Consider the following 72,089-nt stretch of genomic DNA (forward strand, 5'->3'; position numbering starts at 1 on the left):
CCAAGTGTGGACTTTGGTTGATCCACCCGAATGGATAAAACCCATTGGGTGCAGGTGGATCTTCAAAAAGAAGACTGACGTGGATGGAAAGGTTAGCACCTACAAAGCTAGGTTAGTAGCGAAAGGATATCGTTAGAAGCAAGGAATTGATTATGACGAAACTTTCTCTCCTGTGGCTATGTCCAAATCAATCAGAATCATGCTTGCTATTGCCGCTCACTACGATTATGAGATTTGGCAAATGGATGTGAAAATAGCTTTCCTAAACGGAAACCTGCTTGAGGAGGTATATATGATGCAACCTGAAGGTTTCATATCAAAGGATGCAAACAAAGTTTGCAAACTTCAGAGATCCATTTATAGACTCAAGCAAGCATCGAGAAGCTGGAATAAGCGTTTTGACGAAACCATAAAACAATTTGGTTTCGAACAAAATTGCGAAGAAGCTTGCATTTACAAGAAAGCAAGTGGGAGCTCTATAGCATTTCTCATACTATATGTGGACGATATATTATTAATGGGAAATGACATTGCTCTACTACAGTCGGTAAAAGTATGGTTATCTGGTAACTTCTCAATGAAAGACCTTGGTGAAGCAGCTTATATACTTGGTATAATGATCTACAGAGATAGATCGAGAAGACTGCTTGGTCTTTCACAGGCTACATACATTGAAAAGGTGCTAAATCGGTTTAGCATGCTTGAATCGAAACGAGGTAACTTACCCATGCTACATGGAGTAAAGTTAAACAATCATTAATGTCCTAAAACCGATGATGACAAAAGACGCATGGCTGTGGTCCCGTACGCCAGCGCAATCGGTTCGATTATATATGCTATGCTATGCACTAGACCTGACGTAGCGTTCGCGTTAAGTATAACGAGTCGTTACCAAGGAAATTCGGGAGACGAGCATTGGATTGCCGTCAAGAACATTCTTAAGTACTTGAGAAGAACTAAAGATATGTTCCTAGTGTACGGAGAAGGTGATCTGAAAATAGAAGGATTTTCAGACGCAAGTCATCTCACAGATGAGAATGATTTTAAATCCCAATCAGGATACCTGTTTATCTTGAATGGGGGCGCGGTCAGTTGGAAGAGTTCCAAGCAGGGAAGCGTAGCTTTCTCTAGGACCGAGTCAGAGTATATCGCAGCTGCGGAAGCAGCAAAGGAAGCGGTTTGGATTAGAAAGTTCATTACAAAACTTGGTGTGGTGCCTGACATTGTAAATCCCATTACACTGTATTGTGATAACAATGGAGCCATTGAGCAAGCAAAGGACCACGGTCTCATAATGCATCCAAGGATTACCTAAAGCGATACCACATCATAAGAGAGATTGTGGCTAGAGGAGATATGAGAATAGAAAGAGTACCTATAGAGGACAACGTTGCAGATCCGTTGACAAAGCCCTTAACCCAGAGAGTACATGATCGTCATCTAACTTCTACTGGGATAAGTTTTAGAAATAATTGGCTTTAGTCCAAGTGGGAGTATGTTGGGGTTTAGTGTCCTATAGAAAATTGTTCTAGGATAAAAACTTAATGTAAATGAAGTGTTCTTTATATCATTTGTTTTAATGAGATATATGTTTTATAACTATATAAAGGCAATCCCTTTTAAGCACTAAATAAAGTCTAATAAAAGGAAATCCGTAAGTTTGTTTAAAGTGATCATAAAGTGTTCATACAAGCATGAAGTGAGACTAAACTTTATGATAAACTAATAAACTTAAAACCACCCCAAGTCAAGTGATATGCCCAGGATTGACATATCACTGTTGAGACTTGCATGTAACAATGTCTTTTGTCCGACAGAAAGTTGATCTCACAAGCTTCATATATGTAGATATCTGGACAGTTACGTGGATCCAATGAAAGGGAGTTCATTAGGATTGGGGATCCGATTTGAGATAACAGGATGGGTAGATTCATCCTTGTCACTTGTTCATCTCATTGGTATTAATAGGTATAACTAATCCTCAAACTCAAAGGAATGTTAATTGGTCATTCTGAATTACTGAATGTGAGACTTTGATCCTGTTGTAACACGATCCTTAACAGAGATGACTCTGGGGTGTGAACAGCAAAGGTTGGGTGTCATAGGAGGTAATTTCAGGATAGTTATACATTGGATTGAGCATTTATCACTCCCGATAAATGGGAGATACATCCAAGGATCGCTTGTGGAAGACTCGACTCTAAATCCTTGCAAGGTGATAGCTTAAGACTTGAAATACAGATTTCACTTAACCTATCTATTTGAGTTGACTCGGCCTGTACAAGTAAAACGAACGTCTCGCTATATGTGAGTTGACATCATCCATAGTCATAAAATTCAGTTCAAGGATGTAGTTGATAAAAGATCGAATTATACTGTAACTAATACGGAAAGGTTAACGATAGAATCAACCTGTCTTCTTATGGCTCTGGGGGAATGATTACGGACTTGCTAATCACATACTCTGTACATCATTCCGTTATGCAAAGATTAAATATAATTCTTTGAAAATTAATTTAATAGTTGCATACGGCCAGAAGTAATAGGAACCTAATGGGTCACACATAAGACTTGGAACCTAAAAGAGAGATAGATGTTAATTAATTGATGGAAGCCCAATAAGGCCCATGGACCATAAGGGGGGGTCGAAATTCATGTATAATACATGAATGATTAATTTGATTTTAATCAATCCTAATTAGATTAGGATTATGAATTAAATTAATTAAAAGATAAATAAGTTAGGAGTTTTAATTAGATTATAATACTCCTATTATTATCCAATAAGGTTATTATTATTATCCTTAATATATTAGATATATAATGAGATAATAATTAGGAATTCTATTCCGAATTGAATTCCTATTGAGTAACCTAATTCTATCTAACTAGGGATTAGATACAAGAGATTATAAATACCCCCCTATATAGGAATTTCGGCCAACACACTAAAGGCTAACCCTAAGTGATTTTCGAAATCCATCCCTAAGAGCAAGAGAGAGAATTTCGACCCCCAGTTTGAGGACGAGATTTTCCACGGCTTCCTTCCAATCAATTGATTTCATCTATTTCTTTTATCCTTGATCTTGTGTTGATTAATTAGAGGCAATCTATTTTGGTTGCTACTCAACGGTTGATTCTAACTTAATCTTCCTGTGTTTTATTTTGTGCTTGGAAACTCGGAGAAGAGTTGTGGGCACTTCATTAACAACGGTAGATTGATCATCAAAAGGTAATTCTTCTTATCCCTCTTTATATGAGATAACGATTAACGGATCCTAGGGTTAATGGAAATAGGTTAAAAATTTTATATTTCCGCTGCTATACCTTAGCCTAATTTCCAACACAGACTCTTCTACAACTTGAGTTCGTTTGTTATACACCCTATATGCTTTACTGTTAGTTGAGTACCCGAGAAAGATTGCTTCGTCAGCTTTAGCATCAAATTTAGCAAGGTTATCTTTTGTGTTAAGTATAAAACATTTACACCCAAAGGCACGAAAGTAGCCAATATTGGGCTTCCGTCCTTTCCAAAGTTCATATGGGGTTTTCTTAAGAATAGGTCTAACTAAAGCCCTATTGAGTATATAGCATGATGTGTGGACAGCTTCACCCCAGAAATACTTTGGAAGTCTATTTTCGCTCAACATTGTCCTAGCAATTTCAACAATTGTTCTGTTCTTCCTTTCAACAACCCCATTTTGTTGAGGTGTCCTAAGGGCAGAAAAGTTATGGTCAATGCCACTGACTTCACAAAATTCATCAAACTGTTGGTTTTTTAATTCTCCACCATTGTCACTTCTAATATGAGCTACTCTTAGGTCTTTGTTGTGAACATCTCAAATGTTTCATCCTTGCTACTCAGCAAGATGATCCAAGTATACCGAGAGAAATCGTCTACAATGACTAAGGAAAATTTCTTACCTCCCAAGCTGAGTGGTTGGACATGTCCGAAGAGATCCAAATGTAGTAATTCCAATGGTCGCTTGGTTGAGACAATGTTTTTACTTTGAAAAGACTTTTTCGTTTGTTTACCTTGCTGACAAGCATTACATAATTGATCCTTTTCAAATTTCAATTTGGGCAATCCCTCAACTAGTTGTTTTCTAGCTAATTTGGCAAGGAGGTCCATGCTTACATGACCAAGTCTCCTATGCCATAGCCAGGAGTTGTCCTCTTTAGATACTAAGCATATATTTTTGGAAAATTGTTTTTCTAAACTCAACATATATACATTGTCAACACGAGGGGCAGTTAAAATCAAATTGTTTGTTTTTCCCTCGAGTATCCGACACTGAGTGGAATCAAATACAACCTTTCTGCCGCTGTCACACAGCTGAGCTACGCTCAATAGATTGTATTTGAGACCCTTAACTAAGGAGACTGACTCAATAGTGGGATTACCTCCGATAGTACCTGAACCTACTATCCTTCCCTTTTTATTATCTCCAAAGCTTACGTTTCCACCTCGTTTAAGTTCAAGTGTGATGAACTGAGTTTCATCACCGGTCATGTACCTCGAGCATGCGCTATTAATATACCACAGTTTTGATTTCTCCACGCATCTCAGGCTCACCTGCATTTTAAACTATTCATCTTTAGGTACCCAATTTCTTTTGGGTCCTCATTTGTTAGCATAGGCAGGTAAAATATCAATTTTAGCTTTGTGACGACACACATTTATAGTGTTGCCATTTTTACCACAGAAGTCACAATGAGTTACCCTTTTAGGGTAATGTTGAGTATGGTCAGCACCATTGTACTGAGCATGCCAGCATACCTTAGTGGTATGGCCTTTCTTTCCACATAAGTCACATTGGATCTTCCGCTTATTATACCAACACACATCTATTGTGTGTCCTCTTTTCCCACAACAGTCACACTGAGTGAACTGTCTACGTTGACCAGTACCTGAGTACTCAGCATGAGATTTATTTGAACCTTTCATTTGGTTCTATAGATTTGTGACATCCTTTCTCAGTTTCTTTGAATCTGATTGGACTTCCGAGACAAACTTATGCATGATTTCCATATTGCTATGCAAAGTTGAGTTGTCTTGGAGAAGATATCGAAGGTCCCTGAGTTTGACCTCTTCAATCTCGTCACACCGCCTGCTGAGTGCCTTTATTTTCTTGTTACATTTTTTAGTCAGTGTATATAAATCACTCAGGGCGTTAACCATTTCATTTCTAAGCAAGTGTAAGGAAGTTACCTCATTTGAGTATCCCTCCTGTTCAGATTCTTCAGATAGGTCAGCTTGCTCAGATCGAGTGTGGTCAGCAGCGTCATCCGCCATGAAGCATATATTTGCTGTTTCATTTGCATCAGCTTCAGATGAGGTTGACTCATCACTGTCACTCCATGTGGCCACCATTTCCTTTTTGCCTCCCTTCTTTTATTTCTTTAGATTAGGGCAGCTTGACTTAATGTGCCCAGTTTGATGGCACTCGAAGCATGTGACAGGCTTGGAGCTGTCCTTCTTATATCTGCTATCACTGGACTCAGCTTTGTGCCTGTCGCTTATTTTGTATGGCCTCTTGCTGTTCCTGTCGTTCTTTCTGAACAGCTTCTTCATTTTTCTTGTAAACATGGCCATCTCCTCATCATCTGATGAGTCAGCTTCGGTTGTGTCAGCTTTTATAACAAGATATTTCTGCTTCTTGTCCTCTGACTTTTCTTTTGCTTCGAAGTTTTTCATAGAGATCTCATGAGTCAGCAGAGATCCGATTAGCTCGTCATACTTATACGTGGTCAAGTCTTGGGCTTCCTCCACAACCGTTTTCTTAGCTTGCCAGCTGTTGGGTAGACTTCTCAAGATTTTTTTCACCTGTTCCTCTTCGGTGAAATTCTTCCCGAGCCTCTTGAGCTCATTTATGATATTTGTGAATCTTGAGTTCATCTCCGAGATGTCTTCGTTTTCGTTCATCTCGAACAGCTCGTATAGTCTCATGTGCTGGTTTACCTTAGATTCCTTGACCTTGCTTGTGCATTCATAGGTCACCTCCAACTTCTTCCATATCTCATGTGCTGACTCGCAACCTGAAATCTTATTGTACTCCGCAGCATCTAGAGCACAGTGAAGCATATTGATAGCCGAAGCGTTATTTTGTAATTTCTTAAGGTCGTCTTCTGACCATTCAGTTTCACTCTTAACAACTTTCTCATTGTTAACAGTCTTATAAGGCACATATGGGCCTTGAACTATTGCAAGCCATGCACTCATGTTTGTGGCTTGAATAAAGTTCTTCATCCTATTCTTCCAGAATGTATAATTAGATCCAAAGAATGTGCCTAGCTCACACTAAACATAATGGATTTCCAAATCCTTTTATAGACATCTACTTCAAGTAGTTAGGAACACTTTTGTATAGATAAACTGCCCCAAATTCTGACTCTAAGGTCCTCAAAATGCTACATCAACATGGCTGCCTCATATGACATTCAATTTCGAGGCAGTCATTTTCCATCTAGGTTTTCGCCATCTATATATTGAATTAAAGTCCCATATTTTACAGAGAGTTTCTTAACATATATAGGAACATAGTTTATTCTTTATGTATCTCCAAATTCGAACAATATCAAGATGAAAAACATGCTCCAAGATGACTGAAAGCAGTACCCTATATTTCTGTTTAGGGCACACTTGATACATATCTTTCATTTGGACAGCCTAAAACCAATTTCAACAATACCAAAACTCAAAAAATACAATCATAACTCATCCACAACAAATCCTATCATCATACCTAGGTATTTTAGAATCTCAAACTCATAGAAAACAAACTAAAACAGCATATTAACCTTCAATTTGTGTCTATCACCTAGTATGCTTCCTAACTTGACTTGTTTGGCTTGAAAATGGAAGAAATTGGAAGAGTTTTCTTTGGAGAGGTTTAGGGTATGTAAGAGGAAGGTTTTCTGAAGCTATGGTCGAAATTGTGGCTGAAAATAATAAGGAATGAGTTGTGTACATCCTTTTGAAAATGAAGAGTCATAATTTGTCTTACTATTGGGTGACACCTCATGCTTAGTGAGGTGCTTGCTCACAAACTTCATTTTCAGCCCTCCATAAGTCTAATTTAATCAATTAAGATCATGTTTGTTCATTCATTTAAGTCCTAACTCAATTAACCAATCGTTACATCTTAACGACACACTAATCGCACGGTAATCGCATTATGCATATGAAACTTCCAATGACAATGAGATGAATCTAAAATGTATATATTCAATCATGAAAATATATATGAATGTGGAAAGACTCATATGTTAGGGTTTTAGGGATGTTACACTGGACGACCAGTAAGCAGGCAAGTCAGGAAGAAAATTTCTTCCTTAAAATTTGTCTGTCGCGACCGAGATTTCAGAAATCTCGATCACAACACGCGGGTCACAAACCTTTTCTTTTTCCACATGCATTACACATCAATCACATTTATATTCACCTCACCTTTTCACCAATCAATACACTTTTTCTCTTCCCCAAAACAAGATTTTGTTCTTCCCCATATATTTTTTCCCTATTCAACTTCTTCCCCAAACACAAACCTAACTCAAACATTTCATTATTCAAGTTTTCTCTCATCTCTCTATTTTCTCACACCAAAAATCAAACACCATGCCTAGATAAAAGAGAGTTGCACACAAAACTCCAGCAACTTCAGCTGATAGATTACGGGTCCAGTATGGAGCACCCTTTGATATCTAGTCGGATGCGGAAGGAAGATGATATATGCACTTTTCGGATTCCAAAATCGAATTCACCAACATGCCTTTCTTGGATTTTCAAACGGTGAGTGATTTTTCCTTTTCCGAAAGGATTAATGAATTTTTAAGCGTTCTTGGTTGGGAGCATTTTGCTAGTATGAATTTCCCTCATAGTGAAACAAATATTATCAAGTTTTTGGTAACTTTGGCCTATGACAAGAGAAATGGTAGAATTTCCTTTAGAAATTTGGTTAGGAGTTTTGATGTTGGCTTGAGGAGATGGGTAGATGGTTTGGATTCCCTATGCAAAAATTTTATGCTAAGCCTAAGAATTTTCAAACCAACCCGGTTTGGAGATCTTTGACGGATTTGGATATTTTTCGTCCAAAAAATACTTCAAGCAAATTAATTAAGGATAATTGTGTTTTCTATTTTCACAAGTTTTTATCCTATTCTCTTTTTAGAAGAGTCGAAGGGTCAAAGGTTCAAAGTCGGGATGTGTTGGTCCCGTGTAATTAGTTCCAAGGGGGGGGGTTAGGAACTAATGTAACTTTTTCGTTTTAATTATGCTGACTTAAAATAATTCTTTGATTTTCACAACTCAGTTTTGGTCAGCACGGCCGAGTGAGACGTAAGACAGTTTTGGTCAGATATTGACTAGAGCTATTTTACTTGCGAGTTGGAAAATAACACTTTTGTAGTCAGCTTCCAACTCAGCACTCTGATTTACTCAGTGTCAGCTTAAACAATTTATATACTGAGTAAATATAACAAGCAACACATACAGATATATATTGAGAGAGAGTTAGAAATTACTCAGCATGACTTATCCTGGTTCGGCCTCTCCGCCTACGTCCAGTCCCCAGAATCCCTTCGGGCTTTTTCAATCCAATACTGAGCTCTTTAAAGGTATAGCACAAACCGTTTACAAGGCATTTGAATATGCAAGAGTATCGTCCTCTATTCGTCTACTCAACTCCTACTAAGTGCAATAACCGAACACCTAGATTTCTCTACCGCTGAGTACTTAAAACCGAGTACTCAGCACCACTCTCACAATTTTACAATTGATACAAACTTGTTCTTTTTCAGACAAAGAACACTTTAGATGATTACAAAATCAAACTAGCTTTTACACAGAGATAGAAATTCGGTGTAAGATCTTTTTCTTGTTTTGATGTGCTTTTTATGTGTATGCTTTTTCTCTTGTATTTTCGGCCAAGGATCCAAGAAGTGTACTTGTCCTTTTATAGATGAAATCTGAAGCAGAAATGATTTGAATTTGGAATTGTCCGTTGGATTCAAACGGATTTTTCTTGCGATATGTTCTGGTCAGCTTCAGATTTGCAGGCCAATCCTGTCGTCTGAATTCCGCAGGCACCAGGCTTGTCTTCTTCTCGCAAGTTTGTCTTCTAGTGCAGGTTTCGTCATTTAGCCAGCGGACATTTGACCCATGCATCTCGAAACTGTATCCATGCATAATTCCAAAGCTTCTGAATTGGTGCAGATCACTATCGGATCTTGTCTTTTAGCAAACGGATCATTAGTGCTGTCCTTAAAATCATTCAGCATGACTTTGATAGTCGTTGTCTTTGATTGTTGCCAATTTCGATACTGAGTTGCCTTTCACTCAGCTTCGTTCTGCAAGATATAGTTCCGAAGAAGACTTCTCTTCTTTTATGCTGAGTTGCTTTTCACTCAGCTTCTGAGACCAGCTTCATTTGTAAGCTTCGGTTCTGAAGAAGACTTTCCTTCTTTCGTACTGAGTTATTCTTTACTCAGCCCGCGTTATGTTGTAATGCTGACTATGTTCTGTCTTATAACTATTCTTATACTTAACATTGAACAAACGCATTAGTACAATTAAATTAAAGCACTTAAATTTAATTGTCTTAATCATGGATTAACTTAAATAATTTTGTCAAATCAAAATCATGTTGGAAAGGTGTTTCAACAGGATGTGTTTGTGTTGGATTGTATTTTTAAGGGTTTGGTGATTGATAGTATTGGGATGATTTTTGATAATTTGCACCGAGCTTCTGTTTCCACCAATAGGCAAGTTCCTATGGGTAATTTAATTACCAGAATTGTTTTGGGAGCAATGGGTGATTTGGCAGATTTCCAACCACTCCCTAATAATTATGGTTTTCCTCTCTTGGATCATGTCGCACTTCAAATGGCCAATTTAGTGCTTAAGCAAGGATCACCTAAATTTAGGTCGTATGAGGCTAGAACTAGAAGTTTATTTGCTAGTTTTCCTTATTTTACTGCGTGTTCACTACACTAAAATCAACTTTATTATGTCTAGTGATTATGGTAACTGTTCCAATCTTAACTCAATCCCTGTGGAAATGACATTTGGATTTACCCAACTACAATAGACCTAGTATACTTGCTAGTGTCCAGAATCAAGAGACCATTGTCCAATCCATATAGTCCATAGTCTACACATGCACAATGCACGCACATCTCTCTCAGCTGTGAATCTCTTCAACTCGTCATTGACCCACCATCCCACTCACAATAGATATTCGAATTCTTTTATTATTTTTATTTACTAATGGTTAGAAACCGAAAAAGGTGAACCGACCGAAATAATTGGTTAAATGATTAACGTTTAACTGAATTTAGTGGACTAGTGTACAGTTAGTGTTTTCAGAAAACCGATTAAATGGTTAACTGGCCGAATTAACCTTAATGGACTGGTTAACTGACCACGTGCATCCCTAGCAGTACATATACTCTTACTTAGATGCATCATTGGGCTACATCGAATTTAGATGGATTTGGTAGAAGTAGAGAAAACAGATTTCATAAACACATTAAGTGATGTAGTGTTACAAGGTCATGTTATTTGGTCTTAAAACTGTGAGGCCAACATATCAAAGGCCGATGAATACCATCTTTAAAGACCAAATAAGTAAGAACGTGGAAGTTTATATAGATGACCATCAACAATACTTGTGAAGAAAATCTTAGTTGTATAGAATAAATGCAAAAGATAATTTAGAGTAAAGAGGCAGTGAATGCTTTTTTTACCCTATTTACAAACAAAATGGATGATTCGTACTCCCGGATAATTACGGGGCACATGTTAGTACATGAGATGAAATAACCTTCTCCATGCTAGGGTATTCTCGAGAATTGTATAAGTCTCTGTCAGTCTTAAAATCATTAGGTATAACTTGTAAGGAGTGTTTGGCTGTAGCTTCTTTATAAGCCCATATATCTTTGTCGAGTTCTTCCATCTTGCATTGGATATTTCAATCATATTCTTATTCAAGTTTTATAGGCAGTGTGATTCACTCTTATATCGAAAGATTTCATCCTTTTTAGGTTTCTTTCCTAACTACATGGTAGAAAAATTAGTCCACTTAGAATATGACTTTTTATTTTCTATATAAAGATAACAGGACCTTCAAGATACAATTTATATTATATAAATTTTATTTTTTCTATTTGTTATTTAGAAATACTTCTCATTAGCAAATATCAGCATAAGCATCGGAGTGTCTCCGATTGATCAGTTGGTGCGCCTTTTGTTTTACAAATCAAATAAAATTAATTTGTTCATTTTTGTATATGATTTTATATTATCAATGTATTTTTTAGTAATATTTTCTCAAATTTGCTATTTATTTAGAGTAAGATATTGGTCTAGTATTAAAGTAAATAATTCTAATTTAAGGGTATAAAATAAAAAATAAATAGAGATTTAAGAGAGAAAAATTAAGAACAAAATAGTTATTTTAATAATTGCATTGATGTTAAGTTTAATTAAAGGAGTGATTTGGAAGAAATACATGCAAGGTTAGTTACATATTACTCATGAATCATGATTGAGTACCATTATCCAATATTTTAAAAAGAATTTATTAAAATGTCAGATATTTAAAAAATAAAACTGCTTATAACCATGAAACTCCATGATGATTTTGCAGCATCTTATCGATGGAGTTCTATCTTAAAACTTTTTGAATCACTTGCCTCCACTCCCAACATCACGATTAAATTTAATACCATCTGTCATTGCGCAAACATAATTAATCCTCCTATCATTGTCTCATTACCAGTACTTTCATCTGATGAACTCAGTTTTTAATTATTTGATTCTTCTAATCTTCAAAATTGCATCCCCTGCTTCTCATTCCACTACATTCAAATTTTTGCTTTGTTTGAATCTGTCTTTCAGAAACAAATTGATGTGTATGCTATTCTTAAATAATTGATGTTTGATCTAACAAGAAGCAACCATGTCTTTGAATGCTTTCAAAAACTTCTTCCCCTTCCTTTTCTTATGCTTTTCATAATCAGAGAATGAAAAACCAAATATGAGAAATGAGACCGTTGAAATCTTACAAAAATAACTGATATTGAAAAAGATTAAAGAATTTACATATGTGGAAAATGACACAGGTTTCTTATTTTATATAAAGTAAACAAAAACAACCTGAAAAATCACAGATTTTGTACATATGCATATCCAAGAATGACATTTTGAACTATATAAAAACAATAAAAAAGAAAAATCAAGAACTTCGAAAAAGAACGCTGCGCATCATATCCTTGAACTCAGAGAAATCAACGCGTCCATCATGATTCCGATCAACTGAACAAATCATTTGCTGGACTCTGTCTATCTCCGTCGCTTCAGGCATTCCCAATTTGCTCAACACCACCTGTAATTCATGTGCCGATATGAATCCATCCCCGTCTTCGTCAAAAACCTTGAACGCCTCCGTCAGATCCGACTCTTCTTGCTCAATCCCGTCTTCGGTCGCTTGTTCGTAACCGAAGAAGGCGGCGTCAAGCGATTGATGCAATGCTACGAAATCTTCAAAATCTAGGCCGTCTTCCCCGGCCCTAATGTGACCTCTGATTGTGGATTCTAGCTCCTTGAAGTCTGCATCCAGCCCCAGAAGGCTAAGCGCTTGGCTCAGATCTTCCACAGTTATCGTTCCGTCCCCATTTTTATCGAACAGATAGAAAATGCGGCGGAGACGCAAGGAATTCAGGCTTGGGCTTCGGAGGCGGAAAGAGGAGGATGAAGATGAAATTCTGTTAAGTACTGCTGTCTTGATTGCAGAGGGGGCTACTGCTGCTGCTGCTGCTTCAACTTCCATGGTCGTCTTATATATTCTCGTTGTTGCAGCAGCTAGCCGGAGAGATAAGTACTTGAGGCGGTTCGGAGAGGCACAGGTATGAATGAATATGGATGATGGAAACAATTGCTCTAACTTTTTATACAATTTCTCTCATTCTTTTTTTGGATAATATATGAGATCAAGAGTGCTTCGTGGGTTTCACAAACTTTGACCTCTAATTTATTCATATGATTCCTTCAAAATTAGTGGGTTTGACTTTTATTTAACCTTACACGCCTTTGAATTATTATTTCTTTCTATTTATTAATGATAAATTTTATATTTCAATATTCTAATCTCTATGTATATTGTATAATGAAGGAAGCAAATTGGTGTGATTATGGATATTCTTACCAACTTTTGCTTTGCTTCTGGTCAAAAGCTTAACATCAAAAGTCTATGATGTTGTGCTATAATAATATGGACCAAAGAGTCTGTAAGAAAATGAGTGAGATTTCCGATATCCCTCTAACCAAGGCTTTTGGTAACTATCTGGGGATTTCTCTCCATAGTGATAGAGTTTCGAAAGCTTCTTTTAAAGATATCTTTGATAAAACTAATAAGAAGTGTGCTAATTGGAAAGCTAAATCCCTTTCTCTGGTGAGACGGCTTACCTTGATCCAATCGGTGAACTGTGCTGCTCCCAATCACTTAATGCAAGCTTGTAAGCTGCCGGAACCTGTTCTTAATGGCCTTGATAAAATCAATCGTCGGTTCCTGTGGGGGAACTCGGAAGAGGGGAATAAAGTTCATCTGATTCCTTGGAAGGAAGTCTGCCAACCTAAAGATATGGGAGGTTTAGGGATTAGACAAGCTAGAGACAATAATAAAGTTCAGTTAATGAAACTTCTTTGGAGAATGTGGCAATCCCTGTCGGCTCTATGGGTTCGGTTATTGTGTGGTAAATACAGAAAAGATAAGGTTTTTGGGGGCCCAAAAGAGAGAGCTCTCAATTGTTCCTTGGAACGACACCTGGCTGGGGATGAAGCGTTTATTAGAGGTGTGTACTTCGCCACCGCCTCTGGAGATTCGTAATTGGAGTATTGCTGATGTGGTGGACTCGGCGGGTGATTGGATTTGGTCGAATTTTGAGGCCTACCTAAATCTGGAAACGCTCCTGAAGATTAGGGGAGTTAAAGTGAGCAGTAAGGAGGAAGATGGGGATATTCACTGTTGGTCCCTTACGAATAACGGGGTCTATTCTTGTAAATCAGCGTTTGAGGCGTTCTATATCAACTTGGATTCTCCTCCTTCAGTCGCTTGGAAGAACATTTGGGCCTTGAAGGTTCCCTATCGCATTAGGAGTTTCCAGTGGCTTGGTGCTAAAGACAGGTTGCTTACGAACATGGAAAGGAAAAGATGCCATTTAGTGGAGGCTGATACTTGTAGTAGATGCAGAGTCCAGACTGAAACTACCTGCCATGCTCTTAGAGATTGTGTGAAGAGCATAAATGTGTGGAGGGAAATTCTTCCGGGTCATTTGCTACCTAATTTCTTGGCCTATCCTGGTCATGATTGGTTTATAGATGGAGTTAAGGGTTTGTTATTGCCTGAGCTGGAGCGTGGTGCTATTCTCTTTGTCGATGTCTGTCACCAGCTTTGGCAGTGGAGGAATATTGATATCTTTGGAGAAGGAGCAATTATCTTTCCTAATTTACTTGTTTTTTCTCAAACAAAATTAATACTATTATGAAGAACTTTAAGGAGGAGAGTTTATCTAACACTAGCCAGAGGAATATGGTTCATTTTATTGGGTTGGAGCAGACTTGGTGAAGGGACTGTGAAGTTAAATACTGATAGCTCCTGTCTGTCGGATGGCAGGATTGCGATTGGTGGGGTCTTGAGAGACGCTGGTGGTGCTTGGGTGTCTGGCTTTGCTCAGAACCTAGGAGTGGGTTCTTCCTTCACTGCTGAGCTCTGGGAAATCTTCTCTGGGCTTAGGCTCGCCAAAAGTCTGGGTTTAAAAAGTCTACTTGTCGAATCTGACAACCTAGAAGCAGTTAAAATTATCTCTGAAAATAAAGCTTTATGTTTGAGTAGCCAATTATGTTCTTCCTTCGACTCCATCAACTTTGGACATGTCTTCAAGGAGTAGAACAGGGTTGCTGACCGCCTTGCTGCTGAGGGCCATGTGAGGATGTTAGGAGTCTCTACATTCTCGTCGCCTCCGGACTTCCTTTTTTCTATGCTTTCTGATGATCGAGTTAGGGTTAGCTTTCCCAGGCTAATCCCGGGTTAGTTTTTTGGTTGTTTTCTTTGTTTTTTTCTTTCCTTTGCCTACAAAAAAAAAATAACTCTCATAAACTACCATTCAACTTCTAAATCTATATATAACGATAGAGATGGGGTGTCACTTCCTCATTTTTTTTACTGATAAAAAATATAATATAATATAATATAATATATAATATATTAATTTTAATTATATTATTATATTTATCTATAAAACGATTATTTAAAGTAAATATAAAAATAAAATAATAATATTTAATTTATATAGCACCTTTATATCATTAATTGTAATTATTAGATTATATTTTTTGTTAATATTTATATGTTAAGATGAATCCGTGCATCGCACGGACCAAAAACTAGTTTAATATAAAAGCTTAATTGTACATCGCTCGCATAAAATGTTCAATTAACCTCTTAAACTTACGTAAAATATAATTAATTAATCTTTCGGTTGCAAAATAAGTAAGTTGCATGTGGAAAATGTGTTGCACATACCTTAGAATGTTATTACATAATTCACATAATAAATTTAAAAAAAAAAAGCTCTTACTTTCTCAAAGGTAAAACTTATCCTTTTTAATATTAGAATCGCATATCCAACCTTGGTCGTTTTACTTTTTTTAAGATGCGTGCAATACATATTCCATATTTAACTTACTTTTTTGTAACTGAATGATTAATTGAGAGTTTACTTATGACTAGGGAGGTCATGTGTTCAAATCACATGGGTTGGAGTGGAGATTTTTATTTTATTTAATGTAAGTGTAATTGTGCAACCTTTGAAAAAAAACTTGGTGATTAATTTATTACATTTTACGCAATTTCAGGAGGCTAATTGGAAACTTTATGCAAGTTGAGGGGGCTATCGGTACACTTTGAAAGTTCAGGGGGTCAATCAAGCTTTTTTGACAAGTTCAATGGGCAAACGATGTATTAAGCCTAATATAAAAGTCACTTAACTATACAATTTCTAACACTATAGCTATTAAAATCAGGAAAAAAAAACATAAGAACAAAAAAGCGCGAAAAATGAAAAACGCAAAAAAAAAAGAGAAAGGGAAAGAACAGGAAAAATGGTAAAATTGCAAAAAAAAAGATAAAATTGTGAATTATGCGAAATAGAGAAAAATATAGAGAAGAAAAATTGTGTGATACAATATGGAATTAAGACCTGGACACGTGGACAATAGGGAGCTTTAGACATAAAGCATAACCACATATACACATGGACTAATAATGAGGCTGGATTTCAAAGATACGTTTCTAATTCCTATGTCACAACGTAAAGTGCGGAAAAAGGAAAGACACACGGTGTAAAAGCCAATCAGATGTCGACACATGGAAAGCTACTCAACGATATGTACATTTCAGTTTGTCGATAAATAAGTCAATTCTGAGATACCATAAGGTATTTAATCAATACGCATCTAAACTTTGCTTTCAAGTCTTCTTACTCTCTTCAGTAACATTCTGACTTAAGCATCGCAGAAGGGATGCCGGACTCCGACCCCTCTCTAATAGTTTGCTCATTCTGTTCATGTGACTCTAGCCAGCTTGATCGTTGTATTCTGTAGATCGAAAGACATCATTTGGTACAGTGAACATGGACCCTACTTTGTGCAAATGTTTCACCTAAATAGTTTTGTAGTTCAACCAGTTCTTCTGCCAATCACTAATATTCCAAGTACTTCGGCTACATATAATCGGGGCCTTATAGATGCTTGTAACAATACACTAGAACAGATGCACATCACGCAGCCTTGGATCAGAATATCGAGGCCTGCTTAGGATCTTTAGATCTCGAGCAGCGTCGATTTATGGATGGAATCACAAAGGAGCTCATATATAATATTGATAATAACCCAAATTATTCTAGAATAAGGAATAAAGGGAAAATAAATAGAAATAATGGCAAACCATTATTCCTTATAAAAGTGGGATTTATGCATAATTAATATGGAATTAATGATAATTAATGTGGGATTAATGCAGGGGTGAATATGCAAATAATCAAGAAAAAGGAAGGAGTCTCTAGCATTATGCCACGCCGCGTGGACCATGACGAGACACGCCATAGCAAGATACGCCCGATGAGAGCGAGTAATGAAAACCCGCCATAGTTTTCAACGAGAGCATACATACGCCTCGACGGTTCTAAGAATACCAAATGGCGCACTTATAACCATCCATGAAGGGGAATAAATACAATTAAATGGCAATTAATAGCAATTAATAAAGTGATCACTATTGGCCAGGTGAACATGAGGAAGTTTCTTGAGACGGATCCATCTGGGGGTTTCTAAACCGTTATCAAGGAGAAACCTCCAACATTGATGATACTAACAACTCCATTAATACTGAAACCATCGAGTATAACTAAAGTAACATCAAAACTCACATTCAAGGACAATAAAGGGGATTAATGCGATTGTTAGAGAATTGTATATAGATACCACAGCTTCCTGGGATCAAAGAAACACACACACACACACACATTATTCTAACCCTATTTTGTGAAGAAATATATGGCAATACCGACTCTTATCATTGAGGGATCAAGGAAGAAGAAAGGCAACCCTCCCAATCCTAGACATCCCAAGAAGGACAAGAGGGTCATGCCCACTAAAGCTAAGGGGAAGCAAGTGAAGAAGCCCAAAGGAGAATGTCACTTCTGTGGTAAAGACGGGCATTGGAGAAGGAACTGCAAGGAGTACCTAGCCTCCCTCAAGAAAGGAAAAGACGGTGCTTCTACATCTGGTATGTTCTATATTGAAATAAATACAATTTCACAGTCTGAATCTTGGGTATTGGATACCGGATGTGGATCTCATATTTGTACAAATATGTAGGAACTAAGACGGACTAAGGAATTGAAGAAAGGAAACATAAACTTGCGAGTTAGGAATGGAGCAAGAGTTGCAGCGCTCGCAATTGGAGATTATGTTTTAAGTTTTCCCTCTAGGCTTGTAATAGAATTAAGGAACTGTTTGTATGTTCTAGAGATGTCTAGAAACATTATTTCTATTAGCTGTCTTGTTCATGATGGCTTTAATGTTTCAATAAAGAATAAAATTTGTGCGTTTTATAGAACTGGGATTTTCTATTTTTTAGGAATATCATTAAATGGGATTTATGTTTTAGATGATAAGATTTCTGTATTCACAATTGATACCAAAAGACATAAGCTAGATAATTCAACTTACTTGTGACATTGTCGTTTAGGCCATATAAACATAAGACGCATGCTTAAGCTACATCAAGATGGGCTTATAGATTCAATTGATTGTGAATCAATGGAAATGTGCGAAGCGTGTTTAAAAGGAAAAATGACAAAGACACCCTTTAGCAATAAATGTGAGTGTGTATCAGACACTCTAGGATTAATACATTCAGATGTATGTGGTCCTATGTCAGTCCAAGCAAGAGGAGGATTCAGATACTTCATTAGCTTCATAGATGACCACTCTAGATATGGTTATGTTTATTTGATAAAGCACAAGTCAAAAGCTTTTGAGAAATTCAAATGCTTCAAGAATGAAGTAGAAAATCAAACAGGAAAGAAAATTAAGATACTTCGATCAGATCGAGGTTGTGAATATCTTTCAGATGATTTTCTGAATTATCTAACTGGATATGGGATTTGCTCACAATGGACACCTACTTATACACCACAACATAATGGTGTATCCGAAAGGAGAAACCGTACCTTATTAGATATGGTACGATCCATGATGAGCAAATCATTATTTCCAAAGACGTTTTGGGGCTATACCTTAGAAACTGCCCTCTTTACCCTAAACCGAGTACCCACCAAATCCGCCAGTTCCACACCACATGAATTGTTCATTAGTAGGAAACCTAATTTCTCTTTTATGAGAATTTGGGGTTGTTCATCATTTCTCAAACGTATAACATCAGATAAAGTGGATGCTAAATCTGATAAGTGTTTCTTTACAGGATACCCTAAGGAAACTATAGGGTATTACTTCTATCATCCAGATGATCAGAAAGTAATAGTATCCAAACATGCAGTGTTTCTAGAGAAAGAGTTTCTTGAAGAAACACAAACGGGAAGCATGATCGAACTTGAGGAAGTTTAACAGGAAATACCAACTGAAACAACAGAGGCGATTGAGGAACCCGAGGCAGTCTCATTAGATGAGACTCAAGTGCCATTACCTACTCGTAGATCATAAAGAGTTCGTGAACTGTTGGGGTTTAGTGTTCTATAGACAATTGTTCTAGGATACAAACTTAAATGTAAATGAAGTGTTCTTTATATCATTTGTTTTAATGAGATATATGTTTTATAACTATATAAAAGGCAAACCCTTTTAAGCACTAAATAAAGTCTAAATAAAAGGGAATCTGTAAGTTTGTTTAAAGTGATTATAAAGTGTTCATACAAGCATGAAGTGAGACGAAACTTTATAATAAACTAATAAACTTAAAACCACCCCAAGTCAAGTAATATGTTTAGGATTGACATATCACTGTTGAGACTTGCATGTAACAATGTCTTCTGTCCCGACAGAAAGCTGATCTCACAAGCTTCATATATACAGATATCTGGACAGTTACATGGATCCGATGAAAAGAAGTTCATTAGGATTGGGGACCCGACTTGAGATAACAGGATGGGTAGATTCATCCTTGTCATCTGTTCATCTCATTGGTATTAATAGGTATAAATAATCCTCAGACTCAAAGGAATGTTAATTGGTCATTCTGGATTACGGAATGTGACGCTTTAATCCTATTGTAACACGGTCCTTAACAGAGATGACTCTGGGGTGTGAACATCAGACGTTGGGTATCACAGGAAGTAATTGCGGGATAGTTATACATTGGATTGAGCATTTATCACTCCCGATAAATGGGAGATATATCCATGGATCGTTGTGGAAGACTTGACTCTAAATCCTTGCAAGGTGATAGCTTAAGATTGAAATGCAGATTTCTCTTAACCTATCTAATTGGAGTTGACTCGGCCTGTACAAGTAAAACGAACGTCTCGCTATATGTGACTTGACATTATCCATAGTCATAAGATTCAGTTCAAGGACGTAGTTGATAAAGGATCAAATTATACTGTAACTAATACGGAAAGGTCAACGACAGAATCAACCTATCTTCTTATAGCTCTAGGGGAATGATTACGGACTTGCTAATCACATACTCTGTACATCATTCCGTTATGCAAAGATTAAATATAATACTTTGAAAATTAAATAATAAAGTTGCATACGGCTAGAAGCAATAAGAACCTAATGGGTCACACATAAGACTTGGAACCCAAAAGAGAGACAGATGTTAATTAATTGATGGAAGCCCAACTGAGCCCAATAGGGCCCAGTAACCAAGGGGGGCGAAATTTATGTAGTGAAATACATAAATGATTAATTTGATTTTATCAAATCCTAATTAGATTAGGATTATGAATTAAATTAATTAAAGGATAAATAAGTTAGGAGTTTTAATTAGATTATATTACTCCTATTATTATCCAATAAGGTTATCATTATTATCTTTTATATTTAGATATATTAATAGATAATAATTAAGAATTCTATTCCGAATTGAATTCCTATTAAGTAACATAATTCTATCTAACTAGGGTTTAGATACAAGTGATTATAAATACCCCCTACTAAGGATTTTCGAAATCCACCATTAATTTCAGGAGAGAGAATTCGAACCCCCCTAACCGAGGATGAGTTTTCACCGCTTCCATCCGTTCAATTGATTTTCATCTCTTTCTCTTTATCCTTGATCTTGTGATGATTAATTAGAGACAATCTACTTTGGTTGTTATAAACGGTTGATTCTAACTTGATCTTCCTTTGTTTTGTTTTGTGCTCGGGAACTCGAAGTAAGAGTTGTGGGCACTTCGTTTGCAACGGTAGATAGAACATCTAAAAGGTATTTCTTCTTATCCCTCTTTGTATGAAATAACGATTACCGGATCTTGGGGTTAATGGAAATAGGTTAAAAATTTTATAATTTCGCTACTATACGTTAGCCTATTTTCCTTCATTGGTATCAAAGCCTGCGTTAAATCCGTTATTTCATATATGAAAATTTAGAAGTTTTTTCAATCAGATTGAATAAATATTTATAGTTAGGTTGATTAACAAAACTGTTTTGATTAATTAGTTCTAAAAGATAAATAAGTTTTAATTAATTGTTAATTAAAATAGGTTATGCACATGTTCCTAATAATTTTGGTTGATAATCATTATAACAAAATCTATTAGTTTTATGGTTAGATTGATAAAATCAATTTTATTCATTCTAAAAGATAAAACTGAAAATCTATAATAGTTTTTCCTATTTTCTGAAAATCGTTTTAAAACTGTTTTAAAACTGATATATATATATTTATAAAAAAAATTACAGCAGTTCGTGGCGCGACCCGACTACTGTCGCGGTTGCTGCCGCGCGACAGCAACCGCACGCGGCGCTTGGACGCCCTAGGGCTGCTGCCAAACGGCAGCAGCCCAACCTCGGGCCCAGCCCGAGACCCACTTAATTTTAAATCGTTTAAAATTAGTTTTAAATATATATATATATTTCAGAAATTAATAGTTTTCTGTTTTGATTATCGAATGAAAATTTATTTAAAAGTTTGTTTTACCTATTTGTAAATCAAAAGTATTAAATGAATTAAAATCAAAATAATTGGGACGTGCATAATTAAAGTTTTGTACAGTTGTATTAATCTAAAAGGTTAATATAGAAGATACGAAACTGTTAGAAGTAAAATTGGATGAAGGTTAATTTGATGAGTTAATGTGATTAACCTAAATATTACATAAAATACTTATGTAATCAACCAATTAAATTTATTTAATTGAGTCTATGCATGTTTGGAGTTATGGACATATTTGGACCCTCTTTTAGTCTTTTGGTATTTTTGAAATAGGGTCTGCGAGTCCTGCCTTTCTACTATCTATTGTAATTTCTCCTCTCATCTAATTCCCTTCAATTTAATTGAAGTTTTCTTTAGTAGTATAGAAATTAATATGTAATTTCAAGGCGCCATGGAGAAGATGGAGGACCTAAAGAAAAATATGTAATAGTTAGTATTTCCGTAGGTTTGCCCTTTTATTCCGTCTCTGGCTCGACGGAATAATTTAGATGATATGTCCATAACGCCAATGTATGTGTCTGATGTATGCTAAAGCAAATCAAGACTAAGTTAGATTACGAGACCTAAAATAAAATCCCTCATTAAAAATTTAAGTAAATAAGCAAGTTATTAAAATCGGTTGCCCCTCCCTAATATTATAATTCAGCCGGTAGTACTGAGGGCCTTTGGGTTGTTGAGTAAACTCAAGCTCGGGGTCTTACGGTAACACCTGAATTATCGAAAATCATTTTTCATGAATATGGGGTAATACTTAAATTAGATTATGATAATTGGATGAGTAAACTCATGTTTTCATAAACTAATGGGCAATACGGTTGGGATTAATATGAATAGCATATTAGTTACTAATGTAGTTAGTAACCCAATAACTTAGGAATCACATTAAAGATGTGATTGCTTACATGAATCTACCTAACGAATGAGACTAGCTTGTTGAGTAAACTCGAGGCGAAATCTCAGGAGTTAGGATCCTAGCTCACTAAAGGATTTGTGAAATTCTTCGAATTAATATGGAGGGCTATTAATTTGGCAAAATAGTGGGAGCAATCTGAAATAAACTAAAAGGCCTATAATTTTAGATTGATATACTTTAAAGCAAATGAATAACATACGTTTACTCTTTCTCACTCTCAGGTTTAATAAAACACTCTTAAAATCATGACTAACACCAATCTGCAAAACATTCTTACCGATAACAAGTTGAACGGTTCAAACTTCACCGACTGGTTTCGTAACCTCAAAATTGTTTTGAAGTTCGAAAGGAAAGGGTATGTACTTGATACACGGATACCCCCTTACCCAACGGATGATGCTCCCTACCAAGAATTTTATGCTTACTTGAAGCATAAGGCTGATGACGATCAAGAAGGAGACATCATACTTGCATCTATGACACCGGAAGTAAAAAGGCAACTACATGCAGATATGGATGCCTATTCCATGGTCAAGCACCTAAAAGAGTTATTTATGAATCATACTCGGTGCGAACGCTTCGAAATAAGAAAGCAGTTATATGGATGTAAGATGCAGGTGGGCACATCTGTAATGGCACATTGTGCCAAGATGATTAGCCTTATCACCAAGTTTTCTAGTATTGGAGATGCGATGGACCATGAACTAAGTGAGAACTTACTTCTTCAGTCCCTCCCCGAGAGTTACTCACAGTTCATCATGAACTACCAAGCGAGTGGCTTGCAAACCTCTCTTGAAGAGCTTGCATATATGCTCGAGAAAGTCGAGCCCAATACAAAAGAAAACGAGGAGATACCAAGCCTTACTATTGAAGGATCAAAGAAAAGGAAAGGGATATCTCCTGATCCATACCATCCTGAGAAAGGCAAGGAGGCAATGCTCACCGAAACAAAGGGAAAGGAATTAAAGAAGCCCAAAGGCAAGTGCCACTTTTGTGGTGAAATGGGGCATTGGATGAGAAATTGTTTGTTGTACCTAGCTACCCTCAAGAAGGGAGAAGCCGGGACTTCAACATCTGGTATGTTTTATATTGAAATAAATACAATTTCACAGTCTGAATATTGGGTACTTGATACCGGATGCGGATCTCATATTTGTACAAATATGCAGGAACTAAATCAGACTAAGGAATTAAAGAAAGGAAGCATAAACTTGCAAGTAGGAAATGGAGCAAGAGTTGTCGCCCTCGCAATTGGAGATTATGTTTTAAATTTGCCCTCTAGGCTTGTAATAGAATTAAGGAACTGTTTATACGTTCCACAAATGTCTCGTAACATTATTTCTATTAGCTGTCTCGTTGACGACGGTTTTCATATTTCAATAAAAGAAAACCATTGTGATTTTTATAGAGATTCGATCTTCTATTTTTCAGGAATATCATAAAATGGGATTTATGTGTTAGATGACAAAATTTATGTTTTTGCAATTGATACCAAAAGACATAAGCTAGATAATTCAACTTACTTGTGGCATTGTCGTTTAGGCCATATAAACAAAAGACGCATGCTTAAGCTACATCAAGATGGGCTTATAAATTCAATTGATCCTGAATCATTGGAAACATGCGAATCATGTTTAAAAGGTAAAATGACAAAGACACCCTTTAGCAATAAAGGTGAGCGTGTATCAGACACTCTAGGCTTAATACATTCCGATGTGTGCGGTCCTATGTCAGTCCAAGCAAGAGGAGGATTCAGATACTTCATTAGCTTCATAGACGACCATACCCGATATGGTTATATCTACTTGATGAATCACAAGTCCGAAGCTTTTGAGAACTTCAAATGCTTCAAGAATGAAGTAGAAAATCAATTAGGAAAGAAAATAAAGACACTTCGATCCGATCGAGGTGGCGAATATCTTTCAGATGATTTTCTGAATTATCTAACTGAATGTGGGATATGCTCACAATGGACACCTCCTTATACACCACAGCACAATGGTGTATCCGAGAGGAGGAACCGTACCTTACTAGATATGGTACGATCCATGATGAGCATAGCATTACTTCCAAAGACATTCTGGGGCTATGCCTTAGAAACCGCCCTCTTCACCCTAAATCGAGTACCAACTAAATCCGCTAATTCCACACTATATGAATTGTTCGTTGGTAGGAAACCCATGTTCTCATTCATGAGAGTATGGGGTTGTTCAGCATTTGTCAAACACATTGCGTCCGACAAACTAGATTCTAAATCTGATAAATGTTTCTTCATTGGATACCCTAAGGAAGCTATGGGATATTACTTCTATCATCCAGATGATCAGAAAGTAATAGTATCCAAGCACGCAACCTTCTTAGAGAAAGAGTTTCTCGAAGACACAGAAAAGGGAAGCATGATTGAACTTGATGAAGTTCATGAACAAGAAACACTAACTGAAACAACAGAAGCGGTTGAGGAACCCGATGCAGTCCCATTAGATGAGACTCAAGTGCCACCCCTTCGTAGATCATAAAGAGTTCGTGAACTCCCTATTAGATATGGTTTTCTAGTGGGAGATGATGATGAGGTTCTCGTGTTAGACGACGAACCCGAAAACTACGAAGAGGCTCTTAACAGTCCAGATTCTATAGCATGGCTTGAAGCCATGGATTCTGAGATGGATTCCATGTACACCAACCAAGTGTGGACTTTGGTTGATCTACCCGAAGGGATAAAACCCATTGGGTGCAGGTGGATCTTCAAAAAGAAGACTGACATGGATGGAAAGGTTAGCACCTACAAAGCTAGGTTAGTAGCGAAAGGATGTCGTCAGAAGCAAGGAATTGATTATGACGAAACTTTCTCTCCTGTGGCTATGTCCAAATCAATCAGAATAATGCTTGCTATTGCCGCTCACTACGATTACGAGATTTGGCAAATGGATGTGAAAACAGCTTTCCTAAACAGAAACCTGCTTGAGGATGTATATATGATGCAACCTGAAGGTTTCATATCAAATGATGCAAACAAGGTTTGCAAACTTCAGAGATCCATTTATGGACTCAAGCAAGCATCAAGAAGCTGGAACAAGCGTTTTGACGAAACCATAAAACAATTTGGTTTCGAACAAAATGGCGAAGAAGCTTGCATTTACAAGAAAGCAAGTGGGAGCTCTGTAGCATTTCTGATATTATATGTGGACGATATATTATTAATGGGAAATGACGTAGCTCTACTATAGTCGGTAAAAGTTTGGTTATCTGGTAACTTCTCAATGAAAGACCTCGGTGAAGCAGCTTATATACTTGGCATAATGATCTATAGGGATAGATCAAGAAGACTGCTTGGTCTTTCACAGGCTACATACATTGAAAAGGTGCTAAAGCGGTTTAGCATGCTTGAATCGAAACGAGGTAACTTACCTATGGTACATGGAGTAAAGTTAAACAATCATCAATGTCCTAAAACTGATGATGATAAGAAGCGCATGGATGTAGTCCCGTATGCCAGCGCAATCGGTTCGATTATGTATGCTATGTTATGCACTAGACCTGACATAGCGTTCGCGTTATCTATAACGAGTCGTCACCAAGGAAATCCGGGAGACGAGCACTGGATTGCCGTCAAAAACATTCTTAAGTACTTGAGAAGAACTAAAGATATGTTTCTAGTGTACGGAGAAGGGGATCTGAAAATAGAAGGATTTTCAGATGCAAGTCATCTCACAGATGAGAACGATTCAATCAGGATACCTATTTATCTTGAATGGGGGCGCGGTCAGCTGGAAGAGTTCCAAGCAAGGAAGCGTAGCTTTCTCTATGACCGAGTCAGAGTATATCGCTGCTGCGGAAGCATCGAAGGAAGCAGTTTGGATTAGAAAGTTCATTACTGAACTTGGTGTGGTGCCTGACATTGTAAATCCCATTACACTGTACTGTGATAACAATGGAGCCATTGCGCAAGCAAAGGAACCACGGTCTCATAATGCATCCAAGCATTACCTTAAGCGATACCACATTATAAGAGAAATTGTGGCAAGAGGAGATGTGAGAATAGAAAGAGTACCTACAGAGGACAACGTTGCAGATCCGTTGACAAAACCCTTAACCCAGAAAGTACATGATCGTCATCTAATTTCTACTGGGATAAGTTGTAGAAACAATTGGCTTTAGTCCAAGTGGGAGTATGTTGGGGTTTAGTGTCCTATAGATAATTGTTCTAGGATACAAACTTAAATGTAAATGAAGTGTTCTTTATATCATTTGTTTTAATGAGATATATGTTTTATAACTATATAAAAGGCAAACCCTTTTAAGCACTAAATAAAGTCTAAATAAAAGGGAATCTGTAAGCTTGTTTAAAGTGATTATAAAGTGTTCATACAAGCATGAAGTGAGACGAAACTTTATAATAAACTAATAAACTTAAAACCACCCCAAGTCAAGTAATATGTTTAGGATTGACATATCACTGTTGAGACTTGCATGTAACAATGTCTTCTGTCCCGACAGAAAGCTGATCTCACAAGCTTCATATATACAGATATCTGGACAGTTACATGGATCCGATGAAAAGAAGTTCATTAGGATTTGGGACCCGACTTGAGATAACAGGATGGGTAGATTCATCCTTGTCACCTGTTCATCTCATTGGTATTAATAGGTATAAATAATCCTCAGACTCAAAGGAATGTTAATTGGTCATTCTGGATTACGGAATGTGACGCTTTAATCCTGTTGTAACACGATCCTTAACAGAGATGACTCTGGGGTGTGAACAGCAGACGTTAGGTATCACGGGAAGTAATTACGGGATAGTTATACATTGGATTGAGCATTTATCACTCCCGATAAATGGGAGATATGTCCATGGATCGCTTGTGGAAGACTTGACTCTAAATCCTTGCAAGGTGATAGCTTAAGATTGAAATGCAGATTTCTCTTAACCTATCTAATTGGAGTTGACTCGGCCTGTACAAGTAAAACGAACGTCTCGCTATATGTGACTTGACATTATCCATAGTCATAAGATTCAGTTCAAGGACGTAGTTGATAAAGGATCGAATTATACCGTAACTAATATGGAAAGGTCAACGACAGAATCAACCTATCTTCTTATAGCTCTAGGGGAATGATTACGGACTTGCTAATCACATACTCTGTACATCATTTCGTTATGCAAAGATTAAATATAATACTTTGAAAATTAAATAATAAAGTTGCATACGGCTAGAAGCAATAAGAACCTAATGGGTCACACATAAGACTTGGAACCCAAAAGAGAGACAGATGAATTAATTGATGGAAGCCCAACTGAGCCCAATAGGGCCCAGTAACCAAGGGGGGCGAAATTTATGTAGTGAAATACATAAATGATTAATTTGATTTTATCAAATCCTAATTAGATTAGGATTATGAATTAAATTAATTAAAGGATAAATAAGTTAGGAGTTTTAATTAGATTATATTACTCCTATTATTATCCAATAAGGTTATCATTATTATCTTTTATATTTAGATATATTAATAGATAATAATTAAGAATTCTATTCCGAATTGAATTCCTATTAAGTAACATAATTCTATCTAACTAGGGTTTAGATACAAGTGATTATAAATACCCCCTACTAAGGATTTTCGAAATCCACCATTAATTTCAGGAGAGAGAATTCGAACCCCCCTAACCGAGGACGAGTTTTCACCGCTTCCATCCGTTCAATTAATTTTCATCTCTTTCTCTTTATCCTTGATCTTGTGTTGATTAATTAGAGACAATCTACTTTGGTTGTTATAAACGGTTGATTCTAACTTGATCTTCCTTTGTTTTGTTTTGTGCTCGGGAACTCGAAGTAAGAGTTGTGGGCACTTCGTTTGCAACGGTAGATAGAACATCTAAAAGGTATTTCTTCTTATCCCTCTTTGTATGAAATAACGATTACCGGATCTTGGGGTTAATGGAAATAGGTTAAATTTTTTATAATTCCGCTGCTATACGTTAGCCTATTTTCCTTCATGAACTCCCAGTTAGATATGGTTTTCTAGTGGGAGATGATGAAGAGGTTCCCGTGTTAGACGACGAACCCGAGAACTACGAAGAGGCTCTTACAAGTCCAGATTCCAAAGCATGGCTTGAAGTCATGAATTCTGAAATGGATTCCATGTATACCAACCAAGTTTGGACTTTGGTTGATCCACCGAAAGGGATAAAACCCATTGGGTGCAGGTGGATCTTCAAGAAAAAGACAAACATGGATGGAAAGATTAGCACCTACAAAGCTAGGTTAGTAGCGAAAGGATACCGTCAGAAACAAGGAGTTGATTATGATGAAACTTTATCTCCAGTAGCTATGTCCAAATCAATCAGAATTATGCTCGTTATTGCCGCTCACTTCGATGATGAGATTTGGAAAATGGATGTGAAAACAGCTTTCCTAAATGGAAACCTGCTTGATGATGTATATATGATGCAACCTGAAGGTTTCACATCAAAGGATGCAACCAAGGTTTGCAAACTTCAGAGATCCATTTATGGACTTAGGCAAGCATCAAGGAGTTGGAACAAACGCTTTGATGAAACCATAAAACAATTTGGTTTCAAACAAAACTGCGAGGAAGCTTGTATTTACAAGAAAATTAGTGGGAGCTCAGTAGCATTTCTCATACTATATGTGGATGACATATTACTAATGGGAAATGACATAGCTCTGCTACAGTTGGTGAAAGTATGGTTATCTGGTAACTTCTCCATGAAAGACCTAGGTGAAGCAGCTTATATATTAGGGATAAAGATCAATAGAGATAGATCAATAAGTCTGCTTGGTCTTTCACAAGCTACATACATTGAAAATGTGCTAAAGCGGTTTAGCATGCTTGAATCGAAAAGAGGTAACTTACCGATGAGACATGGGATGAAGTTAAATAATCATCAGTGTCCTAAAATAGAAGATGATAAGAAACGCATGGTTGTAGTTCCGTATGCCAGTGCGATTGGTTCGATTATGTATGTTATTCTTTGCACTAGGCTTGATGTAGCATTCACGTTAAGCATAACGAGTTGCTATCAAGGAAATCCAGGTGAACGAGCACAGGAATGTTGTCAAGAACATTCTTAAGTACTTGAGAATGACTAAAGACATGTTCCTAGTGTACGAAGAAGGGGAACTGAAAATAGAGGGATTTTCAGATGTCAGTCATCTCACGGATGAGAACGATTTTAGATCCCAATCAGGATACCTGTTTATCTTGAATAGGGGCGTGGCTTTCTCTACGACCGAGTCTGAGTACATCGCAACTGCGGAGGCATCAAGGGAAGCTGTTTGGATTAAGAAGTTCATCACTGAACTTGGTGTGGTGCCTGACATTGTGAATCCCATTACTTTGTACTGTGATAACAATGGAGCCATTGCACAAGCAAAGGAACCACGGTCTTATAATGCATCCAAACATTACCTTAAGCGATACCACCTTGTAAGAGACATTGTTGCAAGAGGAGATGTGAGAATAGAAAGAGTACCTACAGAGGACAACGTAGTAGATCCATTGACAAAGCCCTTAACCCATAAAGTACATGATCGTCATCTGAGTGCTACTGGGATAAGTTGTAGAAACAATTGACTTTAGTCCAAGTGGGAGTATGTTGGTGTTTAGTGTCCTATAGTCAATTGTTCTAGGATATAAACCAGCTGTAAATGAATTGTTCTTTATATCATTTGTTTTAATAAGATGTGATTTTTAAACTATAAAGGCAATTACTTTTAAGAACTAAATAAGTCTAAATAAAAGGAAATCCCTAAGTTTATTTAAAGTGATTATAAAGTGTTCATACAAGCATGAAGTGAGACAAAACATTATAATAAACTAATAAACTTAAAACCACCCCAAGTCAAGTAATATATTTTGAATAGGGATTGACATAATACTGTAGAGACTTGCATGTAACAATGTTTTCTGTCGAGACAGAGAGCTGATCTCACAAGCTTCAGATATGCAGATATCTAGACAGTTACATGAATCCAGTGAAGGAGTTCATTAGGATTGGGGACCCGACTTGAGATAACAGGATGGATGGATTTATCCTTGTCACCTGTCCATCACATTGGTATTAATAGGTATAAGTAATCCTCAGACTGAAAGAATTGTTAATTAGTGATTATGGATTATGGAATGTGATACTTTGACTCTGTTCAAACACGATCCATAACAGAGATGACTCTGGGATGTGTGTGGGCAGGCATTGGGTATCACATGAAGTAATTGCAGGATAGTTAACATTGGATTGAGCATTTTTCATTCTTGATAAATGGGAGATACGTCTAAGGATCGCTTGTGGAAGACTTGACTCTAAATCCTTGCAAGGTGATAGCTTAAGACTTGAAATAGAGATTTCACTTAACCTATCTATTCGGAGTTATCTTGGCCTGTACAAGTAAAATGAACGTCTCGCTATATGTGACTTGACATAATCCATAGTCATAAGATTCTGTTCAAGGATGTAGTTGATAAAGGATCGAATTATACTATAACTAATACGGAAAGGTCAACGACGGAATCAACATGTCTTCTTATAACTCTGGGGGAATGTTTACGATTCTGCCTATCACAGTCCTCGCACTCATTCCGTTATACAAAGATTAAATGTAATTTTGGGGAATTAATTTAATGGTTGTATACGGCTAGTAGTAATAAGAACCTAATGGGTCACACATAAGACTTGGAACCAAAAAGAGGAATGAATGTTAATTAATAGATGGAAGCCCAATATAGTCCATAAAGGCCCAAATAATGAAGGGGGCGAAATACATGTATTATATATATCATGTGGGAATTAATTTATTTTAGACAATTATGATTAGATTATAATTGTGGTTACATTAGTTATGGGATAATTAAGTTAGAATGTTTAAAGTGGTTAAAATGCTTCTATCAAACAACTTAATGTTATCTTTATATTTAGAAAAAAACTCTAAAGAAGTTATCTAAAAACTATAAATAATATTTATGGAGTATTTATTTAGAATAAAACTCTAAAGAAGTTATCTAATAACTGTAGATAATATTTATGGAGTATTTATTTAGAATAAAATTCTAAAGAAGTAACTTAATTCTATCTAACTAGGGTTTAGATACAAAAGGCTATTTATATCCCCCTTATAGGTGAATGGTGGTCAACTCCTAATAGAGAGAGAAATTCGACCCCTACCATAGAAGACCGAATTTCCACCGCTTGCTTCCATTCAATTGATTTCATCTCTTTATCTTTATCCTTGATCTTGTGTTGATTTGTTAGAGATAATATATTTTGGTTGCTATTCATTGGTTGAGATTCTAACTTGTTTGATCTTGTCTTCTAGTTTGTGCTCGTGAACTCGAAACTAGAGTTGAGGGCACTTCGCTAACAACAATAGATAGTTCTTCTAAAAGGTATTTCCTTCTATACTTCCTTGTATGAAATAACGATTAACAGATCTTGGTTTGAGGAAATAGGTTAAAATTTTTATATTTCTGCTGCCAAACGTTTGCTTATTTTCCTTCATCACACACTTATAGTTGGTTCATTCGGACCTCATGCACACAAAATCATTGATTTATCATCTTTGACAGATGAGGCGGCATACAGAACGAATTCACACGTTTTTTTCTATTGCATTGCATGTCATCTCATCCGTAAAAAATGACAGATCAATGATTTTGTGTGCAGAATGTCTGAATGAACCAACTATATATGTGTAATAGATTTTTAAAACTAATTATAAGTGGGTGATAAGTTTTTAAAGCCAACTATAGATGTGTGATATGTTATTTTAAAAGTTCATATATCCTTAAATTTAAGGATTATATAAGGTTTAAATAGAATCCGAGGCAGGCAAAGGAAAGAAGACATTATAGTGAGTGATGACTCGTGACAGACCAATACAATACAATATATCGTCCCGACCAGACAAACACACCGACGCGAACTCTCTCTCTCTCTCTCGTCCTCTTCCACTATATATATATACCAATAATACCCATCAATTTAAGCACCTCATTTTAAGCTTACACGCTGTCGTTTGCTTCTTTTTCCTGTCAAACTTCACCGCACCATCAGTTTCCTTCTGCCCGCCGCCGCCGGTGCCCGAGCTGCCAATGCGAATATAACCTCCTCCGCCATTTTTATCACTTTAGGTACCACCATGTCCTTCCCCTTGTAATTTTTCTTTTCACTTCTTTGCTACTCCTGTTGCTTTTAGACTTTTAGGGTTTCATTTACCCTTTCTTTCTTTATTTTTAGTCTTTCTATTTTGTACCTCTGTTACCATTATCAATTGCTTGCTTGTCGTATGCATCAATAAATTTTCAGACTTTGTATTTGATTTCTTTAACTGTCAGTCATTCAGATTTACAATGGGATTAAATGGCTGTTTCTATGCAGGGGTGGGTGGGTTGAAGGTTTTTCTTTCCCTTTACTGTAACCTTCCTTACTTTAATATAAGTGCATTGCCCACAACTTTTAAATGGCTGTTTCTAGGTCTCCTGCTGACAGTGAATCTTGTTCTACACTGCTATTGTTAATTCTTACTGGTGTTATGGGCGATATGGAATCTGAGCTCCTTGGCCTGAAATCCTTAGAAAATTCAGATACAAGTGTCTGTGGACCTACAACTCCTGATACAGAGAAAGAGAATGGGGATTTCCCCTTGGATCTTACTTCTCCACTAACTGTGGCGAAAAAACTGCCTAAAGTTGTAATATTTGGCTCTGAAACCAATAAAAAAGGGGATTCAAGTAGCCCAAAAACACCCAAGGATGGTGTTTTTGACCCATTCGCTCCTGGTCCTGATGACAAGGCCTGGGCTCCCCAGGGTAAGAAGTACTTTGATGAAGCAAGAATGAGTGTTGCAAGACGGCTTACGTTCAGTACTTCCTTGAAAGGGTTCAGTTGTCCTACTCCAAGTGATGATGCACAGTCCCTTTCGGATGAGAAGATGCTTGAATCAGTCTATGAGAATCTCTTAGAAGTTATAGTCTCAAATCAAGCTGAGAGTGTTCTTGCTCAACTATCAAATGCAGAACGTGATTTTGGTGCTTGGGAGACACCTCCCTCAGCTCCTCGACTTAACGGAGTTGCTGAAACGTGCCCAGGTGCTCCTCTCAAACCAACAGGTAAATCAAGAAGCATTGATTTGGGATTATGCAGAAAGCTGGAGTTCTAATTGACTTGTGTGCATATATGCACTGCCAACTAATTCTGTTACGAATCCCCCATTACTAAAATTAACTTGGTCTCAGTGATGTAATTTTGACAGGGGAGACACTGTATAGGAATTGTTGAGCAAATCTTGCTTTTGAAATGAAACACAGGAAGGAAGCTTTTCTTCTTTATTTATAACACATGTTCTGTGTGGGGCTGCTGCTGTATATTTAAAGATATGAATGTCTTGACCTTTTCTTTTTCTTTTAAAGTTGAGTAAAACTAACCAAGGATTGAGTAGAGTTGTGGTTGGTGAGTTAATGATGAGGGGAGGGTTTGGTAGTAATAATACCATAAATGATTGTATTATGAATTTGAAGAAAATTGTAAAAAGGTCATTTTACATGAAAAAGTTAGAGAGCCTGCCTTTATAATTTTGGCAGCATTTACTTTTTAAGTTTGTCACATTTGTTATTGTAGTTTAATTTTGGAGAAGATAGTTTTATGATGGAGATTTTCCCTAAATAGAATCCCCTGTAATATAAGAGGGAGGGATATCAACATTTTATGTATACCTACACAAGTCCAAAGGATGTTGTGCATTTTAAAAAGAGAGAGAGAGTAGGAAATCAAGCTTAATCAGTTTCACATCTATAGTTCAGCTTTGATGTAATGACAAGTGTAATCTTTTTATACTTGTTTAAAGTCATGCTCGGAAAGAAAGAGCAACAAAATAATCTTTCTGAGAGTGTGAGAGTGAGACTAATAAAAGAATGAAAACTGATATGGTGTAGATTTAGCAAGTCCCTGTGAGGCGCCGTTGGGATCGGTCGGGGGTACTCCGATGCCTAAGTCAGTAAATTACTTAAGAGAATAAATTATAATGACAAAGCAAGGTTAAGAAGAGTGTGTAAGTGTACCTCTGTTGTCATGTTACAAGGGTATTTATATAGGTTCGAGTGATAACTGTAATAACCTCTCTTAATGCCCTTTTAATGAAGAGTAATGCTCTTTTAATGTAGTCTAACTCCATCCTCTAACCTCCGAGCTTTGTCAGGTTTTGAGATATCATTAATGCTAGTTTAATGCTAGTGAGTTACGCCGTATAGTCATTTGTTTCTTCCCAATGCGGATCGTCATATGAGGCGGATCCCTTCTTCCTGTCGGATGGATCTTTGTAAGAATCCATGGCACGACACCGTATTTCCAACTATGAGCTGCATGGCGGATCATAAGTGGAACTTATGAGACGACACCGTATTTTCCATTATGCGTTGTGTGGCGGATCGTAAGGAGGACTTTATGAGACGACACCGTATTTCTATCTGTATGCCATATACTCCTGGGAGGCGGGCCTTGATCTTGCCTTTTTTCCCTTCAAGCCCTCTTCGCGAGGGAATATCTTCAGTTTAGTCCTCCATATTTCATGGCGGGTGTTATAAAAAAACTTTTACAAAAAAGTATCTACCGGGACGGGGTTGCATATACAAGAATGAAGATCAAAATTTGAATTTGGTTTTGGGTCTGGAGTTGCACTTGTGGAGCAGGAAAAGCAATAGAGAAGATGTAAGCAGAAACAGGATCGACTGCAAATTGATCCACTTGTAGATTGAGGTTGCAAACAAGAGTAGAAGAAATGATCCTAGGCCCTTTCTAAGGAAGCTGGATCTTGGTTGTTTTTCTTTAAGGATAAGAATGATAAGGAAAAACAACACCACAAGGAGCACGAGAGAGGTAGGGGGAATGGAATAGATAAATTGAATGGCTGTTGGGGCTTGGAAGATTGTAATTAATGGAAGTCCTCTTCTTTCTTGTTTTGGTTACGGAATACTTTCTTCTTCGTAAATATTGCAACTTTCTTATGCCTACTATTCCTCACCATTCTGATCCTTGTTTCTTATTGGAACTACCTGTTCCGTTCTATTATCTTAATCGATATACAGTTTGAATCTCATTCACAGGTACCCTATCGGGGCGTTTGGTATTCTATTGGGATAGAGATAAGGATAAATGGTTGGGATAAAGAAAAAATATGATAGTCGAGAATTATTATTCAATGTTTGGTACGTGGGATATGGATAGAGATAAAATAATACATTTTACTATTTTAATCTTATTTAAATTATATAACATTAATTTGAGGGATATGATGGAATTTTCCATTATATTAAAATCGCAGGAGTTTATCCCACCTCCTTATATCCCTCTCTTGGGTATAGAATTTGAGGGATAAAAGACTTATCCCTCATATGTCTCACTCTTCTATCTCTCAAATAAACACGGTCGTGTTTTTTTATCCCTATCCCACCTCCTATATCCCTTCTAACAAACAGCCCGTATAGGATATTTCAATTCTCATCTCATACTTGTCATGAGTATTTTTGTAAATCTTATTCTCATCCTAATTTTTTTATATTTTTTATATAGGGTTTAGATAGTTTCATTAAAATTATATAGTATTAAATCCCGACGAAACTCATACAAGTCATTCCTAATTCCTAATTCTAATTCTGATTAACGCAAGTATGGGCTAATTTTATCAAGTATAATTGTTCATTCTATATAAATTGGACCATGGGCTCAAGCCAACACATAAAATGACAAGTCCAGGTCTATCACTGTCCAATAAAATATATTCCTAAAATATGCGGTTTATTTAGAAAATAAAAAAAAATCTTAAAATAATGTTTTTCATCATTTTCTAAACTTTATATAAGTGTTTACTAAGCTAATCAATATTCCATCCGATATAAATGTTTACTAAGCTAATCAATTCTCATTATATAAGTCGTTTCGGTTTTCCAAGAACTTTCAGTTTAGTTTTTTGGTCCAAATATTAAATATTTTGTCTTGATATAAGTGTTTTTTAACATTTCCATGTTTATTACCCAGTAGTAACATAAGAGATATATTTTTTTTGTAAGTTAATGCAAATTTATTAATTTGACTCAACATTAATTAATTATATTTTTTAATTTGTGTGAAAATCTCTAAAACGACTTATATTAGGTGGTATCGTATTCCTTCCATAGCATAATTTTATAGTTACAGAACTTTGGATACAAATCACTCAAAAAAAACAATATTTTCAACTCTAATCTCTGAATTTTGACAACAATCTACGTTTTTCGACTTGATTCGAATTCAAGATATAGAGATTCAAAACATTTCGAGAAACACATAGTTAAAAAAAGCTGGAAAGAAAAGAGAAAAATGAAAGAAATGGCAATACATATACATCATAGAGGTACATGAAAGAAATCGCAAAGACTTGCTCGTAGTTTATAATCTAACAATTTTGACAAGAAAAGTATTAAAGTATAAGAAAAGTAATTGTAAGCAAAGATGGGAGGGGGCTATAATTTAGTTTTAGAGTTGCAGTTCTGATCCCCGACAGTTTGATTGGAAACAAATACAGTAAAATCGCAGTTAGTTGTGGTGTCCACACTGACTTTGAATATCTTTAGAATGGATACTTTACCAGAAAGTTTGACCAACGAGTTGAACATCAACACCCCCGAAATCACATCCGAGTAAAGCTGTGAATTCGAGATTAAGCGATCGGCCATCACCGTCACGCTCACATTCATAGGCCTAGTTTCGTCCGACCCTATTTTTCCAGCCGGAATCGGAACTTCACCCACTAATTCACCTCTGTAATTCAACAAGGCAGACCCATTCTTATACTTGAACCCCACCTTATTTGGATTTTTCACGGAGAGATCAACGCCCAGTGTAATATTCAAATCCACGCCCAATCTAGCCACGTCTAAAGACATCTTCAGATTTTCCACGGTGATTGATTCGACTGAGGTTTTAGGTTCTTTGGCTTTGAAAACTGTAAATGCTAGGATTACGATGATCAACACGATGAGGACGATGACGGCCACCGTCACGCCCAGACAGATGTTTCGGCGGCGGTGTTTGCTCTTTGGTTTTGGTAGAGATTGAAGCTCTTCATCTTTTGTTAAATTTAAGGCAGATTCCTCCATTCTGTCCATTTTCTGCTCAGGATCTGATCTGATCTGCTCCATGTCTATTCTTTATACTCCATTTTCTAACCTTATTTCTTTTAATTTGCATTTTAAATTGTAAACGTGTTTCAACTTCCAACTTCAACTTTTCAAATGGATCTAATTACTTTGATGCAGGGGTGTTTGTTTACCTACTGATTGCCTTTTCATTTTAAAAGGTAGAATTTTAGGTGTTTGTCTTTTCATTTTAAAAGCAGCTTTTTCCAACAGCAAATAGCAAATAGCAACAGCAAACAGCCTTTTCATTTTAAAAGGTAGAATTTTAGGTGTTTGCCTTTTCATTTTAAAAGCAGCTTTTTCCAACAGCAAACAGCACACCGTAGGTAAAACAAACGGGCCCGTAATCACAATCCATCTCTTTTTTTATTATTTTTATTTGCTTGCGTATATATTTTTACCCATAATATGTTTTTACACAACACTTAATATATATATATATATATATATATATATATATATATATATATAGGGGAGGGATCAAGTGAGAACCCTCCCCTAGGTGAAACTCACCTTAGGTGAGAACCACCCAAAATTACGTAGTTTTGGGTGTAAAATTTAATAAAAAATCGCTACTGCTTGGGGGGGTCGAACCCTGGCCTCTTGATTTCCACTCCACACTGCTTACCACTAAACAATTTACTTTCCTTGTGTATTTTGCCGCGCGCTAATTAATATACCAATGCCCTTGTAGCTTCTATTGTTTAATATTTGATGCACGCACTTATTAATATTGATTAAATTCGCATAATAATTATTAATAGAAAAAAACAAATGTGCATAATAATTAATTATTAAAAGAAAAAAACCAAAAACATGCTCTAATTTCTTATTTATTTAATTCCTCTATATTTTTGTAATTTATATTTTAAATTGTTAAAGACGATGTTCTAAATATTGTTACATATGTTCTAAACTTTATAATTTGTGTTCTAAAAATTAAGATAATGTCTTAAAAAAATAGTAATTATATGGGCCATTTTTTTGTTCAAAAAAAAAACTCACATTCTAAATAACATAACGTATGTTCTAAAAAACATAACATATGTTCTAAAGTTTATAGTTTGTGTTCCAAAAATTAAGTATAATTTTCTAAAAAAAGCAGTAGATATCTGGATCGTTTTTTCACTTGTTCTATAATATAATTTATAACTCATGTTCGAAAAAACATAACACGTGTTCTAAAAAAACATAACGTATGTTCTAAAAAATATGTCGTACGTTCTAACTTCATAGTTCATGTTTTAAAAGTTAAAATATATGTTATAACGTATGTTTTAAAAAATATATAGTTTGTGTTGTAAAAATTAAGTATAATGTTATAAAAAATCAGTAGATATCTGGATCGTTTTTTCATTTGTTCTATAATATAATTTATAACTCATGTTCGAAAAAACATAACACATGTTCTAAAAAACATAACGTATGTTCTAAAAAATATGTTGTACGTTCTAAACTTCATAGTTCGTGTTTTAAAAGTTTAAAATATATGTTCTAACGTATGTTTAAAAAAATATATTTTCTTATATAACATAAATTACAACAATATAAAGGAATTAAATAAATAAGAAATTGGAGCATGTTTTTGGATTTTTTTTCTATTAATAATTCATTATTATGGACATTTTATTTCTATTAATAATTCATTATTATGCAAATTTCTTTTTTTTTCTATTAATAATTTATTATAATGCACATTTAATCAATATTAATAAGTGAATGCATCAAATATTAAATAATAGAAGCTAAAAGGGATTGGTTTATTAAGCAGTGCACAACATAATACACAAGAAAAGCAAATGGTTCAATGGTAAGGAGTGTGGAGTGTAAGGGAGGAAGCCAGGGTTCGACCCCCCAAGCAACAGCGTTTTATGGATTTTTTTTTTAATTTTCTACCCAAAACGACGTAGTTTTGGGTAGTTCTCACCTAAGGTGAGTTCTCACCTACAAAAGGGTTCTCACAAGAGCCATCTCCTATATATATATATATATATATATATATATATATATATATATATATATATATATAACCTATTTATAAAATGGAGATTTTGGTAATATTTACCTTTCAAACTAAGCATAACATGATAAGAGTATGAACTTTTCTAAACTCGTGTCTTTCAAATATGAAAAAGGTCACTCAATTTCTTTCCCTTCAATATTTTTTAATTATTATTATTATTTTTAAAGTTGTCTCATTTCTCAGCTCGAGACTTGTTAGACATTCTTTAGATGGATCATCTTCTGAATAAAACTTTTTGAAATCTAATTTAAGCGACTTAAGACTTTTAACTACTCAAACCAGCCTTAATTGGTTATTATTATTATTATTATTATTTTGAAACAATTATTATTATTATTATTAATCCCTCAAAAGCTTTAATCAAATTAAAGCCTTAAAACATATTTGATGACCAAATTTATTATCACATGTTTATATTTTCCTGGTACATCGTTCATTTAGAATTTTCAATGGTGAACCCTAAAAACATCTTAAGGGGGAACCGAGAGAAACCAACTTCCTAGAATGTGCCTTAGGGGAAACCATGTAGTGTACCTTAGAAAAAACCAACTTCATATAGTATACCTTAGGGGAAACCTAGAGTGTATCTTAGGGGAACCAACCAGGGCCGTCTCCAGCATTTTGAAGGTTCTAGGCGCATTGTGCATTTTTTTTCATATCTAAATCTAATACTATTTTAGAAATAATAAATATTATATAATAAAATCAATAAATTATTAACTACAATTCAAGTCATATAATAATAATATAAAGCTAAGAAATTATTATTCTTTTTGCTTTTGTATATGTAAAATCGAGTTTTCTTTTATATATTTAAAATCAAGTTTCTTCTCACCAATCATGCGAGAAGCAAGCAGACGACAAAGTATTAGTTTCTGGAAATTAATCTTGGACGACTCAACTTGAACCTAATCACAAGATTCTATGGAAAGAGAGAGAAGAATTTATCTTCGAGATTAAAAATTGGCTGAGTCGCGTATTTATTATGAATTACAGGCTTAAATCACTATTTGGACATCGATTGATCCAAGGAATCCTGTCATTTGGCGCTTGATCTATCCAAAATTTTATCATTTGGCCACTGAACTATCCCTGTTGGTGAAATTTCAATCAATTTGGATAGAAACTTAATAGAATTATTGACATATGATAATATTTTGATAATTAGAATTGACAAATTTTAGTTTATAGATTTGTTTTTTTGTTTTAATCTCATTAATTATTTGGGTAAATCAACTTTAAAACGTACGGCATGTCAAATCCATATGTCAAAATATCACCACATATCATAAGGAAACAATTTTATCAAGACTTTATCAAAATTAAGTAGAATTTCATCAATTTGAATAGTTTATGGTCCAAATGTGACCAAAATATTAAAATTTTAAATAAATCAGAGTCTAAATAACATTTTATACCAAATTACAAACTGTAATTTATAAGTGCATTTCGTCTTGTAATTAAAAAAATAAAAAATTTAAAAATCACTACAATAACAAAATAATAGTTTATACATTGTTTTCAAATATGAAAAAAAATCAGAAAAAATCAGTACATGTGTTGTCAAAAGAGAGAAACAAAAAATAAGAGAAAAAATTAACCAATAAATGTTGATCCAAGGAATCATCAAAATTGAGTGAAATTTCATCAATTTAAATAGTTTATGGTCTAAATGTGATCAAATAATAAATTAGTGACCAAATATTAAAATTTTAAATAAATCAGAGGCTAAATAACATTTTGCACCAAATTACAAATTGTAATTCATAAGTGAATTTCATCTTGTAAGTAATAATTTATACATTCGTGTTGTCAAAGAAAGAAAGAAAAAAATAAGAGAAAATGTGAACAAAAAAATGTTAATCCATAAAATCGAACTCTCACCCTTATAAACATCTCCACTATGTTTTTACCATTCAACCTAGCAGTACTTTTTTTTATACATCTAAACTTATATATCATTTAACCATAATTTTTTTTAATAATTATTAAATTTTAAAAAAATTCTGATCGGAGGCCCCTGTAAGTCGGAGGCCCTAGGCGGCCGCCTAGACGGCCTCCCCCTAGAGCCGGTCCTTGAACCAACTTCCTAGAATGAATAAAAAATGATACTTGAGGTAAACCCAGGGGATCATGAAGTCATTTAATATTTCTAACGTGTATTCTGTGAGCCAATTAAAAAGCAGAGTGTACGTATCAATTCATCGTAGAAGTTAAAGTAGAGCAGGTACTCAATATGGAGAACGTGACTTGTGGAATAAAGTAGGAAGTTACCCCAACGTCTATAAAAGGAAGGAATCACGATGTAGACAACAGAACAACTCGACACATCCAAGCAAAACTCTAGCAAATTATCTCTAGGCTTCAGCAGCATCTTTAGAATTCTTAGTCATCCCTTAGTTTCAATTTTCAGATTTCAAGTTTCATTCACGCTTTCCGGTATAATTTTATTTTATTTGTTGTTCAATCATTTTCTGTAAGGTCAGTATCGCTTTGATAATTGAATCCTTTAGGAATTTTCGGTCTCTTTAACTCTTACAATCGTTTGTTACGTAGAAGTCAGAAAGCGAACTCAATTCTCTAGCACGCTCGCATAGTTCGAGAACACTATAATTCTCTAGCACGCTCGCATTTTCTCACGAAAGAGCCAAACAAAAATTAGCACGCCCAGTGGGACACAATCACAATACCGCCAAAGGAAAATGATAAGAAAAGCAAGGTTAATGTGGTTAGTATCCAATTGACCCTTTAGTGATCCCTAATCATAAATATAGCACTATAGATTATATTTAATTCAATTAGGATCAATTAGGTTTAATTTAAATATCCCACATTTATTATTAAGGCCTAAAAGAATTAAATTGCATTATGATTCAATTAATAATTTATCCCATGCAATCTAATTAATCAATCGATTAATTAATTATATTAGAAAATTTATTTAATTAACCATAACCAAATTAAATACTAAATTGATTAACTTGTTATTTAATAAATAATCAATTACTCCCTTCTGTTAATTAATTGATGATTAATTAACTCGTTCCATTCCAATTAAATACAGTACATGTATTTATGATTATGTTATGTTCCGCCAGTTGTGTGTGCACGATCCTATGGGTCCGTCCTCAATCAGTCATGGACCTAAAGCCCAATGACCGTAAGTGGGTTCTAACAAACCATTACAGCCCTCGACTGATACGAATTATTTCAGCCGTTTTAAAAAGACACCTGAAACCCAGTAGATGATCTCTCAGAATCTCTTACCAATTGCATACAGGGCCGGCCCTGGGCATAGGCCCGGGGGGCGCGGGCCTAGGGCCCAGGGCTGAAGGGGGCCAAAAAAAAATTTAGCCTTTATATGTATATATATGAAATTAATTTTTTTTTAATATAAATAGTGATAACATTATATAGGAGGGCATATTTCTTTCCGAAACTCAATTGATAAAAAAATTTAAAAGGCCTATTTTATTACGTATAAATTTTTTATTATTAAATGGGCCATTATTACTTATTTTGCCTAGGGCCCCTAAATTGTCAGGACCGGTCCTGATTGCATATCTATATTATAAACCAGAGACATGGTGACTGTCATTCTCCGTATGGTTCATTATATTTCTTGATCAAAAGTAAACTCATGAATCAGATAAGTAAACTACTTATCAAGGTATGACCATAAACTTCTTCAGTTCCACTTATCAAGTGGGCGGTGATATCAGCTCACTGTTAGGTGAGTGGTAATTCCCTCACTTCATATATTTGCAACAACGTGTTCAACGATTCACCCAACATACCCATATTTGGCATCTTGTTATGGACCTGTTAGGCGTATATCAAAGTGAACGAGATTCCACGTCGTTTATTATAATGAAATTGGGTCTGGAGATAATAGAATTCTACACTTAGAAAGATCAATGGCACGTCCACCATGAATCTTTCTAGAGCGGATCGGTCCAATCCCGTATTGAGCTACATCAATGCGTACCTGCTTCCATATCTGACTATGCAAGTATTGCAATGGTATGTTCAACATGATTACAGAGACATTGGACACATAGAACTTTGGTTATATTCATTCCCATGAATAGAACAGGTCTCAGACAAGTTTCATACATGTTTCATAGCACAAGATACAAACATAATGAATTAATGCCTTTATTCATATAAAACTTATACAATGTATTCAAACAATATAAATAATGTTTAATACATGGTCTAGAACCAATGCCTAAGAACTAGGGCACACCAACAATCTCCCACTTGACCTAGGTCTAATCAGGTATTTCCCTAATTCCTATAGATCTAGTGTGACCGTCATGCTCTGTCTGTCGCAGCGCTTTGGTCAAAAGATCAGCGACATTATCGTCTGTGTCTACCATCTCTAATGAAAGCTCACTTCCATTCGCAATTTCTCGAATATAGTGAAATTTCTTGAGCAAGTGTTTTGATCTCTTGTTCACTCGGGCTCTAGTGCTTGTTCCATGGCCCCGCTATTGTCACATAAAACATTAACTAATCTTAGGACAATTTTACCTAGTCCTAAATCAGCAATGTACTTCTTGATTAAAAAATGCTTCCTCTGCAGCATCGCATACATCGATGTACTCAGTTTTTGCTGTAAAATTTGCAATAGTCGGTTACTTTGTTCACCTCCAACTAATGGCATTGCCGTTCAGGAGAAAAACATAATTAGACTATGATTGGAATTCATCCTGACCAGTTTGAAAAGTGTAACCTGATATTGCGAGTTCCTTCTGTCCTGCGAACACCAGAAATGCATCTTTTGTTCAGTTAAGGTACTTCAGGATTGCCTTAATTGCCATCCAGTGCTCCCTATTGGGACCCGACTGGTATCGACTTGTCATGCTTAATGTAAGTGCAACATCAGGCCTTGTACATAACATGGAATACATGATAGATCATATAGCTGATGCATAAAGAATCTTCTCCATGTGTTCCCTATCCTCTTTGGTCTTAGGACTCTGCTTCTTATTCAGTTTCAACCCATGGCGAATCGGAAGAAATCCTTTCTTTGCTTTATCCATGCTGAAACTTTTAAGAACTTTGTCTTTGTACGAGGCTTGACTTAAAACTAGAAGCCATTAGGACCAATCTTTGTGGATCTGATCCCTAGGATTATTTCGGTTTCTCCTAGGTCCTTCATCGCGAAGCACTTGTTCAACCACTGCTTGATACCTTGCAGTGTTGCAACATCACCTCCAATAAGGAGTATGTCATCGACATACAACACCAAGAATGTTCATACGCTCCCACTAACTTTCATATACACACAAGGCTCATTGAGGTACTGCACGAATCCATACTCTATGATGGCTTCGTTGAATCTCTAATTCTAAGATCGAGATGCTTGCTTTAACCAATAAATGGATCTTTGAAGCTTGTATACTCTGTTGGGGTGTTTTGGGTTAACAAAACCCTCTGGCTGCATCATATAGACATCATCGAGTAACTTTCCATTCAAGAAAGCGGTTTTAACGTCCATCTTCCATATCTCATAGTCGTACCATGCCACTATGGCCAGAATAATCCTTATAGATTTGAGCATCGTTACTAGTGATAAGGTTTCATCATAATCAATTCCTTGAATCTGCCTATAACCTTTCGCAACCAGTTACCCCTTAAAAGTGTTATCAGCTTTTAACTTGAAGCACCACCTGCAACCTATCACCTTAGCATCCTGAGGTGGATCCACCAAGCACCAGACTTGGTTATCACGTATAGATTGCATTTCTGCCTCTATGTCTTTACGCTATTGATCTGACTGTGGGCTATCAATAGCATCCTGATTGGTTTGGGGTTCTTCTTGATCGACAACCAAGAGATCCCCTTCGCCACTGACGAGGAATTTATACCTCTCAGGTAACTGTCGCGTTCTATCGGACCTTCTAAGGTCTTGTGCAACCGGCTTAGCCTCCTTAATTTCTTGTGGATTTGGTTTGGTTCTTGTAGCCTCCTTAGCTTCAGCTGCATGAGTCTATGAGCTTTGAACTTTTGCGAGTTCAAAATCTCTCTCGATGTCTTCTTTGGAAAGGAATTTCTTCTCCAATAAAACACCCCCTCTGGCTACGAATATTTTATTCTTAGTTGGGTTGTAGAACTAATAACCCTTAGTTTCCTTAGGGTAGCCCACAAAATGGCATTTTATAGATCTAGACTCTAGCTTGCCACCCATCAATTTCTTGACGTGTGCATCACAACCCCAAATCTTTATGAAAGATACATTGGGCTTTCGCTTGGTCCACAATTCATATGGCGTACTTTCAACTGCCTTGTTAGGTGTATTATTTATAATGAAAACAACCGTTTTCAAAGCATATCCCCAGAAGGAGATTGAGAGAGATGTTTGACTCATCATTGAGTGAACCATATCGAGCAGGGTTCTATTTATCTTTCTGGACACTCCATTCCATTAGGGAGTTCCGGGAGGAGTGAGTTGGGATACTATCCCACACTCTCTTAAGAATGTGTCAAACTCTTGGCTTAGGTACTCACCCTCTCTGTCTTACCGGAGTGATTTTGTTTTCTTACCACGATGACACCACCATAGTGTTTTATGACGATCGATACTCTCGAGGAGAAAGCAGGAACGCTTCAATGGGATCGATGCACCTTTTGGCTCACCAAAGCATCCTCTGACACCTATGAAAAATTCTCTGCCCCAATAGGCACTCTAGAAAGACCGCGTACCTACTGAGGCCAAATCAAAACACCTTACACTTTCCGACACTAACTCGTCATACTTACACTCCCCGACCCCAACTCGTCATACTTACACTCTCGAACGTCAACTCCTCACACTCATACTTCTTGACGTCAACTTGTCATGCTTACAGTCCTCGAGTCAACTCATCGCACTTATACCACAAGACAACAACTTGGACTCACCTCATTCCACATCTCCGCGAGCAATGGTGAACCAGCTCACATCAAGTGCCTCACACTTAAAGAAGGGAGACTTTTTGATGTGGCAAAAGAGGCAAAAGCCTCTTAGCCTAAACAGGAAGTTGGTCCAAGCCCATCAAGTACTACTTGTTTGGTCATTTAGACGATCTAGATCCACTTGCGCCTTCCTGAGTCAGATTAGGAGGCATTTCACTCAACCAAATTCTCTCTCTCTCTCTCTCTCTCTCTCTCTCTCTCTCTCGGTATCCATACAATGGAATCAATGACTCTCCTTTTGAAGGAAAATAGACAAGCCTAGGCACAGCGGAATTATAAAATTTTATCTATTTTATCTATTTCCCTTTTCCAAGATCTGTTAATTGTTATTTCATATAAAGAGGGATAGAACGAAATACCTTTATGACGATCTATCTACCGTTGCAAACGAAGTGCCCACAACTTCAAAAGAATAGAATCTGTCAATGAATCTGCCCCCTACCCGAACAGACCTTTCACACCTCCGAATGAAAATCCCAATGGTGAAAACAAGGAAGAATATGTCTAGAATCTCCTGTCCAAAAATCGTGACGATCCGACGGTTCAATCTCCGGGAATCCGCGAAATAGTGAACTGGCCTGATGTAGGAGGAGAAAAACGAATTTCTCCTTTTGTTTGTCTTTTCTTCTTTCATGAGGACAATGTTGAGCGATTTCCGCAAGTGCACGGTATACGCTTATAGTAATAAAAGATATCGATCCCACAGGGAACGTTTTTTAAACAAAACTTATTTATAATCGGTTAAATTTACTTTTAGGTTTATAATATGAAAAAATCGTTTAATCGGTTTTGGTTTTGAAATTGCTAGAATGAGAATTAGATAGAGTATGAAAACGTTAGAAAATATTCTGATTTAAGAATGAATTTGCAAGATAGGAACGTTCAGTACTTTTTAGAAAAGTAAATAGATGTATTTGTTTGCATTAAGCAAAGAAAACAACTTTAAACTTTGTACGAATTATAAAGATGAAATAAATGACGGAACCTCTAATTAATTGGCTTTGAACATGACAAAACCCTTTCGGGATAGTTGCCCTTAATCAAATTAAAACTCTTTCGAGATAATAATTTGCCTAAGTGTTCAACAAAGTTTCCTTGTAAAGATTTTGGATTAAATACGTTTTAATGAAAACACCAGCAGTCACTTTAGTGGATTGGTTACCATAAGTGCTGCATAAAAATCTATCGAATAAAACGGACTTTATTAGATGAAATATAAATTGATACAAGTTTACAGAGAACATGGAGCATGGAAACATTCGACGACTTGCAAGTGAACGGGTTGTCAATCCTTTCCTTGGGTTTCGTTAGAGTTTGTCAGGCTCAGGGGCGGATCCTCTACTCAATCTTCTCGCTGAATCTTCGTAATAGAGACTGGGTCGGTCTACTACCAAAACGAAAACTAAACTGGAACAATGTCTAAACGCTACTAAACTTGTTATTATTGAATAAACAATGTGTGTACAGCATATTGCTTTTTACAGAATCGAAATCTAACTTCTGAATCACTTGACTCGGAATTTCTGCATAAATTCTATACTAATCTCTTTTTTCTACATATCTTCAACTCTCCATCAACTCTTTATTTATAGATGTTGAAGAGTCTTGATTGAAGTGTCGTGTCTGTTGTGAAGGATCGTGTCCGTTGCGAAAGGACGTCTTTATCCACCCGAACGATCGCGTTTCGTCGAAAACGAAAGTGTGTAACTAGGCTTCTAAAAACTCCTGCTCGTACCGAGAATATTAAATTCTCTACCGAGAATGGGGGAGCATCAATTGGTCTTCAAACGAAGGAAGGAAAAGCTGGGGAACGCGTGTCGCGACCATGAATTTGGGGGCCACGGTCGCGGCACGGAACGTTTTTCAGTTCTTCTGCTTTCGTTCGCGTCCTCGATTTGGCGTTATTAATTTCTGTCGTCTTTGACTCCTTTTGTAGGGTTTTTTCTTCTGTTTTTCGAGCTCTTTTCGTTCCTATTTGGATTTTACCAAATATTTATGTACCTTACAAGAAAGAAACATATTCGAGAGTAAAAGCTTCCTAAACAGTTATAAATAGCATAAATTCGTAGCAATATTGATGTAATTATTGATGATATTTTAGGTATATTTTGGGCTTAACAGACAACAAAACAAACAACACAGAAAAGAATAACTAATCAGTAATCAACCTTAATAATAGCAATCGCAATGATTGCCTCTAAGAAGGTGTTTGGTTAGATCAAAATATGATATGGAATCGGAATGGGAATGCTTAATTCCCTTTGTTAATGCTTGGTTGCACAAAATATGACGGGAATGAAAATCTGATTCCCTTTTATATGGGAATCACTCGTTCCTCCCTATATCCCAAGGAATCAAATCTGATTCGTGAGTGAATTAATTATTTATGGCTCCTTAATTATCTCCCCCACTTGCACATACCCTTCCCTCCTCCGTCTTTTTCGTGAAGCACTTTCCATGACATTGGTCGAAATGTTCCATCTGCAACACAAAAGCAATAGTATGGATTTTCTTAAGAAATGAGATTAGAAGGTTGATAAAGCTCAAACATGGCTTTATATTACAAGTTTGAAATTCATCGTGGGAGTGAAGAAAGGGAAGAGAATGCTAAAAATAATAAAACATTAGTTGCTGCCATTGTCTTCTCGCCTAATTAAATCATGCTATGTTATATCATTGATTTTCATCCAAGTTTTGATTTAGAGCTTCAATTCTTCAAGGAGATATATTTTTAACTGAAGTTATAATTGCTATTATTTTATAAGTTATTTAAAAAAAAGTATTACATTCATTCCGATTCCAGTGTTTTTAATCAAACAACTTCAAATGAAATCATATTCCGATTCCAAATTAAACCAAACAAAATAGATAAATAATCATTCCGATTCTGATTCCGCCACATTCCGATTCCGATTCCAATTCTGATTCCGAAGTTTAAACCAAACGCCCCTTAACAGAAATCGATACGAGATCAAAGAGAGAGTAAGAAAGATTGTAATTAGCCGAGACGGTTTCGGAACGGTTCCTCTTGCCTCCTTATTGTGTTGGTCGAATTTATGGGGTTAGGGAGTCTATTTATAAACTTCTCTAACCCTAATCTCAGTTGTGTTATGTAATTAAATAATTGGAATCTTATTCAGAATAGGATTCCTAATTAGATAATTAAATAAACATTTTACTATTATCTAAATAATAACTAATTATATCTAGATAATTATTATTAATCAAATTAATAATTAATTAATGTTAGGAATAATTAATTAGAGTTTCAATCACATAAAAACTTCTAATTAATATTATCAGATAATCTTTTAATTTAATTTAATTAAAAAAAAATTAAATTAATCAAATTAATATTAATAATTAATATTTCTACCAAAAAAAAAGATAATCTTTTAATTTAATTTATAATCATAATCAAATTATAATTATTAATCAAATTAATTTATCTCTAATTAATATGTAAATTTCGGCCCATATATAGTGTCTCACTAATTACATTTTCGTCCTCCGATTCCAAGTCCCATATGCGACCCATTAGGTTCTTTATTGCCACTAGCCGTATATATCCTTTGAAATTATTCATCACGATTAATTCCAACATATATATAACGGAATACCGTCGCGAGCTGTTACTAGCAGAACCTATGATATTCCCTCAGAGCAATTAAGAAGTCAGGTTGATAACTGACGTTAACCTTTCTGCATTAGGTACAGTATAATACGATCCTTCATCAACTATATCATGTCGGTCAATTCCTTATAACCATGGAACGTGTCAAGGTTACATATAACGAAGAGTCCGGTTTTACTTGTACAGGTTGAATTCACTCTGAAAAGATAAGTTAAGTGAAATGTTCATTTCTACTCTTAACTGTATCACCTTGCAAGGATTTCAGTTAATTCACCACAAGCGGCCATTTGGATATATCTCCCACTTATTGGGAGTGACGAATGCTCAATCTGACATTAACTATTCTGCAACTACTTTGTGTGATACCCAACCCTGCTCTCACACACCCCAGGCTCTCACCTGTTGGATCGTGCTCGCACAGAATCAAAGTATCAGACTCCATAATCCAGAATCACTAATTAACGAATGTTTGAGTCTGAGGATTAGTTATACCTACTAATACCAATGAGATAAACAGTTGACACATTAGATAAATCAATCCATTCTGTTATCTCAAGTCGGGTCCCAATCCTAATGAACTCCTTCACCGGATCCATGTAACTGTCTAGATATCTGAATATCGAAAGCTTGTGAGATCAGCTTTCTGTCTCGACAGAAAACACTGTTACATGCAAGTCTCAACAGTAATATGCCAACCCCTATAACATATTACTTGACTTGGGTTTACTTTAAGTCTATTGGTCTATTATAAAGTACAGTCTCACTTCATGCTTGTATGAACACTTTATAACTACTTAAATAAACTTAGGGTTACTTTCTTTATGAAAGATTTGTGCCTTTATATATATAGTTACATTTTAATGCTATATATCTGATTAAACAAATGACTAAATAAACAATTTATTCATTAATATTTATATCCTAAAACAATTGTCTTTAGGACACTAAACTCCAACACCTTTCTCTCTACTTTACTTCTTAATACACTTATTAACTTAACCGTCAGAATATATTCAAGGTACCATTCTCAGCAGGTCAATATATTTTGGTGTTGTCCAATCTCAATACTCGCGTCACAACGTTATCATGTGCTTACAAAGATAGCTACTTGCTTATTGCCTCAATTTTATGACAAATCAAATCTACAATCTAGTTTCCCATAACCATAAATTACTATGAAGAACTACATCATGATCTTAATTTTGTTTTACAAACAAGAACAATAAATTAATGATTTCATAAACTCTTGGGAAATAAAGAAGCTAGCATAATAATTCAAACGAAGACTTGGTTTTAGCCACTGTTTATGGTCATTGTCAGCATTAAAAATGAGTTGTGTTTTAGGTTGGAATTGAATTTTTTTTTTCACTATTATAAATGTCACATTTCATAAATTTCAAAGAATTACTAAGGAGTGCCTTAAGGTCGTTTCTAATGAGATATTTTTTTAAGTAATAAAATGAAAAATTAGCAATTTAAGATTAGTGAATAAGAAATTAAAATTGTTTCACAAATGTTTTTATTTTTCTTTATTGAGTTTTTAATAAATAAAAGAGGTGGAATAATGATGAACTCAAACTTTTTGTAAATAATGTTGGATTTTTATATAATATAATAAATTATTGACTATCATATATTAGTCCATTAAGTGGTCTAATTTAGGTTATGGACCTAAAACATATATAATGGTATGAGCTTATTTATGTGTAGAAATTCAGATGTAATATACTAATTTTTATGATGGGCTGAATAGTAATTACAACAGCTAGGTTTTCACTATAAATAGAGGGTCATGGTCTCTAGGGCATGAGCATCCTAAAAATCTACAGCCTCCCCCATCAAGTGTAGATGTGATAGTTACTTCTAGCCCTAGAAGACCAATCAACCTAAGGTGTCTCTGATTCTCTTCAATCTGTTGCGCTATGTATTCAGGTACGCTTTCGCTTTAGCTCTTAATGGATTAACATGAGTTTATGATCTTGTGGTTTGTGGATCTAATTCCAATAAGTAATTCCAACAAATAAGTGTTCAATCGAGCTCGTTTTCCCCTCCTCCCTTCTCTTCAATTATTCACAAAGGTAGAAGAAACAACATACAAATCCTCTTATTAGCCCCATTTTTTTGTTTTGGTTTTCATTTTCGTTCGGATTCGGGTTGCTACTATCTAGTAGATGAAGAAGGAAGTCTGTCGTCCTTCTTCCTCTTCCCACCATTTTTCGTTTTTCTTTTTTCCTAATTATTTTTCTTTTTATTTTTGTCAGTTTATTTTAATTGGATCATATATATATATTTTATCGGATCTCTGAATTCTTAGGAAATGTGTCTGTTGGTTATAACTTTTGCTTCTATAACCTTTTTTTGTTTTAGCAATGGTAGAAACGGTAGATCTTATCCGTAGATCGCTGAATCTACGGGATTGCAAAAGAGAAAGATTTAAATCCAAAGGTTCAGAATGATTCAGACGATGAAGATTGGACTACAGTTGTTTTGTAATAAATTTGGAATTACGTTAAATATATCTTTCAGCTGTTGTGTATGTTAGATCTACTTTTAATGGGTTTTTTTTTTTTTTTGCTTGTTGTAATTGTTCTTTTAACTAGAGGTGGCAAAATGACACACGACCCGATTACACGACACGAACACGACACAGATTTTTAGTGTTAGTGTTGAGCTTAATAGGTAATGGGTCATTTTTGGGTTGACACGAAACTGACACACTAATTTTTGGGTTGGGTTAGTGTTGATATGTGAACCCGAAAACGACACGAAATGACACGGATATTGAAAATTATTGTTATATTCTCTCGTGTTTTTATGTCACTTTATTAATAAAGATAAAAAAATAATAATTATTAATTGCAAATATTGATTTGAATTTCCTAAATTGTTATAAACACATTACATTACCCTCTAACATGATATTATCGAACTTTTCGATAATTATTGTTAACATACTAATCTAAAAATGATATAAAATGTTTAAAAACAGTACCATATCTTCTTATATTTTTAAGAGTTATTATTAATATATATGCATAACAAAATTACATGTAACCCGAAAACACGACACGAAATCGACACTAACCCGAACAGGTTAACACGATTTTGACACGAAAGTTTTTGGGTTGGGTTTGGATTTACTCTTTTTGACACGAACCCGAAATGACACGACACGAACACGACTCGAACACGATAATTGCCAGGTCTACTTTTAACCCTAGTGGATCATGTATCAGAATTAGCCATACTTATATGAGGCTTTATCCTTGCTATTTTTATACTTATAATCTTATTATTCAATAAAATATTAAGATTATTATAAAAAGATCTCGTAAATAAAAGAATATAACATTACGCATATTACTAGATTAAGATTAAACAATTATTTTGATATTCTATAATTCGACGGGAAAATGCCAAAAAGGTAGAAAATAGAAAGAAGAGAATTTGTTGGTCAGTATTAGGCTGCTTCCAGAAGGCTGAACTAATAATGTCGTCTCCGGTTCGCTTAAGGAACCAAGTCAGTCAATTAGTCAACAAATGGATGGTTTCCGTTTTATATTATTATTTAGGCTTAATACATCATTTGCCTCCTGAACTTGTCCAAAAAGTTTGATTGGCCTCTTAAATTTTTAAAGTGTTTCGATAGCTTCCTGAACTTGCATAAAATGTTCAGTTAGCCCCATGAACTTGCGTAAAATGTAATCAATTGATCATCCAGTCGTAAAAAAGTAAGTTAAATGCAGAAGATGTATTCCACGAGTCTTAAAAAAAGTAAAACGACCAAAATCGGAGTATACGATTCTAATATTAGAGAAGACAAGTTGTATAGTTGAGTAACCAATAACTTCATTTTAAATCTATTTTTTAATTATGTAATAACATTCTAAGATGCGTGGAATACATCTTCCGCATTTAACTTACTTTTTTACGAGCGAGTGATCAATTAATTACATTTTACGCAAGTTCAGGAGGCTAACTGAACATTTTATGCAAGTTCAGGGAGCTATCGAAACACTTTGAAAGTTCAGGGGGCCAATCAATTTTTTTGGACAAGTTCAAGGGGCAAATGATGTATTAAGCCTATTATTTAATACCTTTTTATTTTACAATGGAATAAATTATCAAAATGCCCTTAAAATTATCGGCAAAAGTGTCAATTTATTTCCATATATAAAATAATATTAATTTAAATCTAAGTGTTTATAAAATAATGTAATTATAACATGTCTAATTATCTCGAAGTAGAAATTGATAGAATGTTAGGATTTAATTAATATTATTTTATAAATGTTAAGATTTTAAATTGACATAATTTAATTGTACATAATAAATTCATACTTCTCCAAAAATAATTAGATTATTTTGGTATTTTATCTCGTTTATAAATAGATAGTTTTTGTTTTATATTAATATACTAATAGAATTGTCCTGACAGATTGTCGATCTGTTATTATCTGAAGAGTTAATTGGGAAACAGCGGGCTCAGGTTGATTGGTTGAAACAGGGAGATAGAAATACCGTCTTTTTCCATGCCAAATGCACAGCCAGACGCCGTAACAACACCCTATGAAAGTTCAAAGATGCATCTGGTAAATGGGTCACTAGGGACGACAATATTGCGCGAGTGGCAATCGAATATTTAACTGAACTTTTTAGCTGAACGAACGTGTATGGTGAAAGGGAATTCGCAGCAGCTGTTGATTCGACCTTGTCTCCGAATCAAATATCTTAGTTATCAGTTGATTTCACTCGGGAAGAAATATATGCGGCTCTATTTCAGATCAACCCAACAAAGGCCCCAGGGCCGTCGTATGACCTCTCTTTTATACAGAAAATATTGGGATATTGTTGCTGACGATATTGTTACTTATACCTTATCATGCCTGAAATTTTAAATCACACACTGATAGCTTTGATCCCCGAAGGTTAAGAATCATGTGGTTATGAAGGACCTAAGGCCTATTGCATTGTGCAACGTATTGTACAAGTTAATCTCCAAACATTGGCTAATAGACTGAAATCAGTTTTCCGAGATCTAATTCATGATACACAGTCTACTTTTGTCCCTGACCATCTTATCACAGATAATGCTATAATTGCTTTTGAGGCTTTCCATAGTATGAAAACAAGACTTAAGAGGGTAAAAGGAAATTTTGCTCTTAAGATTGATATGAACAAGGCTTATGACCATATAGAATGGGATTTCTTGAGCATGGTTATGGAGCAAATGAATTTCCTGGTACACTTTGTGAAGTTGATAATGATGCGTGTGTCGTCAGTTTCAATGTCTTTTCTGATAAATGGGCAACCGCAAGTTTTACACCTAGCTCGAGGCCTCAGACAAGGGGACCCCATCTCTCCCTACCTCTTTTTGATTTGTGCAGAAGCTCTATCGGCTAATATTAGGAATGGAGTGGAAGCAGTCAACTTACATGGAATTAAGGTGAGCAGGTTAAGTCCATGTGTCTCTCACCTGTTCTTTGCCGACGATTCTATGATTTTTGGCCAAGCCAATGAGAATGAGGTTGGTATGATCAAAACAATATTACATCGTTACAAATAGGCATCAAGTTAAGTGGTGAATTATGATAAATCAGAAATTTTCTTCAGCTCTGGCGTCCCAATGGCAAGACGGGCAACCTTATGCAATTTACTACCGGTGTAGGAGACGGGTACCTTCCTTAAATATCTAGGCATGCCTATAATTATTGGTCGGTCCAAGAAAGAGATTTTTGCTAATGTCTAGGAGAGGATCCAAAAAAGGTTGAAGAGGTGGAAAGAGAAACTCTTATCAACCGAGGGGAGGGAAGTGTTAATAAAAAGTTGTAGTACAAGCTATACTGCAATATATTATGTCAGGTTTCCATCTTCTTGAATCATTTTGTATGGAAATTCAGTAGTTAATAAGTAAGTTCTGGTGGGGTGGTAAGGAAGGGAGACGAGATATGCACTGGTTATCATGGGATGATGTATGCCAAGCAAAAGATAGAGGGGGTTTGGGTTTCAAATAGCTTTGGTCGTTTAATCTGGCACTTATTGAAAAACAATATCGGAGGCTTATGCCTTACCCCGAATCTTTATATGCAAGGGTGCTCCAGGAAAAGTACTTGGGAAACTCAAATTTCATCAATGCGGTGGATTATCCTAATCCAAGTTATTTCTGAAGGGGTTTAAGCAAGGCAAAGGAAATTGTGAAAAATGGCTTGATGTGGTGGATTGGCAATGGGGATCGCGTTAATATTTGGGCTGACAAATGGGTGTCGTCAGCAAACTCTAGGAGACCGCTGATATGCCTCACGGAGCCAAAAATGACGCTAGTTCATGAACTTATTAACGAGGAAACTGATGCGTCTCCCGTTGAAGGCTCACTAAGGGATAAGTGTACCTCGTCGTTATCAAGTAATAATCTGGACAAGTCCAGGTATCGAATCCACAGGATTTATTCCTACAAGTATCGAGCTACTTAGTCTCAGGTGTTATCTAGGCTATGGGGGGTTTTGAGTTGGTTTTGATTAAGTTAATCTACTCCTAGTTGAATTATTCTACTCCTAGCTAAGTTATTCTATGCCTAATTAAGTTATTCTACTCCTAATTAAGTTAAACTACTTCTAGGTGATCTTTCACTAATGCAATTACTTGAAGGAACATGGGATGAACGATAATAATGAAGATAGATTATTAGGTCAATTGATTAAAAACCTAATCTAAGTCACTTGTATTCAAGGCGATTAACCCTACTTACCCTTATGAAGTCCCTAGTGCGTGATTCCCTTATAAGGCCGAAACTAGGTCTAAGGCTCAGCAATTTGGGCTTAATCAACTAAGAGGCCGTCAATCTCCTAGGCTCTGACTAGGTCAGATTCAGCTCACAATATGTGCCAACTAGATCTTTGGGCTTTTGAATGAGTTAAACCAATTAAATAAAGCGTAAGACAAAGATTAAACAAATAAATCATCGAACAAAACAAGAGGTAAAATATTATTAAAGATGAAGAACATTGTCACGGGGATACAATTAGCCTAGGATTCATAGACTGTATCAAGGGATAAAAACATAATTAGATGAAAGAGATGAGAAAATCCCTTTCAGTGAACCTATCTACCCTGCAGCCGGCTTCCTAGGACTTAAGGACGGACCTTGAATAATCCTCGGTGAATGGAGCTTCGAAGGTGCTTCAATGGAGGTTGAAGGAGACAGACGAGGTGGAGAGGATTCTTCAAGGGTGAAGGCTAAGGTAAATTACAATAAATGAAAGATGTCTATTTTACAATTGAAAAATCCTATTTATAGACGTGGTCCGGGCCCTCTTTCTGACCTAATTCGTATCCTTTTGCATGTGGGAAGACGTGGGGTCGATCGTGGCGTCGTGGGATCAGGAATTAGTCTTTTGACTGATTCCCGCAGGGCAGCTGGCCGAGCCAGGTCGGTGAGCTGGCCTTTGCAGGCGAGCTCGATGCGAGCTGGCCTCCAAGGGCCAGCTCGGTTGATCTGGCATAGCCAGCTTACTGAGCTGGCCCCTTAAGGGCCTGCTCGACGGGATGGTAGTGCTAGCTCGTCGATCTCGCTCCAAAAGGCCATTTCGACGAGCAGGAATGCCCATAACACCTTGCGCGACTGCTGGATGTCCCGAAACGCAATTTTCACCCGAACTCGTTCCTGTTTTAACCTGCACGCGCACGTAAACTCCAAATAACATTAGTTCCGAGGCTAAATTGATCCGCTAATCGCTCATTTTGAGTAAACACTCCGTTTGGTGCGACTTTTGGCGGATCAATTAGCTATAAAAGGTAATGGAAATTTAACGTACATGCTAATTTGGCCATATTTGCCTAAAATAATCAGAAAACGAGCCTAAACAACGAAAAGTAAATAGAACATATACAATTTCTAACTAACTCACACAAAAGCATATAAATGCGAGAATTGCTCGCTTATCCATAAAATAACGCTAAAAACCGTGCTAAAACCGTACCTAAAGATAGGGGTTTTTGACCCCTATCAGAAACCAAGCAGTGGGACGAACTAGTATTGCGATCCTACTTCACACCTGATGATGTGACAGACATCCTGCAAATACGACTGTGCTTCAGGCAACCATCAGATTCAATGTAATAGGTGTTGGAGTTTTATGTCCTATAGACAATTGTTTTCGGATATAAATATTAATGAATAAATTGTTTATTTAAATCATTTGTTTTAATAAGATATGGTATGATTGAAACTATATATGAAAGGCATTAATCTTTTGTAAATAAAAGTAATCCCAAGCTTGTTTAAAGTAGTTAATAGAGTGTTCATACAAGCATGAAGTGAGACTATACTTTATAATAATTAATAAACTTAAAATCAACCAAAGTCAAGTAATATGTTAAAGGGGTTGGCAGATTACTGTTGAGACTTGCATGTAACAGTGTTTTCTATCGAGACATGGAGCTGATTTCATAAGCTTTAGATATGAAGATATCTAGACAGTTATATGAATCCGGTGAAGGAGTTCATCAGGATTGGGACCCGACTTGAGATAACAGTATGGATAGATTTATCTAAGTGTCAACTGTTCATCTCATTGGTGTTAGTAGGTATAAGTAATCCCCAAGCTCAAACAATCATTAATTAGTGATTCTGGATTATGGAGTGTGATGCTTTGATTCCGTGCGAGCAATATCCACTACAGGGGAGGCCCTAGGGTGTGTGAGATCAGGGTTGGGTATCACATAAAGTAATTGCAAGATAGTTAATGATAGATTGAGCATTCGTCACTCCTGATAAGTAGGAGATATATCCAAAGGGCCGCTTATGGTGAATTGACTGAAATCCTTGCAAGGTGATATAGTTAAGAGTTGAAATGGAGATTTCACTTAACTTATCTTTCAGAGTTAATTCAATATGGACAAGTATAAACAGACTATTCGTTATATGTAACATGACACGTTCCATGGTTATAAGAATTGTCTGAAGGATATAATTGATGAAGGATCGAATTACACTGGACCTAATACGGAAAGGTAAACATCAGTATTCAACCTGACTTCTTATTGCACTGGGGGAATGTCTAAGGTTCTATTAGTAACAGCTCGTGAAGTCATTCCGTTATATATAAGTTGAAATTAATCAGGATGAATTAATTCCAAAAGATATATACGGCTAGTAGCAATAAAAACCTAATGGGTCGCACATGGGACTTAGAACCAGAGGACGAAATTGTAATCTAGAGGGACTAACTATATGGGTCGAATTTTGTAGTGTATTTTAGGGATAAAATAATTTGATTAATAATTATAATTAGATTATGGGTCTGTTTGGTTCAGCTGTTAGCTAATAGTTGTTGCGGTTGCTGTTAGCTATTTGCAGCTGCAGTAAGCTGTTAGCTGTTTGTTATTAACAGATCACAAACATATGATTAGACGTGTATTTTTTCAAGAAAATAAAAATTATACATTTTCTAAAAAAATTCAAATATTTGACCGAATTTATAAATATTAATTTTTAATTTTATTATTAAATCGCAAAAAATATGAAATCTCTTTTGGCTGAATCATATGTTTGTGATTTGACATTATCCATGACTAAGAAGACAGTTTGATAAATTATTTCTCAAATTGACCCAACTTGTCAATGTTAGAGGTAAAATTGCTTTTGGCTGTCAACATTAGGGGTATAATTGCACAATTTTAGACGTTAAGGGTAAAATTGCTCCTATCTATAAATGTTAAGAGTATTTTTGCACCTTATCCCTATTATGAAATAAAAAAATGTGTTACACAAATTAATTAAAATAATCTATAAAAAAATTATTGAACGCAACAAAACCTTGTTTTTCCGGTAATTATGTTGTACAAATATAAATAATGTTAAAAAATAAATATATTTTGTGGAAATAAGAAAGATAATTTTGTCAATAACAAATAACTATAAACAGTTGTTTATGAAAAGCTCCAAATATGAGTTTTTCGTGAAATGCTCCAAAACGATGCAGTTTTGAGAGAAAATGCTAAACGTTGCGGTTATATAAACCTAACCAAACGCTATATTTCATGTAGTTTGGAGGAAACGCTAAACGCTCATCTGAAAAGTTGAAACAAACACCCTCTATAATTGTAAATTAAATTATATGAATATCTGATAATATTAATTAGAAGTTTTAATGTGATTATAACTCTAATTAATTATCTCTAAATTAAATTAATATCTAATTGGATTAGAATTATTATCTAAATATATTATGATATTATTAAGATAATAATAAGTATTTATTTAATTATCTAATTAGTAATGCTATTCCGAATTGGATTCTAATTCATTAATTAAATAATACAACTAGAGTTAGGATTTGAGAAGTCTATAAATAGACCCCCCAGGAATTCGGGCCATCATAAGTTCAGAGGCTAGGAATTGTTCCGAAATCATCCCGTATAAATTACTCTCTCCTTTACTCTCTCTTTGATCTCTTGTCGATTCCTTTAGAGAGAATCAATTTATATTGCTATTCATTGGTTGATTACTAATCGCTTTTATTTTCTGTTGTGATCATTGTTCGTGATACACAAATTAAGAGTTGTAGCACTTCGTTTGCAACTGTAGATAGTTCGTCAATAAAGGTATTTCGCTCTATCCCTCTTTGTATGAAATCACGATTAACGGATCTTGGAAAAGGGAAATAGATAAAATAAATAAAATTTTATTATTCCAATGTGCCTAGGCTTGTCTATTTTCCTTCACTATGGACCTCGAAACACGGTGAATTCACAGTCCAAAACGCCTATTACCTCATTGAATCTTTGAGGAGACAAGTTACTGATGTGCCGAAACACTCCTGTAACAGTGCAAATAGTTCTAAGGCTAAGTTGATTAACGAAAGTAAGTCTTTAAATACCAAATTAATTCATTTCGATATTTGGTGAATCAATTAGCTTAAGGATTAAAGAAATTTTAGGTCAACACTCAATTTGGCATTATTTTATTCAAAATAACACAAATAAAGCATAGAATTGACAAATTGCTAAAAGAGGAACTAAGAAATCAATAATTGACAAAAGTGAATTAAAATCTACAAAACTGACATAAAAAGATGCCAAAAACAGTACTAAAAGATAAGGGGTTTTTCTCCCTATCAATTATATCACCTTTCTACGGGTTCAGCTCCTTCCTCTGACTTTAGTGGCTCATTCTTAGGTAGGAGATTCATTCAGTGTATGTCCCGAGTATTTTGGGATAGTTAGAGTAGTCTTCACTGAGTCATATTTTCTTCTCAAGTCGAGTATGTTACTTCCAAGAGACGGGGGAGGTCCGCAGGGAGGATCAAATGCATATGGGAGGAGTAGTGATCTACTAGGTGTTGCCTATACCTCTACACTTCCCCAGGATGATGCGGGTCCTTCTCAAGTTCCCATATTTCAGTCTACTGTCCTTGCCTCTACTGAGCATGTTATGTTAGGGCATTTGGATTTTCCAAACCAACTCGCTCTCATTTTGGAGAATATGGATGGCAAGAGGCATCAGGTGTTGGTAGATTTTGGGATATCACAGTGGTTGTTACTTTCTCCACCTTGCACCACTAATGTGAGTACTCTATTTGCTCATTTTCACTGTTTATTCTCATTTTTTGATGTCTGACTCGGCACTTGTCACAACACAGATTCCACAGAAGTAGGGGCTCTCACTGGTTGGCTTAGTTCAGTCGATGTCCGATGAGTGGGCTTTCGATAGTACCAGATTGGCGGTGTATATTCCCACCCAGTGTTTAATAGTGATTAAGGGTACATATTTACTTTATTGGTCATCCACTTTGATTTTGATTTTACAGCGTCACATCCAGGATGGAGCCCCAGAGAAGAGATACCTTGAGGCACGAGTTGAGACCCTAGAGAGGGAGTTGCATCAGGTCCAACTATTAGATAAGGACACAAACTCCACATAGTGGTATGACAATGGTCAAACTTCCTGGGACTTAGGAGGTCACCGAGTCACAAGGGGCCGAGACATGAGAGGTCGAGATGCAACCTGGGGATTATAGATTCAAGATGGCTCACGAGGCATTATTTAAGATGTGTGGCCATATTTAGTTGACAATTCTATATATATTTAGTACATTTGGATGGCCCAAGTGGGTCTTTATAGGACGTATTAGCTAACACTATGTAGCTTCCCACTATTTTCTGATTTATGTCAGCTCTTCAGAATTCTGCACTCTATCAACTACTGCTACGTTAATCCTTAATCTTATTTCTGATACCTATACTTTTGATTTACATGGAGATCCCCCTCCGATAATGAAATTTGATGGCCTCACCCAATTCTGACTTCGTGGCATATCTTGGGGCATAGACTAAGAGTGACTGGGACTAGTTTATACCGTACAAGATGCGAAATCTACAGGTGTATCGGCTCGAGAGACTGAATGCTCGATTTTTAGAGAGTGCTGCCTTATTTTGGGACACTGATGCCCATATCTTTAAATTCATTTCCTCAGAGATTTGTCCCATGTATGAGGATTTCAGCGCTGAGCATGTCCACTTTTCTAGGTGATTACTTGGCTGTTTCGGACCTCTTAGTGTCCGATGTACTGCCACTGCAGGCTTGGTTTGACCTAACTGATCCTAAAGCTGCTAGCTTACTATGTGAGTCTACCCCCCACTTGAGGTCTCTCTACTCAATGAGTACTGGAGATGTGCATGGCAAAGAGTCGATCTAGTTCTGGTTGGGTTCGTATGATGATTCTCTACTTTCTGACCTAGTCCTTTTGCTGCTCGCATAATGATATGTGTGACTTTTGGCTTGTGTTAGTGATTTCATAGATTCTACGGGGTGCTTCCCCTGTTGGTTTAGCACTGGCTGAAACCTTCATAGGACTGTGCATCAGTCAATGAATAACATGTTGAACTTTCTGCTCATCAGTCAGCTTGTGACCTCCTACATTGAGGGAACTGATCATGTTGGACATTTCTCTCAAATGTTTCCTCATGATGTGATCAACTTTCTTTTTGTAGGTATCAAACTTTATAGTAAGAGACAGAAGTTTAGTTAGAGATGTGCCTCCGAACTTGTTCTTCAAAGAATCCCAAAGATCCTTTGATGTCTCTTTAGCTCGATACTCTTTTGAGAGATCATCATACATCACACTGAGCAAGATGAATCTAGCTCGAGAGTTTTTCTTCTTCCAAGCCACATAAAGATCTCTGACCCTCCTATGCTGAGCAGTAGTTCCTTCCCCAGATTCAACCATGACCATTGTTAAGGTACTGTGAACATCATTGTCCGCAAGTATGTACTCAATTTTGAAACTCCACGCTCCACGCATCATAGTTGTATCTGTTAAGTTTGAGGTCTTTATTCAGTTCAGCCACTATGGATTTGGTAGTTGAAGTCATTGTGATACATATCTACAATGAAGTGAAAGTTGCAGAACTTATTAAGTTATAATACATGTTTAAGTTCTTTATACAACCTATATCTAATCAATCTCAACTTCACACTAAAGTTCAATTCGAAAAAAAGACATAGGTAGGCTCTCATCACCCTTTAATTCTAACGTTCGGATTTGATTAACTAGATAACATGCATAGAGAACACTTATTATTGGTTTGGAATTTGATTAATGTGTGGTAAGCTAATAATTGAAAGATTAATGGTTTATGTAGTGCTTTCATTTCTATCATAAACAGTTATAAAAGCTATCTATCAACAACATATAAAACGTCAAACCATAATAGGAAAACAAATTCTCACATTTTAATCAATCAATGAAACTAATAATCTCCCGAAAATGGAAGTTCTAACAAAAATAAAAATCCAAAAACCACTTGTTTAAAACATCAACAATAAAACCAGAACTTTAAACTTATCCGAAAACACTAATAAGTAGGTCCTAACCTAAAACCCTTGGACACATCCACTACCTAGGCTCCAAAGTATAACTTTCTCATTAGAACATATCTCATGACACGTACTATCTACATATTAATGCTCCTAGTCAGGGTGCTGGCATACACACAGGTAGATATTATCTTTTGCGATCGCATAGTTATAGTTGAACTGTTTCGAGTATCTCACAGCATGCTCATGAACAACCGCATAACCTTTTTGTAGTTGTTCTTGTGAGTTACCCATGTTTCATCTAAGATTCTCTTAAGCTTCTTATGTTGCAACGATTCTCGAAGTCGCACGAATAGGGCATACTCGTCGTACCCTTTAAATAAACCACCTACCCAAATGCACTCTTGCATCTGAGTATGCAACGACTCCAAATGACGTGTAATTGCATCAATGTCATTCCAAATGATTTGTTTATTTAAGTGACACCTTCTTATGTTCCTCTCCATTTTGCTCAGTTTATCACGTTGGTCGGGGAAACGAGCAAGGAGTGAGGTCCTAATTGTGTCGACCATAACTGTCATAGCACAGAAGAAAAGAGAAAGATTACGTCATGAACTAAATCTTTCGGGGATAAAAAATCAACTTCAATCCATTTCTTTGAGGAAAGTACGACTCACGCCAAAAACAATTTTCCAGATTACGTGTATGTATGATTATATTGGTTATGCAATATTTGCAAAGAGACTACAGTCATATAGTTATACGCAAAAGATGATATATAACCTTTAAAAATAATATTTGATTATCTATCATGAATTAATAATCAAAGAATTCAAAAAAATTCTGATAATTATTTTCAATCACCCATACATTCAAAATATATTAAAAACTGTTATCGTCGTAATTTATAGCATTTTTAGTATTTAATTACTAGTTATTTTGTACCATTTTAATAAATTTTAATAATGGTTTTTGTATATTTTCTTCATTTTATGCATCTAAACCACTTTGTATGTTTTCTAGGCACTTTCGTAAGGTTTTCGGCATAAATAACCAAGTCGGGACTTAAGGCGACAACTCGGGAGTAAAAGGGACCAGAAAAAAATGAGTTTTAGTGACATCCAGCATGCATTTCGTCACAAATAGGTGTTGTAAGATAAAAGTCTAATTGTTCACACTAGGACAGATTTGACACATTTTTGTATTTTCAACTTATCTCCCTCATATGGACTCGGATTGAGGCGATTCAAAATGCATTGAAAAGCTAAGAGAAAGATGGACAAATGGTAAACAATAATCATCTCCAAATTCGAAGTGTATCAGGCCCAGAAAATTATCCAAATTTGATAAACATGTTGAAGCCTATGATTCCTTTCCCACCTTTACACATTTCAACTCCTAAATTATCAAAGTCTTCCACCACCCTCTCTTAAAGGATGAATTCGGAAGATTAGGGAGTGGGAGGCCATAAGGAGACTTGGTCTTTGGAATTATGTGTGCCATTTTACTATAAAAGGAGACATTGGGAGCCATTTGAAGACACACCAAGCTTAGGCTTAATTCTTCCCTCTATAATGTTATTTTGCTGATTCTTCTCTTTAAGCATCAGTTGTTTTTGTTGTTGTAATTGTTGTTATTGTTCTCAAAGTGTTATTTGTGCAAAGTTCATCCAATAAAAGTAAGTTTTAAGTTACCGAAGAAGTTCGTTCGACAATCATCATTACGGTTTCTTCTAAACTTCAATCTCTTTTATTACTATGAACTCCATCAGTGATTTTCACCTGGTCAGTGACTGACCAAGTGAATCTGGTCACTCACCGTTAGATCTAAGCTTGTTAAAATCTTATGGTGGAGATTAAAACAATCGTATGGATTAGATTTATACCTCCTAGATCTAACGGTGAGTGACCAGATTCACTTGGTCAGTCACTGACCAGGTGAAAACTACTGGAACTCCATTATCTATCTTTTTAAGATGTGTTTTAATCTAATCATGGGCTAAAACCTCCTTAACTAAGGCTAAAAGCGGATCTTAACCTTAATCATGTGGTAATTACGTTTAACCTATTTAAGCTATGTTTATCCTTTTGAGAGCTAACTTATGTTTCTTAATGCTTGTAGGAGATGGGCCAATTTCCTACTTGAATATAATCAATCGTCTATATTGACCGTGATTAGACCTCGGCATGGGCTGGGTCGGGCTCGGGCCGGGCCTGTCGGGCTTGTGATCAAATCTGATAAGCCCAAGCCTAGCCCAAGCCCACGCTAATATAGTCGGGCTCGGGCTCGGGCTTAAAAAAGGAATCCCAAGCCCGCCCACCCAAGCCCGTCTATATTAAAAAAATCAATTAAAACAAAATACTAATTTTTTGTAATAAAAAATAATAAACATAATAGTTAATAAGTCTTAGAAAAATATAACAACATAATATAATATTCCACAAATATGTTGAGTATGTTTAATTTAAATACATATATATAAATAAATTTATATAATTAGATTTATAAATACATATATATATATATATAACGGGCCGGGCCGGGCCATGTCCGCCGGGTATTTACATAGCCTAGGCCTGCCCATTTACTAGACGGGCTTAATCGGGCTTGGGCCGGGTCGGGTCGGGTCTGACACTAATTTTATGTGTCCAGGCCCGGCTAAATGGGCCTGGGCTCGGGCCGGCCGGGCGGGCTCATCGGCCCATGGCGAGGTCTAACCGTGATTAAATTGATTAATTAAAATTCATAAGTTGGACCTAATGGCCATTTAGTGTGGCTTATTGGTTTTTGATGAATCTTATTACAAATCTTAGATTTATTACTTGAGCCAGACCAAGGGAAAGTAATAGATCGAAGGTTTGGAAGTAAGAAAACTTAATGCTTCTTTGGATTAATTACTTGAGCCGGACCAAGGGAAAGTAATTAATCGAAAGTTTAGAACTAATTACTCGAGCGGTTTTTCTTGAATCTTAAGTAATCACTTTAGCCGGACCAGTGTCAAGTAGGTTAAAAAGGTTTAGATTAATAAAACTTAATGCTTCTCTAGATTAATTACTTGAGTCGGGCCAAGGGAAAGTAATTAATCGAGAGTTTAGAGCCAATCTCGAGAATCTATTAGTTAATAAGAAAAATCGCCATCTTAAAAAGATAAAACAACTTAAAAGAGGTTAAATGTTATTAACAAGCAAAGAGGTTAAGTGAAACTAGAAGCCTTAGTTTCTTTCAATATAAGTAATCTCTCACCAAATTTGTATAATTTTCATTTCATTTCTTGCTTAAGTCTTAGCTTGGTTGTCCAACAAACTCTACATTTTGATTGTTTAAATAATAGATAGTAAGCAAAGAGATTAATACTTATAATCACCATCCTCGCGGGAACGATACTCTACTTTCACTTTATTACTTAATACACGACTAAGGTACACTTGCTTTCACATGCACGTATACGTAAAACGCGCATCAAAAACACATTTTGACTATCTAAAAATTAAAAAAGTATAATAATCTGTTATTACAAAATACTTTTAATCAGAAGCGGGTCTTTGAAAATTAATTTTTAGAATCTGAAAAAGGTTTTATATTACTGTAATTTAATTTTAATTAAGTAATTTTCCTGGTAGTTATAAATAGTTTTCACATATTAAAAACAATTACAAAATCCTAATTAATTCAATATCAATTATTCTGTACATCCAAAAATAAATTAAAAATTATAGAAAAATTCATAAAATTATTACGAGTAGACTGTAAAAAAATCGATGCTAAGTAGACATCGGGAGATGCCGCACGCACCACACGCTCCGTGCGTGTAGGCGGTAGCCCGTGTAGGCCATGCATCGCCTTCCCAACGTCCGGTGATGTTAAAACTTTAGGCAATGGGGGATTTTTAGGGTCTCTCAGTTCGATGGTATGGTCGGTTTTGGGTTTTGGCGACTAGAAATAGGCGTAATAGTACAAATATACCCTAATTGGCGCATGTTAAATCGCTTAAACGTGCCAGAAAATTCTAGTAGCCACAGGGCGATTTTGGGAAACCAAAAACATTATGAGATATTGTTTCCCCTACAATTACGTTGGGACTAATTGAGAAGGATCAACATAGAGAAAGCGCTAACAAGAGAAAGAGCCAAAGAGTGGGGCTCAGTTAGCATGGCCCGTGAGAAACAGAACAAACTGGCCAAAACGACGGGAGAAGCATGGTTTCTTCAGCACTATAGCTTACTCCATGAACTGAGAATAAACATGGGATAAGAACGTGCGTGGTTCAGGGACGTGGTGTGAATCCACAAACGGAACTAGAGCCCGTTACGCAAAGAGAGCTAATGAAGACAACGTGGGGTAGTGGAGAGAGAACATGGGAGCATCGGTTATTAGCACCACGAAGCAGTATTTAAGGGAGAAAATAAAGAGAAAGAGGGATCCAACCAATTCAACAACAATGAAATCAAATCAAATCAAATCCTAATGGTATTCAAACAATTCTCAAATTACGGACTCTAGCTATTTTACAGCCTTAGTTTGTTCATTTGAATCTTACTTTCAACTTGTAAGCTCTAGCTCTAGTCTTTCAGATTGATCAATATAAACATCTCAATTCAATCCATGTTCACATTTCTCTCTTTAAATTCTGTCTCTTGCAACATCTTAGTGTAGTCATAATCAGTCTTCTAGGTTCCGCTACGAACTTTAAGCATTTTATGTCCTTTAAGTTTTTTACACTTTCGTTTGATTAGAAGTTAGATCTCAGCTATCAACTCTTTTTGTAGTTTTTCAACAAAGCTACTGGCACGCTCGCAATTCGATCCAATCCACACTGAAAAGGCACGAAACAAATACATTAAAAACACAGTTTTGAGATATGACTCAACCAAGCATGCATTCATCTAATGAAACAAATTAATAAAATCATAAATCATGTACAAATGGTTCATAAGAGATGGAACAGAGAGCTAATAAGGCTCTGATACCAATGAAGGCCATGAAAGACATAATGAATTTCTCTAACCTCTAAAGGACGGGTAATGAATCCAGATCTATTAATAAGTAAATCAACAGATTTTAGCTTACCTCTTGTAGCGTAGATCCGTTGAACAGCAGTGAAAGTAATCAACCTTGGCTTCGTATCACCGAACTAGGAGGTTACTACACCGAAGGAGCAATCTTCATTGTTCCACGAACTAAAAGTGCTACCTAAGAACAAAGAGGGCGACGGCTAAGGGAGAGGGAACAAATGGATTGCTTTTGTGCAATATCTTTGAGTATTGTGGTGTTAGGTTGAGCCTCCATAACTATTTATTTATAGTTAGGTAAACATAAAGTCCTAACCCCTAACCCTAACTGATTAGGTTACGGGGGCATAAATAGATCAGTAAACGGATCGGGACCATTTACTCTATTTATTCCTATAATAAAAAATGGATGTAAATATTGTGTTCGTTTTAACAATAAAAGTAAAGTTTAATAATTTGAAACAAAGTTACCTTTCTTCTCATTTTTCCTTTTTTCTTCTCAGATCCCGTCCTTACCGCTATCGTCACCGTCACTTTCTCCATTGTAGCACTCTAAACATGTCTAGTTAGAGGTGGAATCCAATTTATGTTTTAGTCTTCGTTTTAGTTTCAAATTACTTTTGCTTGTTAGTTTGAAATCTATATATTAGTTTGAAATCTATATATCTTTTTGAACTTCTATTTCCGTCAGATCTACAACTGTTCGCTATACTTCTTTCTTTAGTCTTTTTTCGGTCTTAGCAAGAGCGGAAAAGCTTCATCTTGTCCGTAGATCTATAGATCTGCGTGATTGCAAAAACAGAAAGGACGTCCGGAGGAGCCTAAATGATGAAACATGGATTACAACGGGTTTTCAACGGGATTTGACTTACGAGAAGAATATGATTTATATGTTTGTTGTATAAGTATCTTTTATAAGTATTATTGCTCGTTCTAGTCTTATATTGCTCTTGTAGTCATTTTCTTCCCTTTATGGATTTTATACTAGCTATAGCCTGTATAAGTTTGTTTTCGTGCTGTATGTTGTATCTTTTAAGTTAATGAAATGAGATATGATATTTATATATATATATATACATATATATATATACATATTAAAAAATAATTTGAAACAAATTTGGATTTAATCGCCATTTTGAATTGACCCAGACTTGAGTGAAAATCTATACTATATATAATTACGGAAGCAGAGAGAAATGAGAAGAAGTGTTTTAGAGGTCTTTTTGATGATTTGTCAACGTAGTAAAAAATCAGATTAAAAATATTTAATTAATTAAAAATAAATATTTAATTAATTAAAAATAAATATTTAATTAATTAAAAATAACAAATTTATATTTATAATATATTAAATGATTACTATCCTATTAATTAAAATAATAAAAGAAAGCAAGAGTTACGGGAAGATGAAAAAACACAAAGCAAAGGAAATCCAAAAGTCACAAATAAACTTCTATATAAAGCATGATAGATAGTATTCCACCATTATATTCATTGGTCACGATAGATAGTATTATATTTTTGAAGGTACATATTCGATCTTTTTCATATGTTGTAGTTATTTTGTTCTCAATTATGTTGTTGTTTTATTTTTATTAAACAATAGTTGTTATAGTTTCATCTTTCAGATTCATTTATGTTGTTACCCAGGTTCTATACCTCTCGCTAGCTTATCCATGTTTTCCTTTTTATTTGTCTTTTTTTCCAAACTGATAGCTTCAATTGAAGAAATCCGACAGAAATAGAAGATGCATGAACAACTAAAACCGGAAAACACAAAAGTGTCAAAAATTACAAGAAATTCTTATGTTTCTCAAGGTAATTATTCGATTTTTTTTCCATATGTTGTAGTTATTTTTGTTCTCAATTGTGTTGTTGTTTCTTTTTATTAAACAATAGTTGTTATAGTTTCATTTTTCAGAGATGAAATTCCATTTCTGTCATTACCCAGGTTCCATACCTCTCGCTACCTTATCCATGTTTTCTTTTTTATTTGTCTTTTTTTTTTCAAAATGACTAAAATAAAGATTTTGTAAATTTGTATTCTTTTTTAGTATATATTGCTAGGTGTTATCGTGTGTTATCGTTTCGATTGCTAACTCTTAACTAAAATTTAGATTTTCAGCTTTATATGAACTCAATTTTTGGCTTTCTCAATTGTGCTGTTGTGTGTCGTTATCCAGATTCCATACCTCTCGCTACTTTATCCATGTTTTCTTTTTTATTTATTTATTTTTCAAAATGACTAAAATAAAGATTTTGTATATTTGCATTCTTTTTTAGTATATGTTCTTAGGTGTTATGTTTTGATTGTTAACTCTAACTAAAATTTAGATTTTCGGCTTTTTATGAACTCAATTTTTAGTTTTAATTGAAGTTAGATTAATTTTTCTAATTCGGAACATGTTGAAATCCACTTATTTTTTTAGTTTGAGTTTAGCTAATTGATATGGATTGTATTTTTTATTTTTATGTATTTTGGTACAAATAGATATAAAGTTTGACACGACAGTTGTTCATTGAAGTTTGAGACATATTAAATAAAATATTAAAGAGATATTGGAATATTATACTTACAATGAAGTTTATTTCAATATAAATTATGTTATATTATTATTATTATTATCAAGAAGTTATTTTTTTCCAATTTTCTAAACAAGAAGATTGTAAGCGTCTAATACGCTTGATAAGATATTTATTCTTGAAGAATGTGGATTATGCTAGATACGAATTCAAAATCAAGGTAAATAAAAATAAATTTTGATGCTCAAAATCCTAAAAATGTACATTAATTATGGATATTGAGATAA

The 72,089-nt window shown here is 35.5% G+C and overlaps 3 protein-coding genes across 5 annotated transcripts; 1 reads left to right on the forward strand and 2 right to left on the reverse strand.

Annotated features, from left to right (window-relative positions):
- Positions 1 to 12,060: 12,060 nt before the first annotated feature.
- LOC136205327 (probable calcium-binding protein CML43) lies at positions 12,061 to 12,997 on the reverse strand. The gene has a single exon (XM_065995865.1). The coding sequence runs from the start codon at positions 12,828 to 12,830 to the stop codon at positions 12,237 to 12,239; it is 594 nt and encodes a 197-aa protein (XP_065851937.1). The 5' UTR covers positions 12,831 to 12,997; the 3' UTR covers positions 12,061 to 12,236.
- Positions 12,998 to 32,552: 19,555 nt separating this feature from the next.
- Positions 32,553 to 34,241, forward strand: LOC136205282 (cyclin-dependent protein kinase inhibitor SMR11). 3 transcript variants are annotated; one of them, XM_065995808.1, is made up of 3 exons: positions 32,553 to 32,797; positions 33,045 to 33,775; positions 33,919 to 34,241. In XM_065995808.1, exons 2-3 carry the CDS (start codon positions 33,127 to 33,129, stop codon positions 33,942 to 33,944), a joined length of 675 nt encoding a protein of 224 aa, XP_065851880.1. In that variant the 5' UTR covers positions 32,553 to 32,797; positions 33,045 to 33,126; the 3' UTR covers positions 33,945 to 34,241. The 3 variants fall into 3 exon arrangements, with proteins under 3 accessions (XP_065851880.1, XP_065851879.1, XP_065851881.1); XM_065995807.1 differs by having other exon boundaries at positions 32,556 to 32,797; positions 33,045 to 34,239; XM_065995809.1 differs by having other exon boundaries at positions 32,559 to 32,797; positions 33,141 to 34,239.
- A 2,776-nt stretch (positions 34,242 to 37,017) lies between these two features.
- LOC136206113 (uncharacterized) lies at positions 37,018 to 37,883 on the reverse strand. Its single transcript, XM_065997039.1, has one exon. It carries the CDS (start codon positions 37,835 to 37,837, stop codon positions 37,160 to 37,162), a length of 678 nt encoding a protein of 225 aa, XP_065853111.1. The 5' UTR covers positions 37,838 to 37,883; the 3' UTR covers positions 37,018 to 37,159.
- Positions 37,884 to 72,089: the final 34,206 nt, after the last annotated feature.

This window comes from Euphorbia lathyris, chromosome 9, assembly GCF_963576675.1.
Source record: "Euphorbia lathyris chromosome 9, ddEupLath1.1, whole genome shotgun sequence".
NCBI lineage: Eukaryota > Viridiplantae > Streptophyta > Magnoliopsida > Malpighiales > Euphorbiaceae > Euphorbia > Euphorbia lathyris.

Coding starts and splice junctions, on each gene's coding strand:
- LOC136205327 (XM_065995865.1), bottom strand. CDS start 12,830: ATGGAAGTTGAAGCAGCAGCAGCAGCAGTAGCCCCCTCTGCAATCAAG.
- LOC136205282 (XM_065995807.1), top strand. CDS start 33,127: ATGGCTGTTTCTAGGTCTCCTGCTGACAGTGAATCTTGTTCTACACTG.
- LOC136206113 (XM_065997039.1), bottom strand. CDS start 37,837: ATGGAGCAGATCAGATCAGATCCTGAGCAGAAAATGGACAGAATGGAG.